This window comes from Budorcas taxicolor, chromosome 3 (assembly GCF_023091745.1).
Source record: "Budorcas taxicolor isolate Tak-1 chromosome 3, Takin1.1, whole genome shotgun sequence".
Lineage (NCBI taxonomy): Eukaryota > Metazoa > Chordata > Mammalia > Artiodactyla > Bovidae > Budorcas > Budorcas taxicolor.
The window spans coordinates 118,097,101-118,154,212 of NC_068912.1; the positions used below are offsets into that span (position 1 = coordinate 118,097,101).

Genomic DNA, 57,112 nt, shown 5'->3' on the forward strand with positions numbered 1-57,112 from the left:
TTTCCAATTTGGACATGGCCTTGAGAAGGCTGTTAGCATTCCCAGTCACCATGGCATCCTATAAAACATTTCAGTAAGCTGCAGTAAATGAAAAATTAAGATCACTTCATCAAAAGAAATTAGCATGGCAATTCTCTCCTTTAAAAACAAGTAGTAGACTTTGGAAATATTGATGAGTTCGTTTCCACTAAAACCAGGAAAGCAAAATTATTGGTTGCTTTTTGTATAAATAAGCTATTTTGATATATCTACTTTTCATTTTTCAACAGGTCTTTAACTACTTCGGTGTTCTGGGAACAAAATATTAGCCATTAAAAAATAATTCCCTTTTGCTTTAGGCTCCAGGATTAAATCTGTGGTCGCTCAGATGGTAAAGCATCTGCCTGCAATGGGGGGAGACCCGAGTTCAATCCCTGGGTTGGGAAGATCCCTGGAGAAGAAAATGGCAACCCACTCCAGTACTCTTGCCTGGAAAATTCCATGGACAAGGAGACTGGTGGGCTACAGTCCATGGGGTCACAAAGAGGCAAACAGGACTGAACGACTTCACTCCGTACTTTGTACCAGTATCACAAGGCAGGTTACTGAGTAGTTGCCTCCGAGTGGCCTGGGGGGTCAACCAGCAAGGAGCCTGAGGGAAATTTCTGGGGTGATGGGAACACTCGGTATCTCAATAAGGGTCTGAGTTACAAGAATGCATACACTTGTCAAAAGAGTGACTGCCCACTTCAAGCTGGGCGTTTCACTGCTGTACACTGAAAGACTGTCAGTAATGAACTCTAGCTGATGTACATGCTAATGTACGTAGGGGCAAGCACATTTAAGGCTGAAATTGATTCTGAATGCGCCAAAAATTAAATGAATTAAAGGATGGTTGCCTAGATATTAACAGTCTAGTAAAACGCTGAGTGGGATCATCGCCAGTGGGTGTGCAGGTGTGTAGTGAAAAATCCCACTTTGTGCTTGCAAATTTCCATAACATGTCGAGGAAAAAGGGGCTGAGTCCTCTCCCTCTTGCTCCCAGTGCTGGCCCACCTGAGGGCTGCTCCGGTCTGGGAGTGAGCCCGGAACCCCTTACCCGAGTGTCTCCAGGGGGGCAGGGCTGGGGTACAGTGTCCCCAGAGTGGAGTGGTCAAACCCCAAGGGGCTGGATGGAGCCCGGGAGGATAAGCGGGACCAGAAAGCAGGACCCAGGGCCGGCCCAGGGGAGGGGTGGCGAGGGGCGGGGCCTGGGGCCCTTCTTCCCGTCTCCCCTCCCCTTCTTCCTTCCCTCCTGTCAAGCCAGGGCAGTCAAGGTTGGCAGGTTTGCCGGTAAAGAATGAGCCAGTCCTTTTTAACTTCCATTTATTACACAGCCCACAAACAGAAGAGCAGCCCAAGGCGCCAGCTCCCAGTGGGCCCTAGCCAGGGGACACCAGACAGTGGCTGGGTGGCTGCAGCATCGGGACACCATGGGCCTGGGGCCGCCCTACCTCGCCCAGCCCCCCTGGCTCGGCCTCCTGGGGCACCAGGGGCGCCCAGGCCTCCACAGCGGCTCTTCCCAGGCTCTCACCAACACCGAGATTTAGCTGTGGTTCAAGCCTTGACTGTGTGGCTTGTGGGGGCCCCTACACTTCCTTCTAGGATTTCCCGTCGCTCCTCCACTCCACGGAGACAGGGTGGGGGGTGGGGCCTGACCCTGCTCTGATAAAAATGGAAACAACTCCTGAGCTTAAGGAAAGTGGCTCCCTGTCCCGGAGGAGGTTGGAAAGCCTAGTAAGCAGGGCCCAGGGAGGGCTGTCCCGGGCGGTGTGGACAGAACAGTGCCCACAGCGCACCCTACAACTCTCTGGGTACATCTATCTCAGGGCGCGACAGCCCAGGCTACAGTTTCTAAAACGAGAGAAAAACACACAATTGTCACACTGGACACAGTATGACCGTCTCTGGAGACCCAGGCCTGGGGGACGGTAGGAAGAGCGCAGAGAGGGGCAGGGGTGTGGCCCCCAGGGGCCCCCACTGGACGAGCACCCTGCAAGGGCCCCCAGGGTAAGTGGAATCTAACAGCACAGAGGGACAAGCTGCCATTGCAGACGGGGGTCACGGGGCCCTGTCCCCCCGGGGAGGTGCGCTCTGAAGAGGCCCATGTGGCCAAGGACGGAGTGAGCCCTCCAGCAAAATGCAGAAAAGGATGACGCTCCCCCAGTAGCTTGTGAGGAACCGAATCCTGCCAACGTGAGTGTGCCTGGACCCTCCAGGTGGAGCCTGTGCACAGGCCAGGTGCAGCCTCGCAAGACCTCGAGGCCGAAGCCCCTGCTGGTCTTGGCTCCATCCCCGACCCCCAGAAACTGAGATAACAGAGCTGCGTGGTGCTGCCATGTGCTGGGACAACAGACCGCTGTCTCATCCTCTGCGCTGTGAGCTCCCTGCTCCAGGACCCAGGGAAGGCAGGGGGCGCGTGGGGACTGGACCGCGTGGGAGTCTGCCCAGCCTTCCAGCCGCCAGGGAGCTGCTCCAGGAAGCTGCTGGAGGAGGATAGGTAATGCAGGGGGGCCGACAGGAGGCGGGAGGGAGGTGAGGAGGCTCCAGGAGGGCGCCCCCAAGCCTACCCCCCAAGGGAGGGGCCCTTGTGCTCTACTCTGACCCCCCTCCTCGGACCCTCCTGGTTCTCCAGCCGTGGGGACCAGATTCCCACAGGAAAGTCCTCCTCCACCCGTCCTGCAGGGCTCCCAGGCCACCTCCTCCAGGAAGCCTTCCTTCAGGAGCCTGCTGTCAGAGGCCACTGCACCTTTTCTCAAACCCCCAGCGTTCCTGTTCTTCTCCCATGGCGTTTGTTCCTCAGACACTAATGCTCAAGAAATGTCTGCTCCTCTAAAATCATATTTTCCTTAAGGGCAAGCCCCCACTCCCCTGCACGTGGTACAATCGTCTGCCCTCCTCCTGCTTACAGGGTGTAGGCTGCCCCCTGAGGCTCGTTCTCAGCTTCTCCAAAGCAGGGGGTGCCTCCTGCCCCTCCATCCTGGACCCTCCTTGGCCTGCGGAGGGGCCTGCCTGGTAGGGAGGCCTGGCTACAGACTGGGTCCACGGGAAAGTGTGAGGAACCGCGCAGAGCTGGGCTCCGCCGGGGCTTCCAGCTTTGCGGCCCACTTGCAGCGGGGAGGGTCCCATCTGTGCCCACGTGCCAGCTCGCAGGAGAAAGGTGCTTCTCCCTCCTGACCTGGGCCAAGCACAACCGGCAGACCCTGCGCTCCTGCACCAGGGGCTCCCCTGCCCCTCAGCGGTGTCCACGGGGCAGCGGCCCCTGTTTACCCATCCGAGTCAGGACCAGCAGGCCGGTCTGTGCGCAGGGGGTCAGAGACGGGGTGCGGACCCCCATGCCTCCTGCGGCTCTCCTCCTGCCTCCCCGGGGCTCACCTGGGTACCGTCGGCATGTGTCCTCGGTGGCCCTGAAGCCCTCACGGCAGGGGGACTGCAGCAGCCCAGACGCCTTCCCGGGAAGCCAGGCGCTCAGAGCCTGCGGCGGAGGGGCAGGGAGGGAGCGTCATGTGGCCTGGAGCCGCACAGCCACCCCCAGCCAAGCCCCCGCCCCCGACGCTGGGAGGAGAAGGAAGGCTGGAGGAGAGGCTGGAGCAGAGGCGAGGCGCCAGAGTCCAAAGAATGGGAAGACAAGAGGGAAGAGGACGGAAGAGGCAGAAAAAGGAGGAAGGAGGCAAAACAGGGAGGGGCAGAGGGGCGAGTGGGGACAGAAAGGGGGTTTGGAAGGGATTTGCTCCCACCAGGCTTCCCCGGTGGCTCAGACGGTGAAGCGTCTGCCTGCAGTGCGGGAGACTCGGGTTGGACCCCTGGGTGGGGAAGATGCCCTGGAGAGGGAAATGGCAACCCACTCTAGTACTCTTGCCTGGAAAATCCCATGGACAGAGGAGGCTGGGAGGTTACAGTCCACGGGGTCACAAAGAGTCAGACATGACTGAGCAACTTCACTTTCTTTCTTTGCTCCCACGGTCGCACTTCATGCGCAAAGCAAGGCCAGTGCTATTGTTAAAGCCATTTGAACCCTAACCCACTCCTTCCCAGGACAGCCACTGGCTTTTGCCATCCATGAACATCATCCATTCTCCTCTCAAAACGCAACCTACAGAGAGAGGAGTCCTCTATAATCAACTTACCGAAATGTGCACCCTGCTTCCATACCATAACGCCCTGTCCCCATGACCTGATTTATAATTTTTCTTGGCACGAACACACCACCTGCCAGAGCACATATTTGTCTGTCTCCCTCATTACAGCATAAACTTGAGAAACTTTAGCCACTAGAATGCTGTGCGCTGTGCTTAGCCGCTCAGTCGTGTCTGGCTCTGTGACCCCATGTGACTGGAGCTGCAGAAAGGACTGGGAGAAGTCAGGGAGACCACAGAGCAGCAAGCCCAAGGAAGATGTGGGCTGCAGAGAACAGCCCTGTCTACAACCTGAGAAGGAATGGGCAAAGAGGAAGCAGGAAAACTAGACAGAGAACAGTGTCTTAAGAATGACATTCTTGATAGTGTCGGATGCTCTAACATTTAGGACTTCTCCAGAGACTGCCAGAAGCTTCCAGTAGAATGGTGGGAAACAGAAAACAGTGAAATTTTGTTAGCAGCAAGCAGGTGAGGAAATGAAAAAATGTTTAAGAATGAAGACTGCTCTCAAGAAACCTGTGAAGGAAGAAACAGGCAGACAGTTAACTAGGAGAGACCCAATGAAGTCTGAACAAATTTCCTGGGATGGAGCTGTCAGGGGTGACAGAGAGCATGGCCTGGCCATTGACTGAGATGTCTAGGAGACATACACAATTTCCCCAGGTTAAGCTGGGGCAGGATCTGCAGGGGAGAGGAAGATGGTGCCTGCGTGTCATCTGCCGACAATAGACGGGCAGAATGACAACTAGGAGCAGAACGGATACGGCCACAGTTACCATCTTTGTGGGGAGGGGCCGGTGGGCAACTTTTTGTACCGGGATGGAAGAGCAGAAAAGCCTGGGCGCTCCCAAGAGGAGCTAAAAGCCTCCTCCTTTCAGACCCACTTAAGCCCAGGAACTGTCTTTAAGAACCTGATGAGCTCTGCATTCCTCTGGCTGCTTTTTAACCAGGCACCGCCTTTGTCGACCTCTGGGATGTATTTTAGCAGCCTGGGGCCTCTGTGGGTTCTTGTTTGTCCAGTTCCTCGACAGTAAGGCTCTGGTCGGCCTCATCTCTGTGATCGTTGCACATAACAGGTGTTCACTGCAATTGTAGAGTGAACGGTGGGCAGAGCGGAGGCGCGGTCACGAAACGGTCTGTAAGATTCGTCTTTCCTACTCGAGAAAACTGCTTCCATGACACAGCCTGAAACGACCCCCTTCTTCCTCGACACCAGTCGCTGTCGGCTTTGGTCGCACTTTCCGAGAGGCCGCGGCGCTTTTAACACTCCCGACGGCCAGGTCTCCTGGTGGCCCGAAGTGTTCGGGGACCCTGAGCTGGAGTCGCGGGTGGAAGGCCCGAGCGGCGGGGCGCCGGCGCCCTCATCGCTCCCTTTCCTGGTCCCGGGGCGGCGGAAAGGACCGCAGCCCAGCCTCTGCTGACCAAAGAGCCGCTTAACTGACGGCGCGAGGCGCCTAGGCGCCGTTGGGTTCGTTGGGTTCGCTGGGTTCGGGCGGGACGAACCCGGAGCTGGAGGCAGCGTGGGGAGGGGCCACCAGGCCGCAGAGGCCCCTGGGAGTCGTAGTTCTGACACTGCCTGCAGGATCCTCGGGGAAAGGAAGATCAAAGGGCTGGAACTACATTTTCCAGAACTCACCGCGTGAGCGTGGAGGCGTGGCGGGGGCGTGGCCAAGAGCCGGTCGCCTCCAAAAGCTCCGAAAGCTTCCGAGCTCCTACGAGCGCTTCCCGAATACATCCGAGCGCCTCCGGGTGCTTCCCGAATGCCTCCGAGCTCCGGGTGCTACCCGAATACCTCCGAGCGCCTCCGAGAACCTCCGGGTGCTTCCAGAATACCTCCGAGCGCCTCCAGGGCCGTCGAACATCTCTGAGCTCCAGCGTCCGACAGCAGGGCGCCTCCAAACGCCTTTCGGGAGGGTGGTGGGGGGGGTGGTGGTGGTGGTGGTGGAAATCAGTAGTTTTTCGGCGGTGATTTGTGATGCCTATCTCACGTCTAAGTGTCAACATTGAGGAGAATGCAGGGAGACCAACAGGATGGAAATGGACTTGAGCTCGAGGGCACTTGGATGTAACCAAATGGACCAGATGGGCTTACTGGGCAGGAGTGACGGAACATTTCTGAACTCAACATTCGGAAAACTAAGATCATGGCATCTGGTCCCATCACTTCATGGCAAATAGATGGGGAAACAATGGGAACAGTGACAGACTTTACGTTGGGGGGGCTTCAAAATCACTGCAGATGGTGACTGCAGCCGTGAAATTAAAAGACGCTTGCTCCTTGGAAGAAAAGTTACGACCAACCTAGACAGCATATTAAAAAGCAGAGACATTACTTTGCCAACAAAGGTCCGTCTAGTCAAAGCTATGCTTTTTCCAGTGGTCATATATGGATGTGAGAGTTGGACTATAAAGGAAACTAGGAGCTGAAGAATTGATGCTTTTGAACTGTGGTGTTGGAGAAGACTCTTGAGAGTCCCTCGAACTGCAAGGAGATCCAACCAGTCTATCCTAAAGGAAATCAGTCCTGAATATTCATTGGAAGGGCTGATACTGAAGCTGAAACTCCAATCCTTTGGCCACCGGATGCAAAGAACCGACTCATTTGAAAAGACCCTGATGCTGGGAAAGATTGAAGGCAGGAGGAGAAGGGGACGACAGAGGATGAGATGGTTGGATGGCATCACTGACTCGATGGACATGACTTTGGGTAAACTCCAGGAGTTGGTGATGGTCAGGGAGGCCTGGCGTGCTGCAGTCCATGGCGTCACAAAGTCAGACATGACTGAGCAACTGAACTGATTTTTATTATTATTTTTGACCACACACATCATGTGGGATCTTAGTTCCCCAACCAAGGATTGAACCTGTGCCCCCATTGTTGCAAGCACAGAGTCTTAACCACTGGATCACCAGGGAAGCTCCAGGGAGAGACGTTTTAAAGCAAAGATATACACTGGACAGGAGACCTAGGTGTGAATCCTAAACTGTCACCCCTTGACTAGGCCTGGGCACTGCCAACCCTAAGAGAGAACAAGAATAAGCTTGGGGTTCAGGGGCAGGAGATGTGGCAGCTGGGCTCCTTGTGGCAGGGACTGCGATCAGCCGACCACATGACCTGCAGGCCCTGACCCAGCCCAAGAGGGTGGGCTCCCTACACCCCAGCTGCCTGTATCCCTCTTTCCAGGGTTGCTGACCTCCTGGGCTCAATTTGGCCTGAAGTCCAAACTGCCTGGGCCATGAACTGGATGGGTCTCTGTGTCCCTGAGGTCACTGGCAATGGGGAAGCTCGCTCTTCAGTAGAGAAAAGTAATCACCTAAGTGGACAGATGTCTGCACCACACTCATGGACCCAACAGGCTTCTGAAAGAAACTTCCACACCATGTGGCTAGCAGTCAGGTATCAGTTTTATTCCCGGAAGTTCACAAATAAGGGAATGGTCTGGGAACCAGCCGTTTCCTTTCTCCTTAGTGACTCGAGACAAACTCCATGCTTGAGTTTCCATCACCAGGAACACACACAGTTCCCGGGGAGAGCAAGCCAGGTCCAAGGACCTGCAGGGGAAACCCACCTGGAATGGCCTGGCCATAGCAAAGTGGAAGCACTGTCCACCACGAGATGCACCATGGGGCGTCCATCACCATCGCCTCCACCCTTCTTTGTTTGTTGACAGTGAGAAGTTTTAAATCCACTCATGGCATTAGATGTGGGGAAAATGTGCTTGGCTTTGTATTTCTGCATTTGACTGACACCTTAATGACACCACAGCATTCAGCAATACTTCAGAAGGGTAACTACGTCTCCAGAAGGCTTTATTTAACACAATTGTAACCGTCGATGGCAACCTAATACACAAGATCAAGTGTGCTAAATGCAAGACACACCGAGAACCCTGCTTCTCTGTGGCAGCTCTGGGCAGTCCTGCAGAATGCCTCCCCCGTGTCCTGGCTGAATGGCCAGGGCTGCCAGGGCCTGAGGTCTCCTTCTGCCAGGACACTAGTGCCCAGCACCTAGGAGAGGCTCACCTCCGTTCCATCACCTCTGCCCCCAGACCCACAGGGCGCCTGAGAAGTCTGGGGCAGGCCAATCCCAGAGAACCCTGGGAGCCCTACAAGGTTTCTCCTCCCGCCTGTAGCTCCCTCCCTCCACCCACCAGAGGGCTGGGGCGGGGGGAATGCATAAACATTCTTCCCGCAAGTAAAAAGGGGCCTGGCTGGACTGGTTATGCGGGACTGAACAGCAGGACCGGGAAATATCCACAACCCTGCCCGCCACATCTGGACCCCAGGGAGGAGGGAACGGAAGCTGGGAAGGCAGGGCCCACCCCGCAGGCCCCAGGTTGGCGTTGGTCACCAAGGCCTCCAGACACTCTGGGCCAAGCGGGCAGCGGTTAGGCTGCCCTGGGCTGCGGGCACCGAGTCCGTCCCCTCGGCAGGCGGGGCCCGGCCCAGTTCAACCTCGGGGACCTCCTCTAGGTCTGAGGACTGGTCCTCCCCGGAGACCCGGGGGCTGGCCAGGGGGGACTCCAGGGCGCCTCCTACGAGCCAGTTGCTCCGCCCCGGGGCTGCGGGCGGCGCGGACAGGGCGTCCCCCAGCAGATCGCGGAAGCTGCTGCCCTCGCGCAGCGGCATGGACTCGAGCAGGTGGTTCAGGAGCTCGGCGGCGACGGCAGCGTCGATGGCCTGGCACGTGGACACGAACGTGTGCACTTCGTGCATGCACTGGATATAGCCGGCGGCGAAGCGCTCGCTGGCTTCCGCTTGCAGCTGCTCGCGCTCTGCGCTCGGAGATGGGGGTGGGGGGGAGAGAGCCGCGCCGGGTCCCGTGAGCCGCGACCGCTGTGGCCCGGCCCGCCCGGCCCGCGGGAACGAAGCTCACCCAGGAGACGCGGGGGGCGCCCCCTGCCCCGGGCCAGGGAAGTCCTCAGTGGAGCCGCGCCGCGACAGGCCGGGCGAACGCGCCCCACCACGACCCCCGCCCGCCGCGCTCCCGGCCGCCACTCACCGCGCGCCCGGCCCCGCAGCGCGCCCTGCACGCGCCGCACCGTGAGCTCGAGCACCTCGGCGTTCTCCAGCTTGGCCTGCACCTGCGCCGCCGGGGAGGGGAGGTGAGGCGAGGCCGGCCCGCGGGCCCGCAGACCCTGGACACCTCCCACCCTCGACCCCGCTGGCCTCACCTCGGCGCCCGCCAGCAGCAGCCGCAGCTCCTGCAGGCTCTCGTTGATCCGCGCGCGCCGCTTCTTCTCCACCAGGGGCTTCCGGGCCTGCGGGAAGAGAGAAATTGAGTCCCGGCCCTGCGTGGCCCCCCGAGCCCGCCCGCTCCCTCGCCGATCCGCGGATACAGCCAGCACCTTGCGGTCCCCGCGCGCCTCGCAGCCGTCCTCATCCTCCCGGCCCGCGCGGTCCCGGCCCGGCGCCAGGAGCGGAGCCATGACGCGCACCGCCGGGAGCCCGGCGAGCGCTACAAGCGAGCGCGCCCCTCGCCGCGCAAAGCCCGAAGCCACCGCCCTCGCCCCTTACGTCTTCCGCGGAGTCCTGGCACCCGCGCCGTATCCCGCTCCTTTTATAGCACCTTATTTGCATCTCAATACGCCAATTGCTTGTGCGGGCCAATGGCAGAGGCCCGCTTTGTCCGGCCCCGCCGCCGGGGTCGGCCAGCAGCTGGCGGGGCGTGGCCTGCAGCCGGGGACTTGGTGGGTGGGGGGAGAAAGCCCAGCCGGGCCTCCGAGCAACCCCCGCGTTGGCGAGGGGGAGTGGGCACCCGAGGGGGCGATGACCCCGAGGGCTATGGCCCCGGGTGCGCTTGTTTCCCTTCCGACCCTGAACCGGTCGCCCAGGTCTGCTGCGCGCGTGAGCAGGAGCGCGCCCATCCCTTCATCCATCCATTCGCGCTTGACTTCCTTCACCTAAGATGCCACAGGAGGGGGACCCTTCAGCGCGCGTGCTGGGGTCCTGGAGGCTAGAGCCACAGCAAAGACCGCGGTCTCCGAAGCTGGAGGGAGCCACAGGTCCGGTCTGGGGAGGCTGCAGAGTCCCAGGGAGGTGAGGGCCCTAAGGGCAGCAGGGGTGGGAGCGAGCCCCTGCCCCCTCGCGTTTCTAGCGGACTTGTGGGCCCTGATACCAGGGTCTCAACGCCGCCTGCAGCCCCCTCGGGGATCCTAGTGGGGCGGGGTCCGCAGGCCCGCCCTCAACAGCTCCAACTCTCGGACCTGCGTCTCTAGTCACCGGTCCTTTCCTGGTCCTCATCGCCCTCCCATCTCCTTCTCGGCCCCTCCGCTCCCCGACCCCCTTTCACCTTCCTTTCCCCCTCCCTCTCCTCCCTCAGTATACCCACCGCCGCCCGGCCTTCCCTCCCCCGCCCACCCCCGACATTATCTGGTTCTCACCCCCACCCCCTCCCACGCCCCCGTCCGCAAGCCAAGCTCGCCCTGCCGCATCCTGCCCTCCCTGGTCCCACACCCCTTTCCGTTCGGCCCGGCCCCCCTCCCCAGCCCCTGGGCTCCCTCTCCCCCCCAGCCCTCCCCCTCCCTCCCCCGCCCCTCGCCGGGCTGGCGGAGGCCGCCGTCTGGTCCCCGTAACTTGATGCCCGTGACAGTTGGCAGCTGCAGCCGCTTCGGCAGAGAAAAGCGGCAGCCCAGCCAAGAGCGACAGGTGTTGGCCGCGCCTTTGTCTCGGCCGCTTTGTCACCAGGGCGGGCGCGGGGGTGGGTGCGCCTGTGTCCGCCAGAAGACCGCCACCCCCAGGGCCGGCCGCCCATCTGCCGGCCCGGCCTCTTTGAGGGTGGGGTGCGTGGGCGGTGGGGCGGCACCCTGGGACCCCAGCCTGGCCCCAGCGCCAAAGACCTAGGTCCACGCGCTCTCCTGGCAAAGCCGGGATACCAGTTTGCCTTCAGGCGGCCAGGGCTTGTACCGGGCACACAGAGAGCCTTATACCTCGAGTGCCTGGGATCTCCCTTAAAGGGCTCCTTCCCTGCGGTTCAGGCCGCAGCTCCCTTTCCATCTTCCCGGTGGAAGGGCCTGCTGCTTCCCTCCCGGGACTGGGACCGTCAGGGTCTGGTTCTGCGCCCCTCCAGGTTATAAGCATCCTTGGCTAGGGGTGCTCTAACCAGGACCCCAGCACAACCCCCAGCACAGAGCCTAGTGAAGCAGAAGCCCTGGGCTGGGAGGGAAGATGGAGCGTCTGGAGCCTAGCTGGAGGGAGCAGAAGAAAGAAACATCCAGGGACAGCAGGGTGGCCGGGTGGCAGGACTGGGCTACAGACGCCCACCTGGGCCCCCCACTATCTGAAGATGGCTCTGGCAGCCCTTCCAGTGTCTACTTTACTTCAGGTTCCCCACCAGAGGGATCTCCACAATAGGACAAGCTTGATGAGAGTTCTGATGGTTCCCAAAGGTGGCTCGGCAGGTAAAGAACCCTCCTGCCAATGCAGGAGACACAGGAGACTCGGGTTTGATCCCCTGCTCTGGAAGATCCCCTGGGGAAGGGAATGGCAGCCCACTCCAGTACTCTTGCCTGGAGAATTCCATGGACAGAGGAGCCTGGTGGGCTACAGTCTGGGGGCTCTGTACAAGGAGCTGGACACGACTGAGCGACTAAGCTCAAGCAAGGCCAGCTCACCTCTGTGAGCCCTGGGTGGGCAGGGGCTCTGGGACTCGGGGCCTCCCTGGGCAGCCCTTCTGCTGGTCCTCACTTTGCTGTCTCTTTGCTTCTCCGAGCAGGGTGCTGATGCACTCCCCGCCCTGCATTGCTCACCCGGGCAGGAGCCTGCTCCTCTCCTTCAAACGCCCTGTGTGCTTCCTGGTCTCCCTCATAAGCTGTGGGGGAGAAAGCTTAGCTCTTGTTCTCCCATCCTCCCCTGCCTGATCAGAAGCTTGACGGCCCTTCCCCCTCCTATAGTGGAGGGCCGGACGGAGCGCGAGAGGGGCTCGAGTAGTGGAACCCGAGGGACCCCATAGCTGGCCTGGAACTTCACTTTTCTTCACCATTTAGACAGCACCCCAGGGAGCAAGATCCCACCCCCACGCCCAGGAATGGCAGTTAAGTTGCCCTACTTTGAGGAACTCAGATATGGAAAAACCAACTCGGTGATGTTTGTTACACTCTTGACTCTTAGCCCTCCCATTATTGACTGTATTGTTTGAATAAGATCAAACGAGTATTTTAGAATGCTCTCCAGGATAAGCACTTTATATTGGAACAGGATAATCGGGGTTCTGGGGAAGGCTAATGGGGAACTGGAAGTGCAGGAAGAGTGATAAAGGCCAACGGTGCAAACAAGAAATGAAAGGCAACTCAGAACCCTGGGAAAAACAAAAAGCTGCCGAAAGAGGGAAATGTAACCTTAGTACTTACTTGGCTCAGTAGCCAATTCTTTCACAGTCACAACAGGGTAATATGGCTCATAGCGTTTCAAGATTTAGAGTCAATCTACGAGTGAGCGAAAGTCACTACGTCATTGTGTCTTTCTGTAGATTGATAGAAAAGGCTTACTGGTGGTCGTAGGATATAAAGCTAACTTTGTAAAAACAAGACAGGTGACAGTGGTCACGAGAAGATGGCTGAGCAAGGGCTAAGGATCTCCAAAGCCTGATCTTACATGGGGTTGGGGGGCCTTGAGGAATGCTGTCTAGAATTGAAGGAAAGAGGATTCAGTGCTGGGACATGCCTCAGTCTAAGTAGCCTTGGGACAAAAAGCACAGGTATAGAGCAGGGTTGGAGAAAGAAATGACAACCCACTCCAGGATTCTTGCCTGGAGAATCCCCTGGACAGAGGAGCCTGGCAGGCTACAGTCCATGGGGTTGCAAAGAGCTGGACACGACTGAGCGACTGAATCACCACCATAGTGTAGGGTGTGTGAGTCAGCAAAATCCTCCTCCAGCAAAATCCTTCCAGCTAGATCGGAAGTTGCCCAAGGCCTCATCTTTGAAGCCAGCCTGTTTCCTTTAGTGGGCCCACTGGCTGGCGGGCCTGGCCTCTCCCTCCCAGAAACCCAGCTGCTCCATCTCAGGACCAGCATGCCCTTTCTCTCTCCTTGTACATGGCCTCTCCTAGCAGACCCACTTCCTGCCATTTGTCGCTTGGACTGAGCCCACCTTCAAAGGTTGCCTGAGCACAGACTTCCTGAGCATTTGGGCTCTTTGATCCCCATATCCAAAGACAGAGCCCAACAGAGGCTGGGCAGCGCAGCAGTGGCCTCAGGGAGACCAGTTAGCGGCAGGGGTGGCAAGCCATAAAATCCGCAGGGAACAAAGGCAGTGGCCAGCCTATGGATGTCCAGGTCCCTGGTGGGCAATCAGCCCAGCAGCTTGGAGAAGCTCCTTTTGGTTTGGAAATAAAGGGGAGGGGTGCCCTTGGGGTTAAACGGTAGATAAAAATGCAGCTAAACACCCTGAGGTCTCCCAGAATTTCAGTGAAGCAGGTGGATCTCCACATCTGGCCACGGAAGGGGTCTGCAGAGGCCTCTAGGTCCACTGGGAGGACTTAGCTTCCCCACCCCCAACCACCACCTGGCTCCAGGCGGCCAGGGCGGGAGGCGAGAGCCAAGCCTTCCTCCTCCTGTTCAGGGAGCTTTGGGAAGGCTAGGCACCAAGTCTGGGACCCACGACACGGTCTGGTATGAAGTGGGAGGTAGCGAGAAGCAGCCCCCGCTGTTTTGGCCAGGCCCTGCAAGGTCTCGCTGCTGTGGGAGGAAGCACGGGGGTGGGGCAGGAGGAGGCTGTGCCGCGCTGCCTATATCACCTCTGGTGGAAGACACGAGGCCGTTCTGGCCTCAGACCCTTCTGACCTCGCTGCTTTCAGCCCTGGGCCAGTGCACAGGCAGCCAGCCCCGGTGGGACAGACGTCCTAGAGCGGGCGGGGAGAGAGAGGAGCAGGTGCCTGGACTCACCGCAGAGCGGGTGTGAGTACCAGGGGCCGAGCTGAGCGGCCCTTCTCCCCATCTGTGAGTGAGAAACCGCGGAGGGGCTGGACTCCAGGATGAGATCTACAGCAGGGAGTCCCCTGTAGCTCAGGTGGTAGAGTCCGCCTGCAACGCAGGAGACCCAGGCTTGAGCCCTGGGTCGGGAAGATCCCCTGGAGGGCATGGCAACCCACTCCAGGATTCTTGCCTGGAGAATCCCATGAACAGAGGAGCCTGGCAGGCTACAGTCCACGGGGCACAACGAGTCAGACACGAGTGAGTGACTAACACTGCATTACAGGGAGTTCACTGGGGTGGGGGCTGCGTGTCACACACACACACACACACACACACACACACACACACACGGCAGGAGGGCCAGCAAGAGGCACACTGTGCGTGGGAGGAGGTGAAGAGTGCCTTGGAGACAGAATAGTTCCTAAAGCAGAATTTCTAGGGTTCATCTTAGAAAAATCACTTGATAATCTTTGTCTCTATTCAGGTTCCTATTCCTCTGTGCTATATTAAAAATACAGAAATAAAAATAGGGACTTCCCTGGTGATCCAGTGGTTGAGAATCTGTGCTTCCATTGCAGGAGGCACAGGTTTGATCCCTGGTCCAGGAACTAAGTAAGATCTCACACACCGTGCAGAAAAGAAATAAACGAACAGAACTCAGGCTCCTATTTCTCTGTGCTATATTAAAACTATACAAAATAAAAATATACTTGCTTTATTTACCAATTTTCTAAAAGGCAAAAAAGTCATAAAAAGACACAAGCAGCCCAACAAACATATTGCACTGGGTGGAGAAAGTCTGGCTTGAGCATAAACAAACCACTTGTCCGGCAAGGCTTGACATGTTGCCACACAGACTCTGAGAGCTTATTTACATACCTTTTCAGGAATATGTTAAAAAGAAGGCTCAGTTTAAAATTGAGAGGAAGCCTTGTAACGCCCATGTAAGCACACACATTAGAGAGAACAAGACTGGATGCGTGTCGGCACCGTGGAAACAGTTTCACAAGCTGCTCCTACGGTCCACTGCTCAGCACGCGTCGAAGCTACATGGCACCTAACCAACAGGCAGACATAAATAGTAAGATAATGCTGATGGTAAACATTCAATAACAGGAGAGAACCTTTTGGCAGTTCAGGTAAAGTCAATGCAACCTTGACTATCCCTTGATGATCCGACTCAGGCAAGAAGCCGTTCGTAGCATCTGATCGCCATACAAACTCACAGACTACACCTTGCCTTGGGGATCTGAAGATGCTGCTTTTACGTTTAAAAAAATAATTAAACTTTTTGCATTTATGAAAAGTAAGGTTGATATTCAGACATAAAATAATTTTACTATGAAAACCAACTGGATTACAAGGAGGCTTCACCTCTTCTAGTAGCTGCTTCTCCATCAAAGGATGGGCGGGGGCGGCCGGGGGGAAGCTGCTTTCTTTGAAGTTGCTATGGACTCAGCGCAACTGTTAAGTCAATCGTTTCATCAGGGGCAGCTTCTCATTCACTCCAGGGACCAGTATAACATTTCTTCTAAGCTATCTTTGGGATATACGATGCGATGTGAGGTTTTGCAAAAAGGTGAGCAGTCTGGTCTCACTCTTCCCCGGGTGTCCTCCCAAAAGTGCCAGCGACAATAGGGGACGTCTCTGCAGAGACCGGAAGCGGCATCAGTGAGCGAAGGCTCATGAAAAGGGTGCGGGGCGCCCAGCTCAGCCAGGAGGAGTGGCTGGCTCGGCTGCGCCAGAGCTGACGCCTGGCAAGTGCCAACGATGGACCAACACGCGCCGAGTCCCAAACGTGGCGGTCACAGCCTGGCTGGGAGGGCCAAGTGCCGAGACGGGGACGGCCAGCAGCACGCTTTCACTGACACGCGGGCATCCCGGTCTGAACAGGGTGCACGGATGCTGCAGCAACACCCGGAAGGGTCTGCGCCGTGTTTCCGAGGACGTGTGACTTCCGTGGTGGAGCTGGCCACAGGAACCTGTCGGCTTCTTTCATCCGCAGCCCGCAGTTCAACCTGATTCGCCCTGGACGCACACTCTGTCAGATGAACCGTTTGCTGCAGCTGCACTGGGGGCTGAAGCCGCGGGTTTCTCAAACTACGCACCGTTTAATGCGAAACGTTTTGAAAAGGAGGTTTTTGAAAGAAAATAAGCAGAGGCTGTGATCTCCACTTGGTAGGTCTCAAAGACATCAGTCTGACTAAATAATTTAGAGAAAAAGCCGCCCCCGGAGAGGACAGAATTTGATCTGATCCCAACACAAACACAAACGCGGGGCAAGCCCTGGACCGGTGCTGCAGCGGGGAGCCCCTGGGACCCCCGGCGGGTGGGCGCAGCCTGGGCGCGGCCTGGGGACAGCCCGCGGGAGCCAGCGGACCCGGGACGGCCCGTCTGAGGACGCGTGGGGGCGCCCAGCCGCCTTCCCGACCCAAAGAGGCAGGCAGTCTTTCTCGAGTTAAATAGTGAAGGTCTCCTTCCCCTGTCCCCTAACACCCTATATTTGTATTTTATTCATAAATACAAAATAGCATTTCTTCGCAAACGTCTTCTGCCCTCCATGGTTTTAAATCACCCCTTCAGGAAACTATGGGTTTTTTTCTAAAACAAAAAAAGCCACAAAAGTGTATCCGTCCGTCTCACCGGAGACGCGCGCGAACCCGGCCCCGCCCCAGAGCGCCGCCTAGCGGACGTCGCTGGCGGCGCGGCCGCCCTGGGGAGGGGCGCTGCGCCTGCCGCTCGTTTCCGGGCCGCGGGCGGGCCCACTCTCCCCTTCCTTGGTCTCTGTCACTTCGCTGAGCCCCGGCGTAGGGATGTCTTCCTCGTATGACACACAGAGGTTGTCTTCTCCCTCGTTTCCACAGTAAACACATCCCTTAAAAGAAAAATGTAAATCAGTAACGAAAATGAGATCTTTGGTACAACAGTTCAGTCTGAACAAGGCGCAGGTGACCAGGTGGCCACCGTGAGGCTGCTGGCAGGTAGGTGAGAAGGTGCCACTGGGCTGTGGGGCTTGCTTCGTCCCCGATCCGAGTCCCCTGGGAACCTTATCTGAGAGGCAGCTTTGCACAGTGAGGCGGGGGGCATCAACCAGAGGCCCTGGTCCCAGTGCTCCTCCTTCTGCCTGCGTGACCTGGAGTGGTACTTACCTTCTCTGACCTGAGTGTTTTAATCTGTAGAATGGGACAGCAACAAGCTACCGACTTATTTGTTTCTCCTCATGTTGAACACCTATCTGTTAAGCATCTGTTGTGTTCTAGGCTCGTTCTAGGAACCGGGATTCAGCAGTGAACAGAGAGGAAAATCCATACCCCATTAGAGATCTCCTAGTAGCTGGAGGAGAGGTGCTCCGAGGCGTATTATGAGACGGGAAGTGCTGGGCTGACGTGGAACGAGGCACGTGAGGACTCATTTTACAGTCAACGTTCAGAAAAAGCCACCAAGAGCGACTGTAGTGGCTTTAAAATACGCCCACACATTTTTTGGTATTCCTTCCTCCAAAGGAGGAGGCCTGGACTCTGATGTGCCTCTAACAAAGCAGAGGTGATGCAGGTTGTCACAGACCCCCAGCCTCCCGGCCCCATGCCCTCAGGGGAGGCTGGGATCTTGTCCTGAGGACATGTAAGCAGCGCCAAGGTCAGATCTACAGGGCAAGGAGCAGAGGCCTCCTGCCAACAGCCAGCCCCCACAAGCATCGCGGGAGGGACCCCCCTCGGAAGCAGATCCCCCAGCTCCGGTCCTGCCCCCGGAGGCAGGAGCCCAGCCATTATCTTCCACCCTTAGGAGAGGACCGGAGCCAGAACCACCCAGCTAAGCGGCTCTTAAATTCCAACCCAAGAAACACTGGGGACAATAAATGGTTCTTATTCTAAGCTACCAAGTTTGGGGTTATTTGCTGTGCAGCAGTAAATCATCCGGGGCTTCCCAGGTCCCTCAGATGGTAAAGAAACTGCCTGCAATGCAGGAGACAAAGGTTCGATCCCTGGGTTGGGAAGATCCCCTGGAGGAGGGCATGGCAACCCACTCCAGTATTCTTGCCTGGAGAATCCCATGGACAGAGGAGCCTGGAGGGCTACAGTCCGTGGGGTCACAGAAGAGTCGGACACGACTGAGCAACATACACACACAGTGACGGTAGGTCAATAACACAACTCTATGTGGAAAGACAAGGAAGCCAGAGTGAGCATGTGTCTGTGTGAGGAGAGGGGAGCCCCAAGCAGAGGTCAGGGCAGGCACAAAGGCCCTGGGGCAGGAGCCTCGTGATGGTCTTCAGCGAACAGCCAGAGAGGAGGGAACACAGGGGGACAGGGGTTGTGGGGAGGGGGCGACACGGTTTAACGGCTTTATGGCACTTTCCTCTGCCTGTGATCACGGGATGGAGACCCGGGAGGGGCGCAGGGCTGGGGTGGGGAGCAACGTGGTCTTGCGCGGGGAGCAGAAGGCAGCTGGCACTTGCGCGGGGAGCAGAAGGCAGCTGGCAGCCCCGCTGAAGCAGCGGCATGGACCAGGGTGGTGACGCTGGAGGCGATGGGAAGCGGCTGCTTTCCACCCCCCTGGAAGGTCAGGCCAGTGTGCCCTGCCAGTGGACTTTATCAGGGTACGAGAGGAGGGGAGTCCAGGCCCGTGGTCTGAGCAAGTGGAGTGGTGCGGAGTCGCCCTGGAGGAGTGGGTGGGAAGAGAATGGCTGGGCAGGCTGTCTCTGGGGAAACCCGGGAAGTTCCCCAGAGGTGGACGCTGGTGAGGCTCGGCATGTAGATGCCACTTCCCATGCGGAGGCAGGAGCTGACCGTGCCGGGGTAGTTTGCACAGAGAAGGCCGGGCACCCCGGAGCCTGGCTGTGTCCATTCTGGGGAAGTGAGCAGGAGAAGGGAGCTGGGGTACAGAGACACGCTCGAGAAGGGACAGACAGCAGGGGGGCAGCCGCTTAGAGTGGGAGGGCGGCTTGCTGTCCCCTGCTTCTTACAGTCTACACGGATGTTGAGGGTTTAGGATAGAAGAAGTGGTCTGTGTTTTAATTGTGAAGACAACTCAAAAGATTTTCAAATTTCAGCATGTGATTGACATTAGACATTTTGGAGACCTTTTTGGAAACAGCGTTGAAAAGCCACTGGAAGGAAGTTCTTTGAAAGACATCTAACAGTGTCGTGGTTTTTTTTTTTTTTTTTCTTTTTTTTTCAATGCTCTTATCTAATCTTCAAAGTTTTAAATGTACAGCGCCTTGGAACGCCATGTCAGGAAGCGCCCTGTCCCAGAGCTTACCGCCACGTCGATGGCCGTGGGCACGCCGCCCAACCGCATCCACGGGTGGACGTCCTGCAGTTCCTGCTTCTGCCCGTCCGTGAACCTGGGCTGGAACCTCTGCAGTGCCTTCAGCTTCTCCCTGTCTTCCTGCAGGACCGTCTCCAAGTTTCTTCACGAAATAGCGAGAAATACGGACGCTTTAGAATGCCTCAAGCGTTATCTTTTTTAAAGTATATGCTCATTTTCTACCAGTACTTCCAGTATTATTCACGTAATTTTATTTTAATTGATTAATGTATCCTTTTTTTTTGCCCACACTCCTCAGCATCGAGGATCTTCCCTGACCAGGGACGGAACCTGTGGCCCCTGCAGGGGAAGTGTGGGGTCTTCACCACTGGACCCCAGGGAAGTCCTACTCATGCAATTTTAGATGATTTTGTTTAACTTTCCTTTCCACTTAAATTACCCTATTTGAGGTAACAATCTCTCTAGGAAATAATCTGTAGTTTTTCTATGAAAACGATACACCAAGTTCTGGTTTTAATTTTAGTTTAGATCAGCCACAGGAGCTGAGTACCTGCAGACACTTGTTTCTGCACCTGGGAGCTTCTCACCAGTGGGGTGGTGATCACCAGCGAGGTGGAGAGTAGATAAGCCCTCCCTGCCACCTGCTACCCTGGCCTGCCTTGCAGCGGCCCTGGAGACGGGAGCCCCAGGCTGGCCTGGCCCAGAGCCCTGGTTGTTCTGAGCCTTGGGGTAAATCACCCCCACCAAGGGGGCACTGCACAGGGTCAGGGACCCTAATGGGTTCCAGGTTCCTTGGAGTGGTCAGAACTGAGGCACAGACCAGGCTCCCTGAAGAGTAGCTGGTGGCCTGGGATGGTCACCCACCTTGACTCTTGGTTTCTGCATCTCTGAGACAGATAGACAGACAGACACACACACACACCACTGACCACACAGGGTTACTGGCAGCAGAGCAAAAGAGACGACACTGGCACAAATGCTTCGTACACGGCAAGTGACAGCCTGGAGGGTCCCTGGAGCAGTGGTCCTGGAGGCTGGGAGCAGGGCCTCCGTAGGGCTCCGTGCGGCCGGCCAGCCACCTGGAGGGGCCCCTTCTAGCGGTGCCCTCCACTCCATCTGAGATAAGGCTCGGGGAAGTCCTCTGGCCTCACAGTTTGGGGGGATCCCGAGCCCAGCCCCACACCGTCCCAGGAGGGGCGAGCGGCTACCGTGCAGGCATCTGGTAGGTCATCCTGACGCTGTCGTCCGTGTCGGCCATCAGCAGCCAGACGGGGTCCTGGAGGACACCCCTGAGCAGGCGCTCAGTCCCGCCCACCTCCGCCTTCGCCGCTGCTCCATGGTTATTCTCCGAAGAGTCGACGCTTCCGAAATACCTGCTGGTGTGGCTCGTGTTGCCGCTGCCTTTAAAACACAGAGTGCCGCAGGTCACGACCTCGAGCTCCAGTCGGCCCTGTAAGGGGAGGGCAGCTACCGTGCGTGTTGGGGGATTGTCCCTTCTCTCTTTCCAACGGTCCAATTCTCTGGATGGTAATTTAAAATCATCTAAAGAGCGAGTATCAGCAGGAACCACGGAGGTGACTCTGCTGGCGAGGCCGGGGGCGTCCAGGCAGGGCCCCATCTAAGAGGCTGTGCTCTCCCGTCCCTGGCCTCCCGGGGGAAGGGGGCTCTGCCCAGGTGAGGGAAGCGGGGCGCTTACAGCCTGGGGACATGCGTGTGCGCTGCTCTCGCCGGGCAGCTCCGGGCCACACTGCACCACCCTGGCTGGTACCGCCTGAGGCCACACACCAGCACCCACCAGGGGAGCCACTCGGGACGGTGCAGCACTGCCTGACCTCCTGGCACACGCGGGGAGCCCCAGGGAGGGTCCAGCCAGGGACGGGGGTGCGGGGCTTGCTGCGCCCACCGATGCGGGGAGTGACAGGTGACAGAGGGAGCCGGGCCTGGCCACGAGGCAGGAGGAGGGGGCCCATGGCCCGTGTGAGGCTCCAAGGAGCCGCTCGGGGTGCAGCAGGAAGCTGTGCAGTCAGGAAGGACCCTGACGCTGGGCCCAGCAACACAGCAGCCTGAGGCTCTGGGGCGACCGGTGCCCTCGGATTCAGAGAGCCAAGGATACCCAGGTGCGTCACGTGGGGATCTTCCAAACACACGTCAACTGCACCCTCCACCCCACTCAGGGCTCCCGGCGCCCCCCACATACCTGGCCCGCTTCTGGACGCATCGCAGCCCAGGGAGCCCGAGCCCAGGGAGCAGGAGGTGGCGGAGGCCCGACTCCCGGACAGCGCGGAGCCTGTGGCCGAGCAGAGGTCCCCGTGCAGCAGCAGGTGGAGGAGGCCGCTGGAGGAGGACAGGGCGTCGCTGTTCGGGGCATCCGCCGGCTCCTTGCGCTTGGGGGAACAGGCAGGGGACACCTAGTCAGGTCTCCATGCAAAGTGGGGGTGGGGGAGGGGACGGAGGCTCCTCAGACCGCCGGCCCCTCCTCCATGGGCCATGGGCACAGACCCTCGGGTTCCCGGAACCCAGCTCGCTTCTTGGAAGTGGAAAGGATGATGTTTGATTGGGTTCCATTTTGGGAGAGTCCCTTGAGAGACGGTGGCTCCTGGAGCCCCGGTGGGAATCCAAGCCTTATGCTCATTTCTCCACCGAGTGGACACAGAGGCAGGACCGCGCCTCGACAGCACCCAAAGGCGCCCCTCCCAGCGGCGGGCTCTGCTTCCTGCACCCCGAGAGCAGGGCCAGCCGGGGGCACCACGGGCCCGGCCTGGGAGTGCCCAGCCTGCCAGTCCTCAGAACCAGCCTGCAGGCCAGGCAGGCAGCAGAGGTGCTGGGGCCCCTGTCTCCACCTCCTCTCCCAGAGCACAGGCAGAGGGAGGCCCACGTGGCCCCTCCTTGGACACAGGCGGGGGGTGGGAACCCAGGTGGCCCTGCCTTGGACACAGGTGTTGGGGGGGCCCATGCAGCCCCACTTTGGGGGGCTCACGGACTGCCCTGCCTTGGACACAGGCGGAGGGTGGGAACTCAGGTGGCCCTGCCTTGGACACAGGATGGGTGTTGGGGGACGGCTCATGGATAGCCCTGCCTCGGCTCTCAGAACACAGACGCGTTAACTGGGAATCACACTGCCGTTTCATGAACCAAGTAAGCGTACACGCCTGTGTTCTCAAGACCTGGGAGGACGGAGACTGAGAGCACCGATTCCCAGCTCCTTCAGGCTCCGGTCCTTCACCAGAGGCCCTCTGCTGCCAGTCCCCCTCCGAGGAGCCTCTGCTCTGGCATTTAACCTGATGGCTCCGTCCTCGAAGTATCCACCTAACACCCGGAGGCCCCTGACGATGCGTTATGAAGTCCTTGTGGCTGTCTGGACACTGCATCTGCCGGCCATCTCTCTCCCTTCAGGTCCCAGGACGGTTAGAGTCACAGGTCTACTGTGACGGGGCCTTGGGAACATGCTCATGTCTGGCACACGAATCTGTGTCCAAACTGAAGCGTGTCAGGCATGAGGGGGGTGCATAGCCTGCCCCGGCACCCGAGTTTGCCACCTGCTTTAGACAAAGGGCATCAGGAGGTGCTTACGGTTGGAGGTGACTGGGGCTGCCAGTCCCAGGACGAGCCAGGTTTGCAGTTGGTGCCTGCACCCACGGTCCCCACAGCCCCTGTGGCTGCCGCGGTGCCCTCAGGGGCCTCCTCCAGCTGCATCAGGTTGAGCTGCAGTGGTGAGCTTCCGCGGGACTGGAAGAGTGCCGGGGAGTTCCTGTCTGGGAGCCCGGCGGCCGAGGGCGGGGTTCCCAGGGTAGCCACCCGCGACGCGGACTGCCCTTGCTCTGCCGGGGCACATGGGCACGGCTGTTTGGGGGCTGAGGTCCGATCGGGGAAGAACTCGGGCTGTGAGGCAGGAGACATCTCAGATGCAAAGTTCCGCTGGTTGGGGAAGAAGGCTGCGGGCAAGGTTGGGGTCACCGGGGAGAAGGAGTAGCCAGGCAAGACCAATGCCATGACTGGGGCCACGGGGCCGGCGAACGGCGTGGGATGGACCCTGAGCGCCTGGTGGGCATCCATGGGCACTGCAAGGTTGGTGTGGGCAGCCCCGGACCCTGTGGCCACGGTCCCTGGTGCGGGCACTATTCCTGGGGCTGGAAACAAGGGCAGGGAGTACGCTGGCACTGGGTCAGGGAAGGGCACCGCTGGGCAGCTGGACTGTGACGTGTCCGACAGGGACCAGGCCGTGGTGTTCAGGCTGACCAGTGGGGGCCGCTGGGGCGCCAGCCCCCCAGACCCAGTGCTGCCCGAGGAGTCGCGAGGCTTGACACGTTTGGACTTCAGTTTTCGGTTTTTCCCATTTTTTTTCCAAGAGGAGTCTATTCCAGAGGTATTTCTTAGTCTGGGAGCAGCTAAAATAATAGAGACACAATGAGAGTTAAAACCCTTCAAGCTAGGATTCAGCAGTATGTGAACCAAGAATTTCCAAATATAAAAGCTGGGTTTAGAAAAGGCAGAGGAACCAGAAACCAAATTGCCAACATTCGCTGGATCATAGAGAAGGCAAGGAAATTCCAGAAAAACATCCGCTTCATTGACTTTACTAAAACTTTTGACTGTGTGAATCACAACAAACTGGAAAATTCTTAAAGACTTCGGAATACCAGATCACCTGACCTGCCTTCTGAGAAACCTGTATGCAGGTGAAGAAGCAACAGTTAGAACAGGACATGGAACAACAGACTGGTTCCAAACTGGGAAGGAGGACGTCAAGGCTGTATATTGTCACCCTGCTTATTTAACTTATATGCAGAGCACATCATGAGAAACGCTGGACTGGAAGAAGCAGAAGCTGGAATCGAGATTGCCGGGAGAATTATCAATAACCTCAGATATGCAGATGACACCACCCTTATGGCAGAAAGTGAAGAGGAACTAAAAAGCCTCCTGATGAAAGTGAAAGAGGAGAGTGAAAAAGTGGGCTTAGGATTGGGAACTCATGTACACCTGTGGTGGATTCATGTCAATGTATGGCAAAACCAATACAGTTTTGTAAAGTAAAAAAATTAAATTAAATTAAAAAAAAGAGAAAACTAAGATCATGGCATAAGGTCCCATCACTTCATGGCAAATAGATGGGGAAACAATGGAAACAGTGAGAGACTTTATTTTTTTGGACTCCAAAATCACTGCAGATGGTGACTGCGGCCATGAAATTAAAAGATGCTTGCTTCCTGGAAGAAGAGCTATGACCAACCTAGACAGCATATTAAAAAGCAGAGACATTACTTGGCCAACAAAGGTCAGTCTAGTCAAAGCTATGGTTTTTCCAGTAGTCATGTATGGATGTGAAAGTTGGATTATAAAGAAAGCTGAGTGCCAAAAAATTGACGCTTTTGAACTGTAGTGTTGGAGAAGACTCTTGAGAGTCCCTTGGATTGCAAGGAGATCCAACCAGTCCATCCTAAAGGAGATCAGTCCTGAGTGTTCACTGGAAGGATGGATGTTGAAGCTGAAACTCCAATACTTTGGCCACCTGATGCGAAGAGCTGACTCATTTGAAAAGACCCTGATGCTGGGAAAGATTGAAGGCGGGAGGAGAAGTGGACGACAGAGGATGAGAAGGTTGGATGGCATCACCAACTTGATGAACATGGGTTTGGGTGAACCCCGGGAATTGGTGATGGACAGGGAGGCCCAGCGTGCTGCGGTTCACGGGGTCACAAAGAATCGGACATGAGTGAGGGACTGGAATGAACTGAACGGCAGAACCACTGATCTCATCTAACCTCATATCCCAACCTTACAAGCTTTCAAAAAGAGATGTTTTTAAGACATCATTTTTAAGAAGAGATGTTTCCTGGTTCATCTGCCAAAGGAGCCTGGGTCCACGCCTGTGGAGTCAAAAGGCTGAAGGCACACAGGTCTTCCTCTGACACAAGACCTGCTGAGAGGGGCCGTCCTCAGGAGGCTGTAGGGACTCAACCTGTGGTGTGGGGGACACAGGGCATGTCCCCCCTCCTCCCCTGGGCACTGGCTGGGACTGGGGGTGCTGTGGGCCAGGGGGTCACACTGAGCCTGGTGGGTGGGGCACAGGCAGTGGGAGGGGCCCCAGGAACCTCAGGTTTTCTTCTAATGTCACAGAGGGTAACTCGGGGGCTCTGGCAGCGGGCGTGAGGGGCTGTCCCCTGCCAGCTGTGCCACATGCCAGGGCAGATGGGCCGGCCTGACGCGAACGCGGGTGGGGGTTCTGCCGCCAGCCTGTCTGCCTAGTGCTCTTCCTGCAAGAGTCCGTCTCCCGCTGTGACTGGGAGTCACAGTGCTGGGCTCCGGGTCTGGGTGGGGCTGCTGGGGACAGCTGGGCGGCAGGGGCACTGCACAAGCTGCTGGGCCAACGGGGCTGGCGGGCGCTGGGATTCTGCACCAAGCTGGGGCTGAGGGGCACTGGGACTCTGCACCAAGCTGGAGCTAAGGGGCACTGGGATTCTGCACCAAGCTGGGGCTGGCAGGTGCTGGGACTCTGCACCAAGCTGGGGCTGAGGGGCGCTGGAACTCTGCAGCACGCTGGGGCTGGCGGGCGCTGGGACTCTGCACCAAGCTGGGGCTGGGGAGGTGGGGCCCTGGCTTCTGATTTCCAGAGGTTCCCTGTGTGCCTTCAGTAACTCTGGGTCCAGGTAGGAAGGAAGAAAGAAGAGCGGGAATGGCATAATCTTCAAGAGCAGGGCCAGCCTGTCACTCCTGGGACACCCGTCTCGGCACACCTGCCCAGAAGCCAGGGGAGCTGGGCCCTTGCGGTGTGGGCGCCTTGGGCTCGTAGATCTGATCCTTGTTTCGGGGCCTGGAGCCCAGGAGAGAGCTGGCATCTCCAACCAGCTTGGCCCTGACCGCAGGGCCCAGGAAGGCAGTTGGGGGTTGGGAGCCCAGCTCCTGGACCAGACGAGGGGCGAGGAAGCCAGCCTGCTCCACCGCAGCCCCGTGTTGGCTCTTCACACCCCCCGCGCTCTGTCTGGCCCTGGAGTCTGCACCCCAGTGGCAAGGCCAACCCGCCAGGAGGGTGTGCGTTCTGGGGAGAAAGGGCGCCCTTTCTTTCTGCAGCATCATCTGGGATCCCTGCTTCCTCAGGAGCCTGACATCAAATGCTCCTTCCCTGGGTGGTGAATTCACCCCCTCGGTTCTCTGAGGGAGGGAGAGGGGTGGGGTCACCCAGGCAGAGAATGCCTGGCAAGGCAGGAGGACAGTCGCCCGGCCCTGTGCTCCCCAGTGGGGGAGGTGGGCCTGTCACCACTGTTTATAGCACGGTTCCCTTGGGAACGCAGATGACATCCCCAAGAGTGTCACTGCTCAAGCTCCAACAGCATCTTACAAACGCAGGTGTCCTAAACAGGGGGCGCTCACCATCTGAAAGCTTCACAGGACGCAGTAGCGTTAAGAACAAAGTTTAAAAAAAGAACAACAACAAAACCCACTTTTAGTTCAGATGTCATCACTTACTCCTGTTGCTCAAGTGCCCCTTGGGCCTTTCTTGCAGATAATGATGGCAGCGAGACTGGAAAACGTCGAGTTTCCTGATTTCCCGGAACCGCAGCAGGAAGCTCTGCTCCTCCTTCTGGGTGTGGGCGGCCAGCACCTCCTTGGTGAGGCCCAGCTTCCAGAAGGCCTCCTGGTCCTGGCTGAGGCCGCAGGGCAGCGCAGGGCCTGCCGGGCACTGCAGAGACTCGGGCCCGCTCGCAGCAGCATCTCCCAGCAGCTCTGGAACAGCGGATGTGGGGCTCTCATCCACAGGGGCCCTTCTGCCCGAGAATGGCTGAGAAAACGCGCACCGCTCCCACAAAGGACGGAGTCTCCCACAGAAGACTCCCGCACGACGCCCACAGCATGGGGCTGACCTTCGAGACGTGTCTGCTCAGCTTTCTGAGAAAGCTACCAAGCAAAGGCAACAAGCGGGGACACGAAGCTGCGTCACGTGGGGGCTCGGGAATCTGCCCTCTAATTGATCCGTCCTCTAACCTGGGGGCACCTGGGGTTTCAGCCTCTGACGCTGAAGACACTCCAGGCTGTCTTGGGCTTTCGGAGCACAGGAGGTGCCCGGCCCTGTCCTGGCTTAGGAGCACGGGCCCAGCAGTGTGGTCAGCAGAACCGCGGGGGCAGGCAGCATGGGGCCATGGGACTAAGAGCCATCCTGAGGGGGCTGGCCACAGACCCCCTGACTTGCACTCTCCCCCTCATCACGCCCTTCTTCCAAGCAAAGAACAAGTTCAGGCTGGTTCTCCTCTAGGGGTCGGGAGGACAGCTCAGCGTGTCGCCCTTGGCTGTCCTGTCCTGGCTCCTGTTCTCCAACAGGGGAGGCCCGGCTCGCCACCCCACCCACGGCAGTCGGGAGGTCGGGGGGCCTCGTCCCTGGGGTTCTCTCAGCACCAAGCAAGGGGGAGTCCTGGCATCCCTGCTCGCTCCCAGGAAGCCCCTCTGTGTTGACACCTGAGTGGACGCCTGTCCCAGGAGGAGCCGGAGTGTGGCGGGGGCAGAGGCAAGGGTCACCACCCCCACCCTGCACGGCACGTGCCTGGACTTCCTGGACACCCCGTTACTGGGCTACGTGGGCGCTCTGCACTCAGATACACTTAGAGAGGATCTGGGGACGCGTGGCAAAGCTCCCGCTCTCTACTGTCAGAGTCAGACTGCTCCCGCCGTCGCCCAGGACGCAGGCGTACCGAGCTCTGGCGGTGGCTTCTTGTCGCCCACGTGGACGATGGTGCTGCTGTAGCTGCACTGGCTGCTGAGGGACGCCACGCTCTCCGCCTTGCCGGGCAGCGTCAGCGACGTCAGCCGTGCGCCCACGTCCGTGCGGCTCTTCACTGGGGAGGGCGATGCTGCCTCTTTACAGGAGAAAAAGGGAAGCAGACGCAAAACCGCGATAAAGGTGAGCTGCCGGCTCACAGCAGAGGCCGGCTGGGGGCACTCCAGGACCCGGGGGCTCAAGTCTGCACTCGCCCTGCCAGGGGACACCGTGCCCTCGGGGGGACGGCAGAGACAGGGGACTCCGAATGGGGACGGCGGCTCCCTGACACCCCACGTCCTCTGGGAGGAGGCAGGCGCCTGGGCTCGGGGCCTCTGTCCAGGCCTGTGGGGAGCTGCCCCCTGTGGCCCGGGCCCCTCTACTGAGGGCAGGCGAGCAGCTGGGCTCCCTCTGTGGGCTGGGGCAAGCTCCACCAGTCACCCGGGCTTCCATCAACCGTGGAGACCCTGCTTGTGGTCCTGGTGAGGACCACTGGTGATAACCGCACATCCAATCTCCTCTGACTCCTGCGGCCGCTGACACTCAGAGGCCAGTCCTCCTCTGAGACACAGAAATGGGCCCGCCCGATAACACCCTGGCTTCTGGCAGCCCCGGGGATCCTGTCCTCTAAGTCTACCTCTAGCTGGTAAGGAGGTTCTGAGCCATTTTGGTTATTTACGTCAACAGCTGACCCCCCCCCCCACATGTCCTTGACACCGCTCAGAACCCACAGGGGGAGGGAGAAGGGGCCCCGGGCTCTCAGATAAGGCCTGCTCCCGAGAGAGGGGATAAGTGGCCAGGCGGTCACAGCTCAAGCAGACGCGGTACCTGCGGCGTGTGGCCCGGGGCCCGCGAGGGCCAGGCGCTTGTCGCCGGCCTGGGGCGTGGGGAGGCTCGCAGCGAACTCACACTTCCTCTTCAGGGTGGCCGCCTCGCTGCAGCTCTCCAGGTACCTGCGGGCGGGTCGGAAAGGGCTTCATGTAACCGAGAGCCCAACCTCGGGCGCCACTGGCGGGGAGGGAGGCCAGAAGGGCCGCACCTGATGACGCCGTCCAGGCAGCTGATCTGCTGGTAGGAGGCGGCCGGCGGGTCCCTGCAGGCCAGCCCCTCGGGAGGGCTGGCCTCGGGCAGGCTGGCCCCGGAGCTGTCCTTCTCGGCAGCCGCAGCAGCTTTCATCGGAGTCGGGGAACCGCTCTGCATTTCTGGAGCAACAACAACATTGTTCTTTCCGTTAATACCTGTTTCCCCCAGTGCCCACTGTAAGGTTACAGAGCATTTCAATTCTACTGAAAGGTAAGGCCGGGGCTCAGCATGTGCCGCACCGACGCAGAGACCCCGGGGCCAGCCTGGGAGTCAGGCAACCCCACCAGGCCAGCGGAGGGAGCTCTCTGCAGAGAGGGACCAGGGGGTCGTGGGGCAGAGGCACACACCTGGCCACACCTCGTGGGCCTCTGGGGGCAGGGCCCCCTGGACAGGGGCTGTGGTGTGGACCCCAGGCCGAGCCCTGAGTCAGCACGGAAGCGAACGGTCCAACTCGAAGGGGAAATTCCCTGCATCCAGAGTTTGAGTCATACCCGCCTCCCCGTCTTGCCACACTGAAGCCTCGCTAAGGAAATGCTGGATCATTTGGTACCTGAAGCTGGCTTGCTCTTTTGTTCTCCAGATTCATCAGGGTAATGACTTTTGCTTTTGGCCTTGTTACCATTTTTACAAATTTCCTTGAAGAAAAACAAAAACAAATGAACACATTACTCACCCCAGGAGACCCTGCAACCTGTGCCCGACAGACTGAGAAAGAGAAAAGCCCAGCCAGCCCCAGCAGCAGAGAAAGTGAAGTGAAGTCGCTCCGCCGTGTCTGACTCTTTGCAACCCCAAGGACTGCAGCCCACCAGGCTCCTCGCTCCATGGGATTCTCCAGGCAAGAGAGCTGGAGTGGGCTGCCATTTCCTTCTCCACAGCAACAGAGAAGCAAGCTCTGTATGAGATCTGAGACCCAAGCAAAGCAGATTTTACGATTCTGAAGAATAAGGAATAAAGTGAACGTTAGGCTACACTGTCTTCTTTCTAAGCCTAATCCTACAGTTTGATCTTCACTTTTGTCTGATTTGCCTGCTTTAAATAGTTCTCACCCACACCTGTAGCCACAGCGTGCAGCTGCTCCCACCCTTTCAAGGCTGGAGTGAGTCTCAGGTGAGCCGAGTTTAGAGCAGCCAGAAGCAGCTGAGGTCAGACAGGCCTGGCCCCAGCGAGGACTGGCCTCAGAGCGCACGGTCACCCGCGTCCCGGGTGCTGGGCAGAAGGGGCCGCGGGGCACGTACGGCTCTCCTCCGGCAGGGGTCCTCCTGGCCGGCGCTGTCGCTGGAGGAGGTTTGGCTCATGAGATGCTCGTGGGACCCGTTGCTGCCCAGGCTCCCGTAGCCGCTGGAGCCGCTGTGGGGCACGGGCTGTGGAGACAGCGGCAGGAGGAGTCTGGACAGGTGGCACGTGGTCCCCCGCTGACTCTCAGAGAGGCCGTGACCTGCCGGGGGGTGGTGGCCCTTGGTGGGCACCAGGTGGGGCCAGGCTTGGGCCCAGGGTCGGGCGGTGGTGGGCTCCCTGCTTCCAGCCATGGGGCCAGGCCTGGATCCCAGTCCCCAGGGAATCCATGGCCACGGGGTTGAGAGACAAAACAAGGTGCCCGACAGTACCCCCAGCCCCTGGGCACCGAGAAGCAGGAAGTCGTTCCCGGGGCCCAAGTGCTCACAGGAATTCTTCCTGAGGGCTGTGTCCCTAAGGACGGGAGGGGGCTTCTCCAGTCCCCTGGGGCCAGCTCGGCTTCCCGAGTTGGAGGGATGCCCCCACCCGCCTCCACCCACGGGGACCACAGCCGCTGGCCCAGGGCTGCGAGTTGCGGACACCAGCGCGAGGGTGCAGGGTGGCGCTGGAAACGGGAGACGGGCCTGGGAAGGGGGGCAGAGCCTGGTCTGGGGGCGGCTCTGGGCTGTCTAGGGGGCAGGGGGCAGCGCACCCACCTGCAGCAGCAGCCGGTGGATCTGCTCCATGAGCTCCTGGACGCTGGGCTGCGGGGCCTTTTCCTCCAGGCCCGGCGGGGCAGAGAACACGTCCTCGTTCAGAGGCCCCCTGCCGGGTTTCCATTGTCTCTGTGAGTTGGGCCCCTGCCTCCTCCTCCCTGCAGACCCCCTGGGCTGCCACCTGCCCGCTCCCCGTCCACCTGGGGGAGGCCCCGCCCCCCGGGGGGCAGGTGCGTGGTGGGAGGTGGCCTGGGTCGGCCCCTCCCAGCTCCCCGCGCCCCGGCCCTGGGGGCACTCACAGCCTCACTCTGTGTCTCCCAATGATGAAGGAGATCTTTCTGCTCCAGGGGTTGATGAAGCTGGACCAGCTGGTGTCCAGTGTGACGTACTCCCCATTTCGGGCGCGGAACCGGAGCGGGGAGTAGTCGAAGGGCTGCCCCCCAGACTGCACGACTAGGGGAGGGAGGACAGAGTTCGGGATGTGAGCAGATGCAGCCGGTGCTTGCAGTACAAGACACGCGGAGATGCACTCAATCTTGGAGTCACTTGAAAACTCCGGAGACACCAATACCCCTTCAAAGCCGCTGCTCTGGATCTTGTTTTCCTTTAGGCTGCACACGGGGCTGCCTGCAGCAGTGTCCTCGTGGATTTTAGGACACGTCCCTGCGAGCCTCACTGGTCTTCTCCCAGCAGGATACTCAGTGTCGGCTGTCTGTGGGCTTGTAGGACCAGGGTTGTCCACGCCCCTGGCTTGGGCCAACCACCCTACTCGCCCAAACCCTGCCAGCTGACCCTGTCTCCTCTCTTCCTCCCTGCTGGTGCAGCCAACAATCAAAACGGGACATGGAGGACTCAGGCGGTGGGCTACTCTCAACCACCAGGACTCAAGGCAGGCGGTGGGACAGCCCTTGCCCGCAGCCCCCTGGACCGGTCCTGGTGGGTGCTGACCTCGGGAAGACACCCCCAGACTGCACTAGCTTTGCCTACACCCCCTGGAAGGACTGCGAGGAGGGGACTTACTCTTCTTGTGGATGGCGAGCATCAGGGGCCTGTCGCTGGGGTGCAGCTGCACGAGCACGGGGGTCTCGATCAGGTCCTGGGGCAGGTGGCCCAGAAGAGGGACGGCCCTGCAAGGCCAGTGACGCGGGGTCACGGCCGCGCTCAGGATGCCGGCCAGAACACGGCCTCCAGGAGCGGCGGCCGGCCCATCATCTCCAGGAACGAGGCTGGCTCCCCACTCCCTAAAGACCAAATCTGGGTACCAGTGCTGACGAGGCAACAGTCAGGCTTTTCTTTAATTGGCAAACCGAGGGTGCAGCATCGCTGAGGGTCTGCGACCAGAAGCCAGGCCCGTCACAGGCTCAGTGCTTAGACCTGAGGCTGACTTCCTGAAAGAGCCCATCATGACAACGTTTTTGTTTTCTTCTAAGAGCTTTTCCTTTTAGGGTGTCCTGAGTTTGGCCAGACACGGCCTGACACGGACTTTCTGAAGCAAGTTTGCCCGGACCAGGGCAGCCCTGCCCGTGGGCATCTCCCCAGCTCCAGGCGTCCTCCTCCCGCCCTACCTGCGGCTACGGTGTCTGGTCCCCAGGAGCCGCCATCGCCGACTGGGACCCTGCCCTGTGCCCATCAGGTCTTCCCTGGGTGCAGCTGTTTTGCTTTCTGGGCAACGTTTTACACTGGACTTCTGTAGTCCCCCCTTCTGCCTCTGTGAGTCCTGTCCCTACTGTGGGTCCTGACCCTCGTCAGTCCAGCACCCTCTGGTGGCTCAGCTCCTGTTCTGAGTGGCATCTCAGTCTCCCTTCTCAGCAGGCCGGTCTCCCTTTCATCCCAGCAGCTGTTTCTCAAGCTGACTTCTGCTCACGTGGAGCAGCTCCTTCTTTCCTTAGAGCAAAGCCTCCCTGTTCTGTGTGGGGAGAACTTCCTCGTGGGAGTTCTTTGATTGCCTCTTTCTTGCCTGGGGCACGTTCTGAGCCTGGTATTTTCCTTTGGACAGGATGTACAGCACATCCTGGCCAGAGGGGGAGGAGGAGAAAGCAGAGGAAGAGGGGAAAGGAGCCCTGGTCAGCCTGGGCTCCGTGGGCTGGACTGTCTGCTGGGCATACTGAGCCAGGCTCTGCAGCCTCTTGGCCCACAGTGACCAGCTCACCAGGCCTCCTGCACACAAATGAGTGGACACCTGGGGCAGCTGCAGGCAGGAATGCTTAGGCTTTTGGAGGTATAAAAACTATCCTGGGGTTGCTTCACAAATGCAGCTCCTAGGCCCCAACCTCCAGGATCCTGCTCCCCAGGGCCGCGTGGGGCCTGGAACCTACACCTCAAAGCTGCAGGTGGCTGGTCACGCACACCTGAGCAGCCTGGGGCTGGGGAGGCTGATGGGCCTGGCTGCCGGAGAGCAGGCCGCCTGCAGCCAGGGGCAGGGGCACCCAGTGTCCCTGGGCCTGGTGCAGGCGGTGGGGGGGCCTGACCCTGCACAGACACCCTGCAGAAAGCCAAGCGAGCTCCCTGTGGGTCTTCCCAGGAGACTTCTCCCAGAGCCCTGCTGGCAGAAACAGCAGTAGCATTCTTTGTGTCTTCATGCCCGTACCTAGGAGCTGAGGAAGTCACACAGGGACCCTGAGCCACACCTGTGAACCCAGAGCCCTCAGAACGGTCAGTGCTCCCGACCCCAGCAGGGCCATGGGCACCGACTACAGCACCCTGCGTGGAGGACCCAGGCGGGGAGCACGGGAGGGCTCTGGGCAGAGGTATGGCGGTGGCCCCTCCCTGCAGCGGCCTGTGGCAGGCAGGCTGGAGACGCACTTCTGCTGGGGCCTTGCCAGGGTGCCTTCAGCTTCAGTCCTAGCACTGGCTGCACCAGCCTTGATGTGTGCGCCCGACTTCAGAACTAGGTTTAGACCAGGGTATGCAGACAGGCTCAGCTAGAATGATGACCAGCTCCCTAGCATGTCTCATCTATGTAGCGTCCATATCTTAGGAGGTTTTAGTGTGATTCTATAATTATTTCATTGTCTACGTATAGTGGAGTGTTTCCATTGATTATTACACACAACATGCAGCCTGAGCTTTTGCTAAATAGCTTCAACATCAAAATCACGAAAATTCATTGAGCTTTATTTAGTTATTAAGTAACTGCCAAGACAGTGATGAGCCAGAAACTATCTGGGGCGGGGAACCTGCTGCTGTGAAGGGCACGGCACCGACTCCAAGGCCAGCGGGAGGGCAGGGGAGAGCTGGCTGGGTGGGGTGGGGACCCGTGCTGCCTGGCTTACCTTTGGTCCACGTCCTGGAACAGACAATTGGGCGAATGTGTGGTCGTAAAAATTCTCTTTTCAGGAGGGATTCTAGGGGCTGAAAGAAAAGAATTTCGCACAGACTTCTGATTCGAATGTGGTTATATTAGAACAAAGTTTGTGGCCGGGGAAGGGGAGGGCAGCCACAGTCCAATGACGCCTGGACCCAGTGAGCGATGCGGGCCCAGAGCCTCTGGCCGACAGGGAGGAGGTGTGGAGGGGCTACAGTGACACAGGTGGGTGGCGACCGAGTCTGGAGGGGGCGAGACCCTGCCTGAGGCTGGGAGAGGCGGCGCCGGGAGCCCACCAGACAGACACACATCTGAGCCTCGCACGGAAGCCGGGGAGCAGGCTGGCCCATTACCTTCATAGCCCGAGTGCACTCTCTCCGCCAGCAGCACGCAGCAAAGCTGGCTCTCCGCGCCCTGATGCTCCCGCACCTGGGCCAGGTAGGGCGTCATGCGGAACGGGTGGTAGCGGATCTCGCTCTCGTGGTTTTTGCCGACACTGCAGAGGAGGGCGGGAGGAGAGGCCGGGGATTAGGGCAGAAGGACTCATCCTTTGTTGCTGGTTACCTCTCCCCCAACAGCGGCTGCTGTGTTTCAGCAGTCCTTTACTTATTGCACAGATGTCCACGGAGCCGAGCAGGGCCCCTCACCCAGCTCGAGTCAGGCACGCTCCCTTGGTTTCTGATTTGTGCCTCCAGCCTGCAAACGGGTCTGCGACCCACCACCCTTCTCCTCTGTCCTTGCTCTCGGACGTCTGGGGACAGTGAGGCGACCATCAGACAGCCACTGGCCTGAGCAATGGGAGCGCTTCCGGGGCCCTTCTCTGGGGCAGTTTGCACTTTAATTGGGGGAAGGGCTGCTGCTCCAGTGCGGGGGTCCTAGCCCCAACTCCTGAGGGTACCCAACTCTGGCTGGAGTCACTCCTGACACTGTAGCCGGACGTTCAACGGGTCCCTTGATTCAGGGCCACCGACCTGTGGGCTCTCCCCGAGAAAACACACTCAGACCAAAGGCTACACAAGCTTCCAGGGTCCTCACAGAACCTGTGGGGAAAGCTGTGGGCTCTCCCTGAGAAAACACACCCAGACCAAAGGCTACACAAGCTTCCAGGGTCCTCACAGAACCTGTGGGGAAAGCTGTGGACTCTCCCCGAGAAAATACATTTAAACTAAGGGTTTCATGAGCTTCAGGGGTCTTCACAGAGCTGTGAGGAAAGCTAAGGGCTCTCCCTGAGAAAACACACTCAGACCAAAGGCTACATGAGCTTCTAGGATCCTCATAGAACCTGTGGGGAAAGCTATGGGCTCTCCCTGAGAAAACACACCCAGACCAAAGGCTACACAAGCTTCTGGAGTCCTCACAGAACCTGGGGTTCATGTCTTTCCAAGCGGGGGGGAGCTGGCCAATTTCCCAGGTGACAGATATGAGTCTGGGCTGCCCAGGCTGACGTTCTTCACGAGGAGCCGGTCAGTCACCCCATGGTTGGCCCGTCTCTCCTAACTCCCCAGGCACATTTAAAATGCGGCTCGGGACTTCCCTGGCAGGCCAGTGATTAGGGCTTAGCGCTGGCACTGCCAGAGCCCCGGTTCGATCCCTGGGCGGGGAACTAAGGTCGCACAAGCTGAGCAGCATGACCAAAAAATGAAACAAAACAGAACGGCTTGGCCTATGGAAGCGTGTCTTCACGCGGACTTTTCAGGACACGCGTGCCATGCAGCAGAGGTGCCCCTGCTGAGCCTCCACCCCAGAGAACGGGGCCTGGGCAGGTGGCGGGGCGAGGGCACTCCCGCACCTTCCCCACCTTCAGGAACTGGGCTCACCTGACTCGGCAGAAGAAAGACTTCTCCTCCATACATTCTTGAGTAAAAGAGTCTGAAAGAGAAAGTCCCCGTCACACGGCTGACCCCGGAAGGCGCTTTTATTTCCTACAGATGAGGCAGGAGAATCGAGAGTCAGGGTGCGAAGCAGGTTTACCTGCCACCGAGCGGAGCCCTCAGGGTACAGAGCTCTGACTCCAGTCCTGACCGAGGTGAGGGCTAGTTCACAAGTGAGCACTCACGGAACCATGCCGTGCTAACAGCACTTAACTTTGGGAGCTGTGCTCACTCGTGGGCAGAGTGTTTGCATATAAACACCCGAGTGTCTCAACCCAAGCATTTTTGGGGGGACTGCTGTTCTTCACGTGCTAAGTCCACTTGCGACCCCACGAACTGCAGCACGCCAGGCTTCCCTGTCCGTCACCATCTCCCGGAGCTTGCTCAAACTCACATCCATTGAGTCGGTGATGCCATCCAACCATCTCATCCTCTGTCATCCCCTTTTCCTCCCGCCTTCAGTCCCTCCCAGCATCAGGGTCTTTTCCAATGAGTCAGCTCTTATTCACATCAAGTGGCCAAAGTACTGGAGCTTCAGCTTCAGCATCCGTCCTTCCAATGAATATTCAGGACTGATTTCCTTTAGGATGGATGGTTTGATCCCCATGCAGTCCAAGGGACTCTCAAGAGTCTTCTACAGCATTACGAAAACATCAGTTCTTCAGCGCTCAGCTTTCTTTATGGTCCAGCTCTCACATCTGTGCATGATTACTGGAAAACCATAGCTTTGACTATATGGACCTTTGTTGGCGAAGCGATGACTCTGCTTTTTATCACACTGTCTAGGTTTGTCACAGCTTTTCTTCCAAGGAGCAAGTGTCTTTTGATTTCATGGCTGCAGTCACCATCTGCAGTGATATTGAGGCTCAGGAAACTAAGTCTGTCACTGTTTCCATTGTTTCCCCATCTATTTGACATGAAGGGATGGGACCGGATGCCACGATCTTAGTTTTCTGAATGTTGAGTTTTAAACCCGGCTTTTCACTCTCCTCTTTCCCTTTCATCAAGAGGCTCTTTAGTTCCTCTTCACTTTCTGCCATAAGGGTGGTGTCATCTGCGTATCTGAAGTGAAGTGAAGTGAACTGAAGTGAAGTCGTTCAGTTGTGCCCGACTCTTAGCGACCCCATGGACTGTAGCCCACCAGGCTCCTCCATCCATGGGATTCTCAAGGCAAGAACACTGGAGTGGGTTGCCACTTCCTTCTCCAATGCATGAAAGTGAAAAGTGAAAGTGAAGTCGCTCAGTCGTGCCCGACTCCTAGCGACCCCACGGACTGCAGCCCACCAGGCTCCTCTGCCCGTGGGATTTTCCAGGCAAGAGTACTGGAGTGGGGTGCCATTGCCTTCTTGGTTATTGATATTTCTCCAGCAATCTTAATTCCAGCTTGTGCTTCATCCAGCCTGGCATTTCACAAGATGTACTCTGCCTAAAAGTTAAATAAGCAGGTTGACGATATACAGACTTGATGTGCCCCTTTCCCAGTGTGGAACCAGTCCGTTGCTCCATGTCTGGTTCTGTCACTTCCTGACCTGCATACACGTTTCTCACGAGGCAGGGGAGGTGGTCTGGAATTCCCTTCTCTTGAAGAATTTTCTACAGTTTGTTGTGATCCACAGTCAAAGGCTTTAGTGTAGTCAATAAAGCAGATGTTCCAGAGAGTTCTGAAACTCTCTTGCCTTTTCTGTGATCCAACAGATGCTGGCAATTTGATCTCTGGTTTCTCTGTCTTTTCTAAATCCAGCTTGAACATCTACAAGTCATCAGTTCACATACTTTTGAAGCCTCACTTGAAGTATTTTGAACATTACCTTGCTAGTATGTGAAATGAGTGCAACTGTGCGGTAGTCTGAACATTCTTTGGCATTGCCTTTCTTTGGGATTGGAATGAAAACTGACCTTTTCCAGTCCTGTGGCCACTGCTGAGTTTTCCAAATTTGCTGGCATATTGAGTGCAGCACTTTCACAGCATCATCTTGTAGGATTTGAAATAGCTCAGTTGCAATTCTATCACCTCCACTAACTTTGTTCACAGTGATGCTTCCTAAGGCCCGCTTGACTTCACACTCCAGGATGTCTGGCCCTAGGAGAGTGATCACACCATCGTGGTTATCTGCGTCATTAAGACCTTTTTTTGTACAGTTCTTCTGTGTATTTCTGCCACCTCTTCTTAATATTCTCTGCTTCTGTTAGGTCCAGACCATTTCTGTCCTTTCTTGTGCCCATCTTCGCATGAAATGCTCCCTTGGTGTCTCTCATTTTCTTGACGGGTCTCTAGTCTTTCGCATCCTATTGTTGGTAATAGAAGCAACTCAGGGCATTTCGCAGCTTACATCAATCCTTACTTTAAAATTTAAATGTCTAGTAAAAGCATGAGTTCAACTGGGTGACCTCATTAGAGACGAAAGAACAGTGTTTTCATAATAAACACGATTCAAGAAAAGATGCCTTAGATTTTGGTCTTTCTCATAAAGCTTCCTCTACTCAGAACAAAGAAACCACCACCAACAACAAAACATAAGGAAAAGTAGAGAATTACTGGTTAGGGAAAATGATATGAAATTACTGGCCTGGAAAGGCCTTATTTTCTCTTCAGATAAAGACGCAGTCCCAGGCATCCCAGGGGGGCGGTGCCCGTTCACGCTGTGAGCCCACACGCAGAGCGAGCTCCCTCCTCGCAATGACCGAGAGCTGAGTGGTCCTTCTAACACTGGCTGCAGCCTTGAGCGATCTGGCTGCACAGTTCCTGGGCTGGGGCTTCAGGTGAAAGCAGACGGCTTGACCCGAGAAACGTGAAGCACATATGCCCCTCGTTATGAGTCAACCTTAGAGCAAACTGTGCCCTGGCCCCGGCTGTCTGGGCTCGGGGAGGAACAGCTGCTGAACTGGGGCTCTGACAGCGGTGGTAAGGGCCTCACTGCCTGGAAGCAGGGGAGGGGAGCCCCACGGCATGGAGGGACCCGAGATGCAGGCGGAGGTGGATGTGGGCGGAGGAGCATTTTGATGGGAGCGGAGACCTGATCTAGAAGCCAAGGACAGGAGTCAGTTTTGGGGGACGCAGCCAGTTTGGGGGGATCTCTTGGTCGAGATCATGACCAAGGTCCAGCTTGTCCGGAGCACTCCTGGTCCCGTCCATTTCCTGCTCATCTCTCCTGACTCCCTGGGGCTTCTCCTGTTCGGGTCCATCTCAGCTTCAAGAACTCAGAGCCCACAGAGGGGCTAATGACCGTCTAGGCACAGATGGACACACACTGCAGGACAAGGACGCAGGACACTTGACCGTGAGAGCCCCGTGGCCAGGAGCAGAGTGGGCGGTCTGGGAGCCCTGGGGCCTGGGGACGCAGCTGCCGTGGTGGATCCCCGGAGCCCGCAGAGCCTGCAACAGCCAGCTGGGTCTGAGCTGGGAGGACGGCGTGGTCTGTGTTCACGGAGCAGCGGTCTCGCGGAGGTGCTGAGCTTCCCCTCCGCACTAACATCACCACACCACCTGCAGGAAGCCTTCCAGATGTGTCTCTGTCTTTCTCCCCTCCCTGCAGCCTCGCCTCCAGACTTCAGCTTCCATCACCTTTCTTTCCAAGATACCTGACATCCCTTAAAATCTTCTAAAGCCGTTTTCCCTTTCTGAAATCTACAAAGACTTTTGTCCTAAATTTATTCTGAACAAACAACCTTTACACAGACACGCCAGCCCCTTTGGGAGGGCACGCTGGGGGACTGCAGCGGAGTCCCGTGGAGGGGAGGTGGGCAGCGGCCCCACGTCAGGGGTCGCCCTGCCCGGCCCCCAGCCTGCTGGGCTGAGTCCTCCCCGTGCTGCCCAGGGAGAAGGGCCCTCACCTGCTTGGCGGCGGTCACTCCAGGGTGGCAGCTTGTACGGCGTGGTGGAGCTGTGGAACACGCTCACGTCATGGGGCGCCAAGAACTCCACAAACTTGGCGTTGTAGAAGGCATCCCTCTTACAGCGAAAGATGGAGGCCACTTGGTCAGAGATGTACAGGATCTTCCCGGTCACCAGGGACACAGCGGCCACAAACATATCCTGGGACGTGGAGAATGTGATCCTGGTGAGGCCGGGCAGGAGTGGACTGGACAGGTCACCCTCCCCGGAATCGGGGTCCCCCCAGAATTGGGCCGAGGCATGGGCAGGGAGCAGGACAAGTGAAGGGTCGTGGACCCCTCTTCCCAGCACGGACCACAGTGACTGGACTTCTTCTCTTACACATACGGGGTCCCAATGGGATACTGTTTGGAAAAGCACGTGGGGTTCCACTGCCGAGCAGAACCCCGGCTGCGGGAATCCTCTGCAGCTGTCCCCCGCCCTGTCTTTGGGCATGGCACTGCTGGCGGCTAGCCCAGGTGACCCAGGAGTTGGCAGGGGCCTCACCCCTGCTCCCCCCGACTGTCAACCTTTGCAGCGCATGTCTCTCCCGGGCTCAGGGCTGCCTGGGGGGCTGGAGGCATTGGGGCCCTGGCCCAAACCCAGGCTCTCCCGGCCAACTGGCCCTCTGAGCTCGGGGCTGGGGTTCCCCATGGGCTAAGGGGCTCCCCTGGGGTTAAGCTGCAGCGGGGCACTGGAGGAGTGGCCTGGGAGGGTCAGGAGCCCCTTCCTTCTCCAGGCCAGCACCGCTGTGCTTCTGGGACCTCGGGGTCCCCACCTGCCCTTAAGTCTGCTCTGGTGACTGAGAACTGGGGGCGACTCACCCCCCTTCCCAGACCTCAGGGTGGGCCCCACCTATGGGCTACTTGTGTCCCTCCCGTTCCCCCCATCTTGGGGGCTCACTCTCACGCCCTTGATGTGGGGTGGAGTCGCTTGGGCTGCGAGGGGTCAGCCTCAGAGAGCAGCACAGACTGGCACACGGCCGCTGCTTCTGAATCCCTGACTTACACTGTCTTCTTAAGGAAGGAACCCACTTCCTGAAACTCCCGGCCCTGCTGCTATGAAGCCAGGGCTCGGCCGGCTCCCCCCGGGAGACTTGGCCAGTGGACATGAGCTTTCTGGGCGAAGACCCGGGTCGGGTCAGGTGCTCACCACATTCTTCACGATGAATTCGGAGGTGATGCCCTCGATCTCATGCACGGTGAAGGAGGGCACGTGGGTGCTGCAAGGGTGGTTCTCGCTGGACATCAGCAGCTGGTAGTACTCCTCACTGGCTGTGGAGAGACCACAGGGAGGGCTCAGCTCAGTGCCTAACTCATGCCTTTCTCATGAGAAAGTGGGCACAGAACCAGAGAAGTGTGAAGGCTGAACAAACAGAAGTCCAGGTGTTTTCCCCCTGAAAAGTCAGACGGCCTTTGATTACAGAACTTTTAAAATCATTCTCAGGAACCTCTCAGGAACATTCCCAGGCTTCTCAGGAACACGACCACACAGTCCACCTGAGCTCGCATCCCCCACAGGCCTGTCTTTGAGATACTATGACACACCGCTGTTTCCAGGCAGGACAGTGGGACAGGCCCTTGTACCCACCCCCTTGGTGGCCAGACGCTCCCATCTGGACACAATCGACTCTTAGAAACACACCTGGCATGGCAGCCCAGGGAACAAACTGCACAAGAGAATGAAAGATGCTGGCCACTCATCCTGGGACACCACACAGGGTGAGAAAGCCACTCTGCCAGAGGGGCCCCAGGCGGCCGGCTTCGGTGGCTGAGCCGTCCAGAGGGGCCCCAGGCGGCCGGCTTCCGCGGCTGAGCCATCCAGAGGGGCCCCAGGTGGCCGGCTTCTGAGGCTGAGCCATCCAGAGGGGCCCCAGGCGCGGCGTCCAGGGCTTGGGCTCCCGGGGGTGGGCTGCAGGCAGAACAGTGCCCTAGAAACGCTGGCACCTCTTCCGGGTCACGCTTTCCTTACCTGCCCGGAGGCAGGGGCACCTGTGGTTACCTGAGACCCAGGGCAGGGGCACCGGCTCGGTGGAAGGCCAGGTCACAGAGCTGCTGAAGGAAGACTAAGCTCTACTGGGAGTTATTCATGGGATGTGGGATTTACTGAAACGCAAGGCATCTGAGCATTCTGGAGCCTGCAGTGTTTGTTCGTGGATTCCCGCGCTGCCTCTGTGAAGAGTCCAGCACACATGGTCTCAGGTAAACGCCTCAGCTGATTTTGCTGTGTGCATGCTCAGACGCTTTAGTTGAGTCCAGACTCTTTGCGACCCTAAGGACTGTATCCCTCCAGGCTCCTCTGTCCATGGGATTCTCCAGGCAAGAATACTGGAGTGGGTTGCCATGCCCTCCTCCAGCGGATCTTCCCGACCCAGGGATTGACCCTGCGTCTCCTGCGTTGCAAGCGGACTGTCTACTGCTGAGCCACCAGGGAAACCCTTCGATTCTGCTGTTCTGAAAGCTCTTCTGTGTTCTTCCATCGAGTGATAAAATCTGAACAGACCCCCAGAGGGAAGCGGCATGCAAATCACGCGGGCCGCTACTGCCTGGGGTGGAGATGGGCACTGGGCCTACCTGCCTGCCTTCCTGGTGGAAAGACAACCACAGCAGAAACTCACACGTTTAGAAGAATGAGGCGATATCCTCCTTGTATCCCCTCACCTGATTTTTTCAAGGCAAGCCCTCAGCGACAGGCTGGCTTGGGTGTGGGGGGTACTCACGGCCCCAGCCTGCATGCACGTCAGCACTCTCTGGCCAGAGCCAGGAAGGCACTGGACACTCCGGAACGTGACAGGACCCCATGCTAGAAGGCTCAAAAGCTCCATCTTGTATTAATAAACAGGTTTCTCCTGTTGGCTGGCTTTCTACCTGCTTTTCTTTCTTTCCTCTAAAAGTCACATACAATAGAAAACTTCTGATGAACTGAGGTTTTCAACCAGCTGCGATCTCAGCAGACTTCTGTGATTTCCTTCTGCTATTTCAGGACTGAGTTTCAGAAAATCAACCGAGTCTAAGCTCTGATCTGAGGAGATCTGAGACTCACTGCTACAGGTTGGAACAAACACCTACCTTTTACTTGCTTCACGCTCCTCAGGGCGTACTTAAGGGTCGCCAAGGTGCTGGCCTTCCCCTTGGGCTTCCTGTCCGCGGGGAGGTGGACCTTCAGCTCCTTCAGGGTTTTGATGAGCTCTCTGTGGGCGTCGGCTTTGGTGGACTGCTCGCTGCTGCGGAGTTCAAGAAGGACACGATCACCCTAAGTGCCGCCTTCACTGTGCCTCTGGCCCAGCTTCCCCACTGGGGTGGGAGGACGCTGCGGTCTGCGTGTTCTTGGTGGGCACGCAGGATGCAGGGGTGCCCCTGCCAGCTGTGAAACCAAAACTTGCAGACATGCCTTGTGTCCCTCGTAGGGAGAGGAACCGTGCTGGGAGAAGCAGTATTCTACCCAGGTGAGCGCGGAGAGCGTCCTTCCTGCTGGCTCTTCTCTACCAGCAAGGCCTACTGGTCCACCCATCACCTGACCAACCTGCCCCACTGCTGAGCCCTATCTTTCTTCTGGTCTCAGACAGAGAAGGAGTGAGTGACGGAGACCCCAGGGGACAGCATGGTGGCGTCCTGGGACAAAGATGTGAAACAGTGAGAAGAGAGGAGAGGAGAGGAGACCAAGTGTACAAGGAGGATCTTCAAATCCAAGGATACAGGGATGTGGGCACTTGCAGAGGGGGACAGGCTGTTTAGACAGAGGATCCAGACAGTGAGGGATTGGGCCTCGGGGGTGCTGGCATAGCGCCCCCAGGCCCGAGACTGAGGTCTGAATTTTGCCCCAGTGGTGATGGGAAAGCGTCTGTCAATATGAAATTAAGGACATGTTTGTCACAAACACCTAAATAGAGAGGTCAGGAACACTCCAGGTACGTGTCTGAGATGCAGACAAGGCCTGCCAAGTCAGAGCCAGAGGAGCTGCAGGCCTGCAGCACCGTCAGGGGCTTGGAGCAGCCTGAGGGGCCAGTCGTCTGAAAGGACGAGGCTGGACTCACAGAGGGCACAGCTGCCCAGACTGATGGGCTCCAACAGAAGCTTGAAAATAGTCACATCACCCCCACAACCTCGTCTCATGACAAACCCTTCTATCTCTCCGAAGGCCCTGAATGGAGGGAGTGGTAACTGGCCTTACCTGCAGCCGCTGGTGGACAGGTGGTGTTCAGACTTTGCCATCATCAGGCCAAAGGTTTCAGGACTAAAAGAACAAAAATAAATGCAAAACTCAGAAGAGTGTGTCCATCCCTGACCTCCCCATCCACCCAGGGATGACAGGCTGGACCACACCGCAGCAAGTCAATCAGGAAAAACACGAGGTTAAGAGAAAACGAACGGAAAACCTCTGGATGCCAGATAAGGAAGTGCTGGGCGATACACATCCTAGGCTAGAGTAGCAAGTTCATGCTCTGTAAGCCACTCAGCATCGTTCAGGGTTTCCTGACTCTTCTGCCTCCCGTGATCTTGTCATCTCATCATGAATCTATCACAGTCCTACACCCATATCACCATTATGAGGAAGGACAGACCTCAGGAGAGTTCAGTTGTTAATAAGTTAGTAAGACAGAGGATGAGATGGTTGGATGGTATCACTGACTCAATGGACATGAGTTTCAGCAAGCTCCAGGAGCTGGGGATGGACAGGGAGGCCTGGCGTGCTGCAGTCCATGGGGTTGCAAAGTGTTGGACACGATTAAGCAACAGAACTGAGTTAATGAGATTTTCAAAAGTCCGGAGACACTTGATCATCATGACTTAAAGACTGCAAAAGCACCCACGCTAGCTTGGAATGAGACACTGAGAAAACAAAGGCCTGGCCTCGCCTCCGGGGCCTCAGCCGCACCCACCCCTGGCGCGCGCTTGGCGGCCCCAGCAGCAGCCCCGGCTCCCGGCCGCTGTCTCCACAGCCGCTGTGCCGCGAGTCCCGCCCCGTCGAGCCGTTCTCACTGGTCTCGTTCCCGCTTGAGCCACCGCTCATGTCCACGTCCTCCTGGAGGGTGGCTTGGCTGGCCCGGGGCTCCGCGGGCTCCTCGGAGGGGCTGCTGGGGCTGGGCATGTGGTTGGCGCAGCCGTCCATGCTGGCTCCGGGGCAGAGCTGGCAGAACAGAGACTGTGGTCAGGCGCGCGAGGGCAGGCGGCCTGCCAGGAGGGATGCCCTGCCGGAGCCCTCCTCCAGGTTCGCTCGGGGACACAGGGTCAGCGGTGTGGCTTCTGCGCCCTGGGTCCCCAGCTGCCCTGAACTGGGAGGGCCGCCACAGCCCTGGACACCCCCTTGCTGATGGCCCTCCCGGGGATGGGGGTGCAGCGGGGTTCAGATATCTCAGCCATCACAAGTTACGGGAGACCCAGAGCCAGGCTGCGGGCGGGGAGGCTTCAGGGGGAAATGAGGCTGCGGGAGGGGGGTTACTGCGCGGAGAGGGCGGGGCGGTGGAAGCCCTCATAGCGGCGGGGGGTGGGGGGTCCATACGAGGCCAGCGTGGGGCCCACACTTTGTGGGGTCCATGCAGAGCCTGGATGGGTCGGAAGCAGCAGACTCTGGGAACTTCGTTTATTTGGACAGAAAGTTTCACTTCGGGGCTTTAGGGGGTAGGTGGGCGGAGCGGGGCTGGAGAGAGACTGACCGGTTGTAGGCTCAGGTGAGTAAAGACAGTGAGGACCCAGGGCCGGAGGGCTGCACGGGAAGCCTAGGGACGGGAGACTGAGAGGTCACGGGGCGAAAGCAGGACCCTGGAGGGTGCCTCCCCAGGGTCCCGGCAGGACGCAGACCCTCCTGCAGACCCACAGAGAGCTGGATGGAGGCCCCGCACGAGTGGATGTGGTCAGGGTTGAGGAAACTGCAAACGATGAGCAGCTCTGGGGCGACCAGGGGTGTGTGTGGGGGGCTGTTCTCTCCCCTGGGCCTGGAGGGGCAGGAGGGGCCAGCAGGGCCACCGCAGCAGCGGCGCCAGGCCACCTGCGGCCTGGGGGTAGGGGCATAAACCCCGCTCCCCTCTCCTCCCGGCCTTGGCGGTCAGGAAGCCAGAAGGTGGGGGGACACACAGATGCGGTCCCCAGAGGCCAGCCTTGGCCCTGAGCAGTGGCGGGAGAGCTGGCGGGCCCAGGCAGTGGACCCACCCCCCAATCCAGAAGGCAGAATGTGCCCCTGCAGCTTTCTTGCGCTCAGGGGCCTGGACGAGAGGCTGCAGGGAGAGGACTCTGGCGGATGTGGCTCTGCAGACAGGGCGGGGGGCGTGGCGCGCACTGGCTCAGGTAACCCCCATGGTCGCTGTCCACAGCGCACCAGGATCCCGTTCTCGGGAAAACAGGCGGTGACTTGCCCAGGCCACACACACAGCAAGAGACAGCGCTGGATTCAGGGCCCCCTCCTCCGGGGCCCGTGCAGAATCCAACCACAGCGCTCTTTGCAAAACAAAAACAGCAGGTCTGATCAGACCCTGTCTGGTTCCCGAACCAGTCAGCAGAAAGGAGCCAACACGCGGCTTTGGAAAAGGAGTGCAATGAAGACGAGAAATACAACCTCCAGGGCACAAGGAAACAAGCACGTTTAGGACAGCATCACCGGTTCTGTATCACAAACAAAATCAAGAAATGATGGATTCAATGAAACACGTGACGACAGATGAGCTAAAGCTGCAGACTGAGGTGAAGGGTCACATTAGAACAGAGAATTAGAAAGATAAAGTTTAGACTCAGCAGTGGAAAGGATGAGAGTGCGAAACGTTTTAAACGTGCCCCGGGAAAGGGCTGATATTAAAGTCACATTTTTTTACCTGCAGATAACAGCTGTTTCTGCAAAAGAAACCATAACAATGAGACAGAAACTACAGAGAAAGACACACGTGCAAGGAAAGCATCCTGAAGACAGATTTGTATGTACCTGACTCCCTGAGCGCCCGGCAAAATCACGTGAGAAGGGTCGAAGCCCAGCTGCATCCTGATGAAATGATGTTTTCAAGGAAAAAGAAAATTCCACCCATGGAAAAAGCAAACAGTTTCCCTGCGAAGGACGCTAAGTCACGCTACTCTTGGATGTCTCTGCTGTGATATCAGATCTTCAGAAGAGAAAGTCTGCATGCCGAAAGGAGACAGCCAGGGCCACAGAGGAAGGCTGTCAGAGCATCTGACTGTGGTTTTAGACAGCTGCTGTTTACTGGTCCCGAATCACGAGAACCTCAAACGCCAGCTCTCTGCTGCGAAAGTCAGGAGCAAACAAGCACATCTACCAGTTGGGCTTCAACATTCAGGGAAGTTCTAGCTAACGTGATAAAGAATGAAAGGTGCTAACGTCTGGGAAGAGAGAGACCGAAGACTAAGAACAGGCTGTTTCCACACAGAGAAGCCCCAGGTAAGAGCTATTGACCTGGGAAGATGCTCCACCTCGTTAAGACACGAGGAAACACGCAAAGGATGAGGCTTCCAAGGGGGAGCAGACCAGCAGCATCCTGGGCTGGCCAACAGGAGGGCTCCTGTGCTGGACCAGCAAAGTCTTCCTGGAGCGGGGGTTCTGGGCACGTCCAGCCACGCTTACAGCCTGGCCCCTCCTCATGCCTGGGAAGCTGCTCTGTCCACACAGAGACGTGTGAGTGTGGGGTATGTAGGAAGAAAGACCCGGAAAGGACCACCGGCAAGGAAGCCACTGGCATCGTGTCCACCTGGCCCACGTGGCTGGGCCCAGCCTCAGCTGGCCCTACTGCGGTCCACGCGGGGCAGCTGAGCTCCTCTCTGCCCGGGGCGCAGAGCACGGCTCTGCTCTGCACGGGGGTCGTCAGCGCGGTGGGGCCCGGGACCTCCCTGCAGCCACCCCCGGGGCCCAGGCTGGGCTCCGACCTCAGAGGCCTGGCGCCTGCTGCAGCACACAGCCCGGCAGCTGGCCCGACGGCCGCACCAGCAGCTCCGCCTTCTCCCGGCCCTGTGGGCATGGCGTCCCCTGTCTGGCCTTGCCCCCCGGGGTCACCGAGATGGCCGGGGCGTGGGAGCTCTGAGTCCCTCCCAGCGGTAGCCCAGGGCCTGGTGCACGGTGTGAGGGCACAAGCCAAGGGGAGACTGCACCCAGTGAAAGGATGGGAGCCAGGCTCACTGCTGCGGGAAGACCCCGGGCACAAACGGACGGCCACAGAGCAACGGGACCCGCCGTAAGGAGGACGGGGGCGCTCTGCAGGGCTGACCCCAGCCCGTCTCTGCCTACAGCGCTGGGGCCGGTGAGCACAGAGAACGGATGGCCTTCTCGCCCTCGTGGAGCTCACCTTCAAGTGCGGAAAACAGACTGTCCGGGAGGGAACGGCGTGCAGGGCAGATAAGGGAAGCTGAGACGGAAGCAGAGCAGGGCTCCAGATGTGGGAGCGGCTGGGTGTGAATCAGGAAGGGGGGCCAGGGAAGGCCCACATACAGGTGACGCGCAACTTTGCACTTACCCCCGGGGCGTGCTCACTTAGAACCCCGCGGCCACACTCCCCCAAGCCTGCAGGCCTCACTTCTGCCTGGTCACTGCGGGGCCCACACCCGAGGAGTCTCTGCCGGATACGTGTGACCTTGGATGAAGTGCCAAGGTCACCATGGGGTGGGCCCCGGCTTCCCCCGCTGCTGCAGCCAAAGGGCTGGGTGGGGCGGCCGGGTCCGCGGGGGCGTGCGCCCCTGGGTGAGCTGGGACCACGGCCCCCGAGGGCGGTCCTGCCTCTGCATCCCTCCCTCGAACAGACCGCCCTTTTCTCTGCACCCTCCCTTCATCCTTTCTCGGACAGCTTTTCAATGAGACCCGAGGGGCTGAGTGGCCAGCTGGGTGTCTGTGAAGCAGGGTGTCATCGTGCGTGTGTGTGTGCACGTGTGTGTGTCTCTGTGTCAGTCGTCTCTTCTGCACTCCCCACTCCCTCACCTCAGCTGCCCTGGGATTACACCTCCCAGTACAGGACCAGCATTTAAGCTTAGCCTGCACGCTCCTTTTAAGAGAACCCAAACCAAGACAGACTGAAGCGGCTGAGAGGATGGGCCAGGGGGACGGCGAGTGCAGGGGTCCTGAGGCCAGCGGGTCTGAGGAGGACGGATGAGTGGGGGCAGAGGGCCAGGTGCAAGGCAGGTGGCTGACACGCGGTCAGAGCCAGGCCGTGGCTGCTTTCTGCGTGAGATGGAAAGTGCACCAAGGCCTGACTCACGTGTCAGCAGGGTTACAGGGCAGAGCAAGGTGGGAGCTGGGACACCTGTTAGGGGCTCCTCCGTGCTTTGCTTGCTTCCCAGGGTTCCCTGGACACTTACCGGTCTCCCCCACAGCCCTCCCCAGATAAGCAGTGAGGTGGGGCCTTTCTGCTGAGTCAGTTCTGAAGGGGAGGGGGTGGCAGTGGAGGGCTAAGTGAGAAGACCCTGGACAGTGGGACTTCTGGCAGGTTCCTCCACTTCCTGACTGCGGTCCTGGGCAAGTTCCCGCACGTCCTGGGGCCCTGCTTCCCCATCTGTAATGTGGGCCACAGCAGCACCCACCACCCACTGGCTGCTTAGAAGCTTGAAGGACAGCGGTTCTGTGTATGGAATGCAGCGAACCTCCAGCAAGGACTGGCTTTTACGGTCCCTAGGAGCTTCCCTGGTGGCTCAGATGGTAAAGAGTCTGCCTGCAATGCAGGAGACCGGGGTTTGATCCCTGGGTTGGGACGATCCCCTGGAGGAGGGCAAGGCAACCCACTCCAGTATTCTTCCCCAGAGAATCCCATGGGCAGAGGAGCCTGGCGGGCTGCAGTCCGTGGGGCTGGGAAGAGTCGGACAGGACTGGGCACAGCACAGCACAGCACAGCCAATGACTAGAGGGAAAGAGACAGGGTAAGAAAAAGCAGTTTTGTTTTTTTTTTAAAAAGGAGATAGTTCATTGTTAAGAGTGCTGTCTCTGGCCGCCCGTGGAGGAGGTGTGGCACACCATGCTTCCACACGCCCGGGGCTTGTCACCCAGCTCCTCGGAGAAGCCCTGGTTTTTAGGGTCCCAGCCCCTGAGAGCGTAGGACAAGCATGGCAGAAACGGGAAACAGCAGAGCAACCGTCCGAGCCTCATTATTCCAGAAAACGCGTCGCTCAGCACTGACAGCTCTAACCGACTGACCTCATTTTGCCAAGTTGGCAAAACCAATGTGCCTGTCGAAGCAGACTTTGCCTCCTGCTTCCGCAAACGTCCACTGAGCGCCTGCCCTTGCCAGCGTGCCAGGGCTCCATGGAAGCCCCGGGAAGCCTGTGTTTCCACCAGGGCAGCGGGAGGGGAGGGGGGCGTTCCTCATGAGCCCAGGGGCCCGGGGGAGGAAGGGACCACCTGGCTGCAGAGGGGCTAAGGGGAAGGCAGGCGGGTACCTGCTGCGAGAGACCCGCCATGGCCACTTCTGAGACGTCCACACGTGGGAGCTGCTCTGGGGAACAGCCAGACGGAAGGAAAGTTGCTGCGCTCACACCCTTGACCCGGGCCCCTGACCATGTCTTCAGTAGCAGGGGCTGCTGGGCCGGGACAGAGGAACACTCAGAAAGTGCTGTCCATGGTGAGATCACCGTCTGGGCTGGCTTCGCGGCACTTGGGACAAGGAGGAAGCTGGCAGGGAGGTGGGAGGGAGCAGAAGCCTGCCGACGCTGGCCAGGGCCTTCACTCACCGTCCTCCCTTCCTGCACACACTCACAGTTTCCACAATAATCAGTAGAAAGGAACGGGACCAAAAACATAGCCTGAGCCCCAGCGCCGCCCTCTACCAGCACCGCTAGCACGGTAAACTTAGCTTCCTGCGCTCACCACCCCTGGTCTGAGGGGGACGTGCCCTTCTCTGTGGAAAGCAGAGACCAGAAATCAGGGCAGGCTCAGTCACTGAAGACCAGCTGAAAGGGAAGATGAGACACCTGCTGATGGGGACGCCTTGCTGTGTGTCCACAAACTGAGCCCCCAGCCCCAGAGGCAGGACGCTGCTGGCCCCCAGGGGCCCTGGGTGGTCCCCATCCCCACCCCTGCTCCCCACTTCCACCCCAGGTCCCCACGAGCCTGAGTTCTCACAGCCTGGTTCATTCCCCCCGTTTCTGAACTTTACGTAACAGGGACCTCACAGCCTGTACTTTGTTTCTGCAAGCCCTCCTATTTTACAACCCCAAATATTATAACCCGGTTGCTACTTCCTGGCAGGAGCCAATTCCCCGAGGCCAGGCTGCTGTAATCTGGAGAAAATGTTTGTCCTGCTGAATAAACACTGGCACTCTCCATGGAAACCGCTGGTAACCGAGGAAAATGTGACTGCAGCCGTCCAAATAAGGAAGAGACGGTGGCTGGGGAGAGGCGTGTTCCCCTCCCTAAGACCCCTCAGGCACTCTTAGCTCCACCACCTTTAAGAAGCACAGGATTTCAAACAACAATGCAAAAGCCTCTTGCTTTCGCTTAAGGCTGGCTTCAGGGTCTAGGGGCCTGGGACCAGCCCAGCTGTTCCGATTCTTCTCAGGAAGGGGGCGAGGACTCTCAAGGCCTTCAGGAGCTGGGGAGCAGCACTCGGCCGGAGGCCCCTCCGTCTTCCGACCTGCCCGCCTCTGACAGCACCGTGGCCTTGGCCTGTCCGCGACCTGCCCGCCTCTGACAGCACCGTGGCCTTGGCCTGTCCGCGACCTGCCCGCCTCTGACAGCACCGTGGCCTTGGCCTGTCCGCGACCTGCCCGCCTCTGACAGCACCGTGGCCTTGGCCTGTCTGCGACCTGCCCGCCTCTGACAGCACCGTGGCCTTGGCCTGTCCGCGACCTGCCCGCCTCTGACAGCACCGTGGCCTTGGCCTGTCCGCGACCTGCCCGCCTCTGACAGCACCGTGGCCTTGGCCTGTCCGTGACCTGCCCGCCTCTGACAGCACCGTGGCCTTGGCCTGTCCGCGACCTGCACTGCTCGCCCGCTCCCTGACTGCTTCTGATCCGCTCTAGACTTGGATCTACAGTAACCAGCTTGTTGCAGAGGTGCCTACGGAGAGCTCAGAGGTCGGGGCCGGGCCCCTTCTGGGGTTCTCCGCAGTTGGCAGGCGGCCCGCCTTCCGCAGGGTGCGGAGCGTCTGCAGAGCTGTCGGCGGAGTGCATTTCTAGTTAGTTTTTGCCGAATACGGTAGTTCTCAGTGGCACGCTTTCTCTGGACAGAACGCTGAGCGGTCCCGCCAGCAACTCAGGGACCTGCCAGAGCCTGTGATTTGTTGAGGCCCCGTGAGGTTATTACATCATCATTTAAAAACAGAGGCGTGCCCACCAGTTATTTTTCTGAAAGTTCAGTGTGGGTGAGAAATAGTACAAATGAGAGGAACTTTCCCTGCTTCCTTCTAAGCCTCACAGAGTAACACCATGTGCCCTCAAGTCTGGAGCCCTCCTGTGGGAATCGTCTGCAGAGGAACAGAGCCCCAAAGGCTAGGGATGAGGGGCTGACGTATATATGCCACTCCGTACAGCTGTCTCTAGACAGCCCAACAGAACCTACTGTGCAACAGAGGGAAAGCCACTAGAGTGTTCTGTGGTGACTGAGAGGGGACGGAGGTCTCAGAAAGAGGGGATATGTGTGTACGCAGAGTCAGACATGACTCAGTGAGTACACGACAACAGCTGATCCACTTTGCTGTAGGGCAGACATGAACACACTGCCAAGCAACCATACTCCAATAAGAACGGAAAACAAAACAAAACAAAGCTAGAGATGGAAAAACAGACCTCAGAGATCACCTACCCTGAGCCCAGCCTCACATGAGCCCTGGAGGCGGGGGTGTGGGGGGCGCTGGGTCACCGAGCAGCAGCCCAGGGCCGGGCAGGCGACAGCCCCCTGCTCCCTCCAGCACCCAGCCCCCACTGCAAGCCCAGTGAATCGCAGCGAGACGACAGCGACAGATAACTGCCAACACCCACGGCACCATCCCTGTTGGCATATCACGTTGCTGCCACTGAAGAAACAGGAGTCCCTTTCCTCCTTTCACTTAGATGCTTTACAAAAAGTGATTGCTTGTCGTTTAGCCGCTGAGTCGTGGCGGACTCCTTTGCGACCTGATGGACTGTAGCCTTCCAGGCTCCTTTGTCCGTGGGATTTCCCAGGCAAGAAAACGAGGGGGTTGCTTTTTCGTTCTCCAGGGATCTTCCCAACCCACTAATCACTTTTTCTGAGGAAAAAAAAATCACTTTCTTCGTGACAAAAAGTGATTAGCCTTGAATTTAAAACTCAGTTTCAAAGGAAAGCCTTCAGGTAGAGCTCTGCTCCCTCCTTAGCCACACCAGCCCAGGACCACAAACCCCAGCTGTGGGAGGGGCTGGGTGACTCCCGTTTGCAGCAAGACAGGAGATCAGTGGCCCTGCTGTATTGGATGTGGGTGATGAAAGGTATGCGTGGAGGGGCTTCTGCCATGGAGCTGGGCTTCTTAATGTTTGGGGCCCTTAATGTGTGAGGGCCCTCGGCTCCAAACTCCAGCTCACTCAAGATTCAGCAACACCCCATCCCAGGCCTTCAAAGAACTTCTGAAGTTCATCCTGACCCGGATGAAGACCCTCAGGATGATGGAAAGGCCCTGCAGGCACCCTGAGCCTGGGCTTGGCCCTGCCATGCTTTGTGCCCCACAGACAGCTGGGCCTCAGTTTCCTCATCTGTCAAGCTAAGGGGTTATCCTGGATGATTTCCAGGGTACCTTCTGGCTCTGTTTTCCTGTGAGTATGAATCAGCTTTCCCAACCGGTTTCTTCTGTGTAGGTTACGGAAGCCCTGGAAACCGAGTTGTCATCCCTTACCCTGGCCTTCCTGGAGGGGTAAGCAGGCCCCCCCCCCACCACCCCACACACTGGTTCCTGTCCAGGACTTGGCAGCCAAAGTCCAGCCCAGAAGGATAATGTGATGGCGCTATCACAAACCAGGACCCTCCCCCTTCTTCTACCAGACCCAGGAGAGGGAATAAACACATAGGGTCCAGGGTGGGCAAAGGGGATGAGCATCTGTGCTCAGGTCCAGCATCTGTCTTGTCCTTCTGCTCATCCACTCGAGGGGAGTGATGGGCTGTCCAGCTAGGGCTCCTAGACCAGTGCCCACCAGTGGCCTTTCCCGATCTGGAGACTTGGCTCTGTGTCTTCAAGAGCAGGAAGCCAGCTCCCCAAGGGGCCCTCCATCTTCCCAGAGGCTGTGGCACTGACCCTTGGTCGCCTTGGCCTTCCTCAGCTTCCCTCCTTGGGGGATGGGGGAAAGAGGGGGAGAAGAGGAAGGGTTCCTAAAAGAAAATCGTCTAAGAAGGACAGCTCACTGTACAGCCCCTCAGTAGCTCTGTGACTTCAGACACGGGCCTGACCTCTCTGGATCTCAGTTTCTCGATCTGCAAAATGGGAGTAACGCACCCCCCCACCCCCCGCCCCCGGGCCGGTTTCAGGATGAGTGAAATAGCCCGGCAAACCCTCCGATTGCATCTCTGTGGACTAGAGAATCCTCTGCCGTCGCCCGGAGCCGGCCCGCGGAGACCCCAGGCCACCACCCGCCCCCCGAGGCAGGGGCCAGGGCTGTCCCGCCGGCGGTTACGTAACCAGGGAGCCAGGCGGCCAGACGCCGGTCTGCGCCCAGGCCGGCCCGCCACGCCCGCCGCGCCGCGCGCACTCACCGGAGCCGCGTCCTAACCAGTCCGCCGGACGATCCGTGCGCGGTCCGCCGACCCCGCCGCCGCCGCCGCCGAAAGCAGCGTGTATCCCGCAGGGCCGTTCGCTGCCGCCGCCGCCGCCGCCGCGGACTCGCCGCTGTCACATAGTGGGAAACGTGACCGCTCTCCGTGCCCGCCCCCGGCGCCCGCCATTGGCCGCGATGCCGCCTCATCTGCATACTGGGGGGCGGGGCCTGCGAGCCCTGTGCGTCCATTGGCCGCAGCGTCCGTCGCTCTCTTTACATAAGACGCACATGGAACTCCATGTTCCCCCATTCGGTTCCTCAATGAAGACGCGGAGGGCCCGTGGCCCCCCCCGCCTCGTCCTCTGGAGTGGTCCCTTCCGCTTCCGGCCTCAGCGCCTTCCATTCAAGACGAAGGGCATCCGAGAGCCCGGGGAGCTCGGAGTGGCGCGTACCACTGCGGGGCGAGGGGCGGGCTGGGCGCGGGTCGGGGTGGGGCTCAGGGCACCCCTGCCAGGCCCTCCCCGGGAGCCGAATCCTCGCTGAAGCCCACCCCGAGAGACCGTCACCTTGAACCATGGCCAGAGACGTCCTCCCCACCCCCCGCAAACCTCTTCATTCACTCCCTTTCATTCATTTACTCCGTATCCATTCATAGCTAGCTGCAGACTGGGCGGCTCTGCTGGAGTTTCGGGTACACGCCCACCCAGGCAACCGAGGTCAACACTAGCCCAGATCTGTCAGTATACGTAGCTTCCAGGTGGCCTTTTCTTACTTTTCAGATTATGCGTCGCAAGTTTTGGTTCAGCAAATAGGGTCCTTGTTACTAAGGGGATGTACAAAAAAGAAATAAATGATGCTGTCCCTGCCCCCAAATCGCGTCATTCGGGAGAAAGGACCATCTCATGAAAAGGGAACTTAATCAAATACTAAACTGGGAGGTGTGGATCAGAAATTAACCGGGGCAAGAGTTGTGCGCAGAAGTTCCGTGGAGGAGGCAGCGCTTGAAGAGTGGCGTTTGGAAAAGGAGGATTTTCCGAAGGCGGAAGCCACAAAGACATGAGCCCGGTATAGCAGGCTCTGGGAGAGAGCTCTGTACTCTGAGCACCTTGGCTGCGGCCATTTGCTCTTCAATAAGCCTTCTGTCTATAAACTGTCAGGAGAGGGACTTAACCTGGTGATCCGGTGGTTAGGACTCCCGGCTTCCAATGCATGGGGCTCAAGTTCTATGCCTGGTCGGGGACTAAGATCCCACATGCTTTATGGCATAGCCAAAAAAATTTTTTTAAGTGTCAGGAGAGCAGAACTTCCTCTCAGACAAGGTAGAGGGCCAAGGCTTTCTGGTGGGACCCAGAACACAGGCAGGCTCCAAGGCAGCTCAGCGCACCCTGCTCTGAAATTGCATGGTCCGACGTGGGAAGCAAGGTTGTTTGGGCTTGGAAGTGCAGAGGGGGCCTGTGGACTCTCCCTCCACTTGTACATTCTTCTTCCTGGGTGCTACTGGTAGATCAAGGATGGGAAGGAAGGAAGAGTCATGATCTGGTGGCCTGAAGCAGACTAAGCTGCTAGTTCTGGAAGCCAAACACAGATTGAGGATTTCCCCTGCCCTCGGCAAAGTGTGTGTGCAACTTCCTCGGACACAGATGCAAAGCCGGGCAACGCCAAGTTCATCAGGACAGTCCTTCCCACAGAAGTCCTGGCAGGCCAGCTGCGGCAGCCAGCTTCTGTCTGATATTGACACCTCAACTACGACTCCCTGCCCCCTCCTGAATAAACCTACACAAATGCCAAGCAAATCCAGGCCCAGCTGCACCTTGCACACACCCAGAGCCTTTTGTTTCTTCACCTACATTGACGTCAAGGATAAGCTCCTTTGTTCTGGAAGTGAGAGAAAACAGATAGCTCATTCACGTTACACAGAGATTCTCCTCCTGCTCACCTTTTCTTGTGTCTTGCTCCATATCCAGGCTTCAGCCTAATGTCATTTCCTATCTAAATTTAGCCTTTTCTATTTCCACCCATCAGTTCAGTCCCTCAGTCGTGTCCAAGTCTTTGCGACCCCATGGACTGCAGCACACCAGGCTTCCCTGTCCATCACCAACTCCTGGAGCTTGCTCAAACTCATGTCCATTGAGTCAATGATGCCATCCAGCCATCTCATCCTCTGTTGTCCCTTTCTTCTCCTGCCTTCAATCTTTCTCACCATCAGGGTCTTTTGAAAAATGAGTCAGTTCTTCACTTCAGGTGGCCAAAGTATTGGAGTTTCAGCTTCAGCATCAGTCCTTCCAGTGAATATTCAAACTGATTTCCTTTAGGATGGACTGGTTGGATCTCCTTGCAGTCCAAGGGACTCTCAAGAGTCTTCTCCAAC

At 58.3% G+C, this 57,112-nt stretch overlaps 2 protein-coding genes and 1 long non-coding RNA gene across 4 annotated transcripts; all 3 read right to left on the minus strand.

Annotated features, from left to right (window-relative positions):
- Positions 1 to 1,363: 1,363 nt before the first annotated feature.
- On the minus strand, positions 1,364 to 5,632 carry LOC128045109 (uncharacterized). The gene is made up of 3 exons (XR_008199135.1): positions 5,066 to 5,632; positions 3,394 to 3,493; positions 1,364 to 2,504 (listed from the first exon to the last, which is right to left on the minus strand). It is a non-coding gene; the product is annotated as an uncharacterized LOC128045109 (long non-coding RNA).
- Positions 5,633 to 7,849: 2,217 nt separating this feature from the next.
- Positions 7,850 to 9,665, minus strand: HES6 (hes family bHLH transcription factor 6). Its single transcript, XM_052637616.1, has 4 exons — positions 9,503 to 9,665; positions 9,329 to 9,415; positions 9,157 to 9,238; positions 7,850 to 8,929 (listed from the first exon to the last, which is right to left on the minus strand). Exons 1-4 carry the CDS (start codon positions 9,581 to 9,583, stop codon positions 8,502 to 8,504), a joined length of 678 nt encoding a protein of 225 aa, XP_052493576.1. The 5' UTR covers positions 9,584 to 9,665; the 3' UTR covers positions 7,850 to 8,501.
- A 5,083-nt stretch (positions 9,666 to 14,748) lies between these two features.
- On the minus strand, positions 14,749 to 54,794 carry PER2 (period circadian regulator 2). Of its 2 annotated transcripts, XM_052636570.1 has the most exons (24): positions 54,743 to 54,753; positions 45,792 to 45,854; positions 45,018 to 45,265; positions 44,309 to 44,371; positions 43,207 to 43,361; positions 41,291 to 41,412; positions 40,099 to 40,300; positions 36,214 to 36,265; positions 34,750 to 34,892; positions 34,365 to 34,443; positions 32,113 to 32,219; positions 31,392 to 31,545; positions 31,093 to 31,201; positions 30,400 to 30,525; positions 29,715 to 29,799; positions 29,121 to 29,283; positions 28,910 to 29,034; positions 28,017 to 28,181; positions 26,800 to 27,057; positions 22,906 to 23,720; positions 21,533 to 21,719; positions 20,544 to 20,736; positions 19,327 to 19,477; positions 14,749 to 16,942 (listed from the first exon to the last, which is right to left on the minus strand). In XM_052636570.1, the coding sequence occupies exons 3-24, from the start codon at positions 45,245 to 45,247 to the stop codon at positions 16,751 to 16,753; spliced, it is 3,876 nt and encodes a 1,291-aa protein (XP_052492530.1). In that variant the 5' UTR covers positions 45,248 to 45,265; positions 45,792 to 45,854; positions 54,743 to 54,753; the 3' UTR covers positions 14,749 to 16,750. The 2 variants fall into 2 exon arrangements, with proteins under 2 accessions (XP_052492530.1, XP_052492529.1); XM_052636569.1 differs by lacking the exon at positions 45,792 to 45,854 and having other exon boundaries at positions 32,113 to 32,333; positions 54,743 to 54,794.
- Between the last annotated feature and the right edge of the window lie 2,318 nt (positions 54,795 to 57,112).

Excerpts from the sequence above, each read along its gene's own strand:
- HES6 (XM_052637616.1), bottom strand. The coding sequence starts at position 9,583 with ATGGCTCCGCTCCTGGCGCCGGGCCGGGACCGCGCGGGCCGGGAGGAT. Across the intron at positions 9,239-9,328 it reads TGCTGCTGGCGGGCGCCGAG|GTGCAGGCCAAGCTGGAGAA; the intron begins GTGAGGCCAGCG and ends CCGGCGGCGCAG. Across the intron at positions 8,930-9,156 it reads GCTGCGGGGCCGGGCGCGCG|AGCGCGAGCAGCTGCAAGCG; the intron begins GTGAGTGGCGGC and ends CTCCGAGCGCAG.
- PER2 (XM_052636569.1), bottom strand. The coding sequence starts at position 45,247 with ATGGACGGCTGCGCCAACCACATGCCCAGCCCCAGCAGCCCCTCCGAG. Across the intron at positions 44,372-45,017 it reads CCGCCAAGCGCGCGCCAGGG|TCCTGAAACCTTTGGCCTGA; the intron begins GTGGGTGCGGCT and ends TTGTTCTTTTAG. Across the intron at positions 31,202-31,391 it reads GGGAGACACAGAGTGAGGCT|GGGGCCTCTGAACGAGGACG; the intron begins GTGAGTGCCCCC and ends GAAACCCGGCAG.